Source organism: Manis pentadactyla, chromosome 4 (genome assembly GCF_030020395.1).
Source record: "Manis pentadactyla isolate mManPen7 chromosome 4, mManPen7.hap1, whole genome shotgun sequence".
NCBI classification, from domain to species: domain Eukaryota; kingdom Metazoa; phylum Chordata; class Mammalia; order Pholidota; family Manidae; genus Manis; species Manis pentadactyla.
In genome coordinates, this window is record NC_080022.1 from 81,430,493 (window position 1) to 81,502,581 (window position 72,089).

At 43.3% G+C, this 72,089-nt stretch overlaps 1 long non-coding RNA gene across 2 annotated transcripts; it reads right to left on the bottom strand.

Moving 5' to 3' along the window:
* Positions 1–4,034: 4,034 nt before the first annotated feature.
* LOC118923071 (uncharacterized) lies at positions 4,035–41,188 on the bottom strand. 2 transcript variants are annotated; one of them, XR_005029042.2, is made up of 5 exons: positions 41,079–41,188; positions 40,585–40,695; positions 8,711–8,877; positions 7,743–7,769; positions 4,035–5,111 (listed from the first exon to the last, which is right to left on the bottom strand). It is a non-coding gene; the product is annotated as an uncharacterized LOC118923071 (long non-coding RNA). The 2 variants fall into 2 exon arrangements; XR_005029041.2 differs by lacking the exon at positions 7,743–7,769.
* Positions 41,189–72,089: the final 30,901 nt, after the last annotated feature.

A 72,089-nucleotide genomic window follows, 5' to 3' on the forward strand; every position in this document is an offset into this window, starting at 1 on the left:
AGAGCATTGTCTTGTTTTCCTTCTCTTCAACCACATCTGCGTCCTCATTCGGGAGGACCCCGTAGAAGCTGTGTCTCAGTTCAGAGGCAGAGGAAACTGTGATGTCCCACACATGCCCACTGAAAACCCTGACCCAAGGTGAGGGGTATCTGTCTCAACTTTCTGAAGGCCCCTCCAGTCTCTCCTTAGACCCTGGGGTCAGTCTCTGCTCCCAGCCTGCCATAAGGCGGCCCTGCCTTGGCCAGCACTGGGACAGGAGTTGCTTAGTTTCCTGGTGGGTTTTAAGGAGACCAGCCCGGAGGCTGGGGTGGCACTCATCTAAGGGAACAAACAGTACCCAGAGTCACCCCACAATGACCTTTGCTTGAGGAGGCGCGATATGAAAAGTCCCCATCTTCTCCCTGCTGGGCTTTATAATGCATTATCTTATTATTTCCAGATGTTTTTCCTAATAATAGTTGCTTGATCTAATGTAAGAGTGAGTCTGTATTCCCCGAACACACAATAGACTTGGAGAAATAATCTAGAAGTCAGTGGGAAAACAATATTTGGTATTAAGTACATTTTTTGCCTAAATGATTCTCAGTTGATAATCCACCCACAATGGCATGCATGTTGGAAAGGAACAAATAAAACTGTCCTCATTTTCAGATAACATAATGATCTATGTAGAAAAATCCCAAGGAATCTTTTTTAAAAGTTCCCAAACAAAAAAAAAAGAAAACCCCTCCTAGAATTAATAGTTTAGATAGGTCAGAGGAAACAAATTAACATTCAAAAATCAATTATAATTCTATATACTATTAATGACCATGTGGAAACCAAAATTAAAATTGTGATACCATTCATAGTACCTCCACCCAAAAATAAAATATGTAGGCATAATTTTATACTATAAGGTACGTATAGGACTTATTTGCTGAAAACCACAAAATGCTGATGAAAGAAATTAAGGATGCAAATAAAAGGAAAAAGATATTGTGTTCGTGGATTGGAAGACTCAACCTATTAAAGATGCCAGTTCTCTTCAAATTGATTTATAGGTTTAACACAATTCCTATCAAAACCTCAGTAAAACTTTTTCAGATTTAGACAAGATTATTATAAAGTTTATGCTGAAAGGCAAAGGATTTAGAACAGCTGAAACCATTTTTAAAGAGAAGAATAAACTGAGAGGCATCACTACCCAAGTGTAACATTTACGATGTAGCTACAACAATCCAGACAGTGTGCATTAAGGAGGGACAGGTACGTAGATCAATGAAGCATAATAGAGAAGCCAGAAATAAATCCACACGAGTGCAGCCAACTGATCTGTGAAACAGGAACAAAGATATTCAATGCAGGAAGTATAATTTTTTTAACAGATAGTGGGGGAACAATTGGATGTCACTGGTGAAAAAAAAAAAGATCTTCGAGGTTAACTTCACACCTTATACAAAATTAACTCAAAAAAGACCATAGATTTAAATGTAAAACTATAAAACATTTAGAAGAAAACACAGAAAGTCTTCAGGACCTAGAGAAAGGTGAAGAGTTCTTAAAATGTGGCACTAAAAGCACAATCTATAAAGGAAAAAGTGGATAAGTTGTATTTCATCAAAATTAGAATCTTTTATTCTGTGAAAAGACCCTGTAAAGAGGATGAAAAGACATACTCTGGACTAGTAGGAAATATTGGCAAATCACATATGTGGCAAAGGACTCATATTTAGAATAAATCAAGAATTCTGACAACTCGACAGTAGCCAGGGGTTAGGGATACGGTGTGTGACTATAAAGGGGAAGGACAAGGGGGATCTTTGTGGTGACAGAACAGTTCAGCATCTTGACTGTGGTGGTTGTTACATGAATTTGTACATTTGATAAGACTGCTTAGACTCCTATGCAAAACAAGTGAGACCTGAGTAAAGTCTGTGCTTTGTACTAATGTCAGTTTCCTGGTTGTGATATGGATGTAGAGTTATGCAAGTATCACCATTGTCACCATTGGAGGTAATGGGTAACGGGTACACAAGACTTCTCTGTACTATTTTTTGCTACTTCCTTCTGGTTTATAATTATTTCTAATAAAAAGTCTTTAAAAAATGGTTGCCTGGATGGTCCTCACCTGTTGATTATCAACTCATGGTAAGTGCGCCTTGACTCTCCCACTCTAGACAGCAGGTATTTATAGGTGGGGACTGAGGCTTATATCTCCTTGTGACTTCTAAACACTCACAGCAAACACATGTTCAATATGTTGTAAATGACAGCTGCCCTTGATCTCCTTTGGCTCCTTCCTTGCACTGGGATGTCTGCCCCTGTGCCTCCACCTACAACCGCCTGAAGCTTCCGTCAACCAGGCCCTGATGAGCCCCACTTGTTCCAGATCCTTCCAATCCTGCCAGCAAGAGCAGGGCCGTCCAAATGAATATTCCATTCTATACCATTCTACCCCTTCCGAGGGAGTCTAAGTTCTTTGATACAGGGTCTCCTTCTATCATGTGCCCCCCTGTATCTCCATCCCCTAGAATAGTGCCCATAGACACATGGTAGAGACTCAGAAAATATTTACAAACTGAGCGGTTGAGTATGCATTAAACAAATAAGAGAAGAGCAGAAATAATCTTGCATGCAAGTTAAAGAACAGGTCCACAGGTCTCTCTTCATATGAAGGAGGACACAATCTTTATGGGTGTATGTCTTATATAAGGCCCACCTCACCAACCTGCATGGGAAGCCCTGTGTGTAACAATTTCTTCTTCCTCAGAATTCCTGCACTGCAGAGAAGGGTCACTGTGTAATGCCCTCAGCTCAGTTCTTGTCAAAAGCATTTACTGAGCCAGATATGTACCCGGCACTGTGCCATCAATGGGGCTCCCAGATGAGCAATGACTGTTTTCTGCCCTGAGGGAACTCCCAGTGCAGATGGCGGAGACAAATAGGCGAGCAGATCATTCCAACAGGTGAGCTCACACCCTAGGGTAGTGAGCCCAGCGGAATCCCCATCTAGCCTGAGGGTGATGGGGAAGGCTCCCTCAGCTATCAAGCAGACAGGGAGATGGGCAAATGGGTAGGTCATCACTCCTGACAGGCTAGTCTCTGCCAGCCACTGTACGCTCATCTCCATGAGCCTTCTACCACCCTGAAAGGGAAGTTTCTTTTCACTAGCCTGAATCTGGGAGAACAAGGAGCATTAGGCAGGTAAGAGAAAGGAACAGGTGCTCCCAGGCCAAGGGAGCATCATGGGCAAAGGCAGGGAGGTGTACTCTACCAGGGGTATCTAGGGGCCACTAGCACGGAAACTTGGCCGAGATGAAGGCAGGAAAGGAACCAGAACTTTACAGGAGCCAAACCCTGACAGGCATTGTTGGCTGTGCCGATGAATGCCAAGGGCCTTCAGACTGGGCTCTGTGGAGACCTGGCATTTCCAGGGTTGGGCCACAGTTGCTGCAGATGTTTGGTTCAAATTTCGTTCAAAATGTTTTTAGAGAAGTTGTAGCAGATGCTGTTCGTGCCCTGCCCTACTTCCTGCTCCTCACATTTCACTGCACACCTGCACGCTTCAAGCTGCCAGCCCAGGCATTCCTTTGACTAAGAGCTTTCTCTGATGGCCAGCGTCCACCGTGCCTGGCCATGTGGCAGGTTGCCACACCCCACAGCCCTCAAACAATGCAGCTGGTTATAAACCCCAGCTCCATTTCCCTCAGGAGAAATAACACTGAGCCAAGTGTTATTTGCTAGCTCCCAGAGTTCCCTGGTGGAACTAACTCTGGATGCCCACGGTGGAACTGACTTGGTGACCTTCCTTTCATTGGCTGCCTTCCCTCTCCAGGCTCACGCCCCCAGCCAGCAATGGGAGCATCTTCCAGACAAACAGCTGCATTTAAATCCTGCATGAAGTTATGTTTCTGGGATAGCACAGTGAACACACACACACCCCACAGAACATCTCTGGTAGGATTCAAAGAAACTGGTAACAATGAAGAAAAACACTGGTTGGGGATAAGGTGGAGGGAGATTTATTTTCCACCAAATATCTTTTTCACCTTTGAATGTTTGGGTTATGTCCATTGGTTTCCTATTTAGGAATAAAATACTTTTAAAAAATCTATTCAAAAAGATCATTAAAAAGATCGATTTTAATTTTATATCAAATGTTTACATATTGGAGTCTACCAGTGCATTAATTCATGCCATCAGGTGAATGCTCTTTGATACAGTCAGAGTTGATTTTTTCTGCTAATTTTGTTCAAGATTTTGACTATATTAATTAAGTTGTCACTGAGTAAAAAGACTGTAGCTCTGTCTGGGTGATTTCTGAACATCAAGCCTGTGTGTGTCCTCCCATGTCAGTTAGTGTACACACACTGCTATGGAAAACTAAGCAAATGCACGAGGACAAAGCCGGGGTGATCACGTTCACTCCCTTCCGCGTAACGGTTAGCTGTGTGGTCAGGATAATACTGCAAGAGCACCTGTCCTAAGCTTGCGCTACTTTTGATGTGACTTTTTACATTTAATATAGCAATAAAATTGGTAAGATATTAGTGATTTAACATTAGGGCCCAAATTTCCTCCTACTCCGCATGGAAGATCTTGCAACAGATTAACTGAAAGCACCCTGAGACTGGAAAGTAAGCTGTATAAAAATAAAAAATAAAGCTATTGCTAGTTTTATTACTTACCTCTGTGAATCCGACTTTCTCAGCACTGGGTGACATAAACAAAGGCAGAAATAAATCAAACACTGAGACCAGTCTAAAACTGCAAGTGTGTCCATGACCAGGAACATCAAATGTTTATGCCTTTTCAAAGTAGCTTCATGTTCAGGGTTGCTGGCTTTATCACAAGCAAATGTTATAAATATATGCCTGTGAAGTACACGTCCATTGCGAAAGAACTTTTCATCTGTTTCTTTTATCAGTGTTCAATGTCATATTTTATTTGAACAAAAAAAGTTGTATTTCCAAATGTTGGGACCTCTGGTGTGAATGTCAGTGGCGGGGCAGGCTCCTCTGGAGGCCGGTGCTGTGGCCAGCGGTGTGTGTTTCAGGCAGGCCACGCTGACGGCCACGTGGAGGAGGGATGGTAGGGAGTGAGGCTGCATCCCTCTGATTCTGGAAAACCTACAAGGTGGGAGCAGAAAGTCAGACTGGAGACAAAGATTTAGTATTGAAAGCTTGATAGGAGGTGATTGATGTCTTGGAAGGTGTAAAGTCCAGGGAAAACATATAAAAGAAGTAGAGAAGTAGGTGACAAGGACAGCCTATGAAGGGAAGACAGGCCATCAGCCACTTTTCCTACAGGCCTAAGCGCCAACTCCATAACTTGACCCAAAACTCCTCAAGGAGTCAGACTTCAAATTCAACTTCCTTGAATCCCCCACAGGGCTCAAAAGAAAACTGGACCTATGGCAGCTGCACTGGGAATGCTTCTTGGTTGACTTACTTAGGTTAGAAGGCAAGGATTGTATTAAAAGGAGGATCCCACTTATATTTACCAAAATGCCCGTATTCTATCCAAACTTGCTTGAATGTCACCACCTAGACAGAGATAGCAGCTGGCAACTTTCTTTTTTAATTATGATCTTCTTAAACTGGAAAAAGCATATACACAGGCTACTTCTAAGTGGCATCTTTTCTTAGTAATAAGAGAGAAAGAGAAAAAAAGAGGGAGGGTGGGAAAGAGGAAGAAAGGAAAGTGGGAGGGATGAAGGAAGAAGGGTTTGCCAGGCCCCTCAGCAGCCCCCTCACCTAAGGAAAGTCATGGCTGCTCCTCTACAGCTTGGTTTTTCCCCCACTGCAAGGAGTTAATAACCGGACCCTGCATAGTTCCTTTTCTTCTCTCTCTCTGCCTGTTTCACTCCCCCCCAACCCTTGCAGGTTTCCAGAGCAGAGTCAGGCCTCCCTGGGTGGAGCTCACCCAGCGCTCGGGAGAGAGTGCCAGCACCCCTCTTCCCACAGCCAAGGCCCTCCCAGCTGCTCCCCGCGGGGGGCATAGTTAGGGTATCTGGAGGAGGACCCAGCCCCTTTCAGGATGACTGTGTGTCTTGCCCTGCTGGTTTCTTTTCCTGAATGGGAACAGAACCACCCAAACCAGAGAAACATCCTCAGCAGAGCCATCCCTGTCCTCTTCCTCCCAGGAGGGACTTCCAGCCAATCTCACTGTCAGCATCATCCCTGCGGCTGGACGCTGAGCCCGCCGCCAGGCTGCCACATGCTGGGCTCCCTCAGCTCCTCTCTCTGTCCTCATTTATATCCATTCAAACTCTGGTTGAGTTTGGAACAGGAAAGAAGTCAGAGAAAGGCAGGGCTGTCGGGAGGGAGACTTGGGGTGAGTGGGGCCCTGGGGACAATCCCAGGCAGGGCTCTCAGGTCTGCTGCTCCACTGGTGGGAAGCTCAGGAAGCTAAGCTTCAGGGACCATTGCTTGCATTTCCAAAACCCTATGCTTAATTTCATATTTCTCATTTCCTACATTTTTCCTTAAAGAAGGCATCCGCATAAAGCCGTCAAGGATCCCCAAACCAAAGCTAGCTCTTGCCACCAACTGTTTTGGAGCAGCCGCTCTCCTCCCGCTGCTACCTGTCAGGATTGTTCTCCATACCCAGGCTGCTAGTTTCTCCAGTTACTACTTCCCTGACTCACTGGTGTCCAGCCACTGGTCTCCTTGTTCCTCGAATGTACACCAGGCAGTGGGCAAGACGTCAGGGCCTCTGCACAGCGGCCCCTCCTGCCTCACGCTCCTCTCCTGGACGCTCGCCTCCTTTGTGTCACCTCAGTGGTACCCTCTCCATCAGCCTGTCCTGAGTTCCCTAGTTAAGGTGGAGCCCCATGCTCCCCCTACCCTGCACTCACTTCTACCCTCCTGCCCTGCTAATTTCCCATGTCATTTATCACCTGCTAACACACTTCATAATCTAGTTATTGATTTCTTTTCTGCCTCCCACCCCCACTAGAATGTAAGTTCCATGAAGGAAGAGAAATTCAAATTTTGTTTTGTTCACTGACATATTCCTAGCACCTAGTACATAGTACATTGTAGTTCGTTAATATTTGTCTGATAATTCATGATGTTGCAGAGCCTGAGGCAAGGATCCTGTCTGCTACAGTTTGGGGACAGCCCTGGCCAATGAGCACCCAAAGGAAAGAAGGGAGATTTGCTTTTCAGAGGAGACTTGGCTTCGTAGGCTGGGCCAGAACTCCGGACCATGGGCTGAGGCCACCAGCACTGTACATCCTGGCCCTGCCTCCCTGCCTCAGGATGCGTCACCTGGCCCCGGGTCAGTGCTACCACTTGCCAGGAACACAGAGGCTGGGAGGAGAGAGGGACTGGAGCTTGCTCGGGTGGGGTCTGTCTCAATGGTGCTGGGGACTTCTCATGAGTGTGCCCTTTCATAGAAAAGTGTAGCCAATTACTAATATGGCAAAGAGCAGAGATGTTTACACAGAGCTGGTGCTAATTTCCTGCCTTTGCACATGTAGCAGACACCTGCTGGTCTACCCCAGGGACGCAGTGGTGGAGCTCCCCAGTATGAGGGCCTGTGTCATGTTAGCCCCACAGGACACATCTGACTGGTATTTTATCCTGGCGCCGGGAAGAGGGTGTGGGTGACACCAAGGTGTCCATGGGGCGCCTGGAGCTGGTGATCCACAGTCAGCCAGTGGGGACCCCCTCCCCTGCAGACAATGCCGATGACATTACGACAATCCTGGGCTTTATATAGCAGTTTGGGGTTGCCAAAACTCTTTGTCATACCTTCTTTTATTTTATAGTCATCCAAACCTGTAAGAAAAACAGATCAGGAAATATCATCCTGTTTTCCACAGGAAGAATGTGAGGCTGAGTGGTCAAGTGATGCACAGAGTCCTGGAGCCAGCACACTAAGGCCGGTGTGGCTTCTGCAACTGCCGCTAGACCCTGAAGCCCAGTGTCTAGACGCCCCAGGTTCAACACCTGCAGGTCCAGCTATTTCCTGGAGCCCCCCGGATGCAGTGGCTTATCCCTGTGCAGTGGCTGGACTTGAATCCCATGGTGAGGCTGGTGAGAGGGATGAACCGGGCAGCTGGCGGCAGAGTGGCACCGGCCTCTCCGTGCTCACTGCGCACTTGGCTTACCTTTCTCTAATCATGGCCACAGATGTTGTGACTCTCCTGCGGCCACTATGGAACAAGAATGGCAACAACACTTGTTTCTTTGTGAAAAAATGGCCACTAACTGAGAATTGATAAAAACTGAAGAGGCAATGTCTGGGTGAATTTCTGGTCGGGAGGAGCAGTTGTTGATGGAAGCGGCATTTGCAGCTGACTTCTTTTATGTGCTCACCAGACTTCATACTTGTGCTTTACCATTATCCCACTTATGCCTCTATGTTGTAGGTTAGATTCTTACTCCCATTTAACAGATGGAAAACTGAGGTGTCAAGTTCAATTTATTGTCTAAAGTCTTACAGCAGGTAAATGATGGAGCCCAGACTTAGATTTTGAGTCTGTATTGCAAAGTTCATGTTCTAAAACTCTGCATTGTATTGCCCTTCCATGCAAATGCAGTCTAGCAGCCTGTGTGGACTCCTACACATTTTGGACCTTACCTGCAGACTGAGAAAGGTCTCAGAATATGTCCTGTCTCTTCCTTTAATTCATTCTCTGTCTCTCTGCCCCTCTCCCTTCCTCCCCATTCCCTCTCCCCACTGCTGCCCTTCCTATCACAGGGCCTTCCTCTCTTACCTTCTCTTTCTTGGACAGGCCTGGAAACTCAATATTCTTCTCTCTTGATCATGCAGATCCATTCATTCATCAAATGGTTTCGGGTGACTACTTTGTGCCAAGCTCTGCTCTGGGAGGTGGCAGTGACCAAGACAGTCATGAATGTCTCATTTCATGATGTGATCATGCTAATGGAGAGACAAACAGAAAACAAATACACACGGTAAAGGAGGTGAGATGAGGCTGTGAGCGAAGCATGGTGAGGGGGGTGGGATGGGGGTGGGGCTGCTATTTGAGAGGTGGGGTCAGGGAAGCCCTTCCTGAAGAAGAGGCATTTGGGCAGAGAGCAGAGTCCAGGGAGGAGAGAGTCATACCACGGTCAGGGGAAACACCCCCAGTGAAGGGGATGAGCTTGGCACTGTCAACAGATTCAGCAAAAGAAAGAAATACACATTACATACACATGCACAAAAGAAAGAAAGAAAGAAAAATTGAATACCCTATTAAATGTAAATTTCAGATAAATGAAATAATTTGTGACATACTTATACTATCAAAATTATTCATTGTTTATCTGAAATTTAAATTTAACTGGGAACCCTGTATTTTATCTGGCAACCCTAGGTTTGTGTGTTTAAGGAGCAGCAAGGAGACCAATGTGGCCAGAGTGGAGGGAGCAAGGACATGGAGGGAGATGAAGAGGGAGAAACCTGCAGAGGGAGCGTGGTTGAAATCTCAAACCCAGTGAAGCTGTCCAGATATGCCACCAGTTCCTCCAGTGGAATTGTTCCCCAGCTGCCCAGAGATGTGTACCAGCAGCAATGAAAGAGGGGCTAGGAGAGAACACATCACTGGGGCAGTGTACCTAAATCTGAGTCAAAGACGTCTGTGTCTGCAGCATCTTTTTTCTAAAGAAGGTGAAGATCTAGGAAACCCCTGGCACCAACTTGACCTTGGGTTATTCACCCAGCAGAGAAGCTAGAGCCTAGGCAGATTAACTGACAGAGGCTGTGTGGGGTGTGAATGTGGAACCTAGAGGTTAAGTTAAAAAAAGGTGTTGGGACCTCCCCATCTGCTCTCAGGATGGGGCAGGGCGGGGAGGTGGACGCAGAGATGGGCAAGGTCTTTGGGCTCCAGGGTTCCTGGCAGCTGTGACCAGCCCGGAGAGTCAAGCCTTTGCCCTTGGCCAGGGCAGTTTACTTGGGTATCTGAGTTGGAAGGAAACCTTGGTAACCATTCTGAGCTGTAAGTGTTGTGGTTGAGACAGCAAACACCCTTTGAGATAAAATGTAAGTAATCTTACAGGTGTCCTCCTGGCTGACTTTAGGATCTAGAGAAAAGCAAGATAAACCAGAGTAGATATTTCAGGGAAACTCCACGATGACCCCAACACCTACTTCCCAGCTTGCCATGAGGATTAAATGAGGTAATGAATGTACAGCAACATACTTATTACATATTATACTAAATGTCCAATGTCCTTTTTCCATTCTACCTCCACTTCCTAAGTGCCGGTACCTCGATGGGCCTTGAAGTCCTCACAAAAAAAAAAAAAGAAAAGAAACCATAAGGTCAGATCCCAGGCAATCTTAAACCCCGGCACTGTAAGTAGATCTCTTCTCTTTCCTATAAATAGTGGCCCCATGAGATTAAAGTGCCTGGCACAGAGCAGCTGCCCAATACATGCTGCTAAATGTATAGCAGGGAAATAAATGACCTCAGTCTTAGGTTCTCCAGTAGTTAGATTTCCCACATTCAAACCAATGGAAAAAGAAGGAGGATTGCCTGAGTGGGGAGACAGAGAATTAGGATCAAGCTGTTCCCCGCCCTTCCCAGTTCAGAGACATTGCTTCATCCCCCACTGAAATGCAGGCCAGGGAAGCAGCCAGTGCCAGGGGCAGCAGCTGCCCTATAAAGATGTTCGCGGACCGCCAGGTGTGTCATCCCCAAGGCCAAGAGGAAGCAGTGATGGCCAGTGAGTCAAGGCCTGGGAGGGTGGAGCAGCTCAGAAAGCCACGTGGGTGGCAATTGAGAGTTCTCTCACGTTCCTCTCCCCTTACAAATCCCCATATGTTTTAAATCATTATCTCATTTACCTTTGCAGTTGGGTCAACAGAAAAGGCTTTTCGAGTCAAAGAAGAAAGCACTCATTCTTCAGTAGCTAAGGGAAGTCTGTATCTGGGGTGTGGGGACACAGTGAAATGGAGAAAATGTAGGTCTATGGCAAGATCCCCTTAGAATTAACACGTGGCAGCTCCCCCAAGACAGGGGAGCACCCACAGAGCCGGGAGGCCAGCCTCAACCCCGGGACGGCTGCTGGTCACCCGACAAAGAAATGCCCTGGACGGGCAGGGAGTCTTGGAAGACAAGGGCCTTTTGAAATACATTAGGACAAAGGAGGGTCAGTAGGCCTGACCAGAGGCACAGAGTTGTAAGGAGATTAGGTTTTGAAATCACCCAGATCTGGGTTTGAATCTAACTTTACCACTTTAGCTGGGTGAACCTGAGCAAGTTAGTTGATCTTTGTAAGACTTGCCTACCCCTGGTGTAAAGTATTTGTTCATTTAACAAATATCTACAGCACTCCAGTGCTTCACTCACATTAACTCTCCAACGTTTCACAACCAACCTATGAAGTAGATCCTATCACTTTCCCCATTTTACAGGCGAGGCAAGTAACTTGCTCCAGTCCCACAGCTGGTGGCTGGCAGAGCTGAAACTGCTCCCACAGCTAGTCAGTGTCCAGGACCAGTGCCCTGGAGCACTAAGCTATGCGTCTGAGAGTTTATAATTGTGCCCACTGCGCCTGACGGGCTTCTGGAGGGCTGTGTGGACCGGGGCTGTAACAGCTCCTACTGCTGGGCCTGCGGGTGGTAAATGCCCCGTGGATGTGACTTGTGATTACCCATGACTGTCTAAGGGGTGGGAGATCACCCAGCAGCAGACCTTGAGAGGAGGACTCCAGTGCAGGTGACTCAGCAAGGCCACTGGGAGAGAGTGGCCTGTGGGTGGGGAAGGCAGGCCAGGGAGTGGGAGGAAGCCGAGGCTGTGGGATCCAGGTGCAGTCTCACAAGGGAGAGCCTTGTGGATTTGTCTCCACCGAGGCAGGGGGCTGCACTTGGTGCTCACAAACTCTGTCAGTCTCTGGCCAAGAGGTGCCCTGAGGAAACGGGAACCGCAGGCACCTGTGGGCTCTGCACCCACGGCAGAGCGGCCTGGTCCCCCCATGGCAGGCTTCCAAAGGGAGTCACTGGTAGGGGCTGTTGGAAGAAAAGCACAAGAAGGCAGCTTCCCCCACCACTGCGCTGCACCCTAGGCGGGAAACGCTCTTCATCATCTCCGCCTCTGCCTCCCTTTCCAGAGGACCCAGCTCCCAGCCAGCACTTTTCCTGGTTTGGGGGGCTTGCTTGCTGAGGTGACACAGACTTTTCTCCCTGGCTACCATGCCCTTATCAGGTTATGGTTGGTATAACTGCCTACCTACAGCTAGAACTGGACACCAAACCTGTCCCAGTGGGTCCCCTGAGATCCCAACCTACTCCTCCCCATCCCCATGGTGCAGCAGAAATCCTACCTCTTCATGATGATCAGAGTCAATTTCTCTGCCATATTGGGGATATACATTGTCCCTGTTTCTGTCACTCTGGCAACTCCATTCATTGCACCAGCACTGGGGTGGCTGAGAGCAGCTGTTTGATACCTACGGGTCAAGTCAGCCTGTACACCTGGATGTTGAGTCCCTGATTCTGTAGTGGATTCTCTGGTCAGCATTCTTGTATGATATGATAATCCCTACACTTGGGGCCTTCTCCCATATCACCTTATCCCCAGTCTTTCAATCTTGCTCCTCTGGACCCCTATCCAGGCAGCTAACCCACCTGCCACAGCTGAGGATTTACAGTGGAGACTGACCTAAAGCCATTTCTGTCATTTCAAAAATGGACCAGGTTCACTGCCTGAAGCTCTGCCCACTGGGAAGATTTTCTCCTGCCCTTCTCTTTTCAGAGTGCCCTGATGGAGTTGTAAGGCAGCACAGATGATTCCAGTTCACACCAGTATACCTGGTCAGTCCCTCCACGAACTGGCCTGGGTCCCTTCCTCACCTGCCAGCTAACCACAGGAGACCCCTGGCTCCAGGTGTGAGCTAGGGAGAGGTGCCAGTTCAACAGAAGTAGGTGATATGGAAGTGAGGTCAGCTCCATCAGTTAGCTTACTCATGCCCTCTGGACCTGCTCAGACCCATGGATGTGCCCTGGTCACTATAAGATGGGCACTGCTGGGCCTCTCCAACCCTGTGACTTTGTGGGACTGACGGCACTCAGGCCATAATAGGTAGCTTTGCATGCATAAATACCTGAAGGCTTCTGGCAAGATGTTCAGTCTCTTGTGTTCAGTAACCTGCCAGAGCTGCCTTCCAAAAAATACATTGTCTCTTGCTGCAGAGGACATGTTCTTGCTCCAGAACTGAAGAGCTCTTCTACGGTAATGCGCCAGATACACCATGTGGTGCTTTCACTTCTCACAGATACCCCCAGCACCACGGACTTAGCCCAGACCACGGAGCCCAAGTGGCAGGACTGCTTGTACCACAGCCTGGACCTGCTGCAGAGCCCTCTCTTGCCCTGGGACCAAATCAAAATTGCCAACCATTGAGTCCTCTAATAAATGGGATGGAGCAGTTCTCCCAGGTCCCAGCTCTCAGCTGGATTTCTAGAGTTGAGAGCCACCAGCCTGTTGCTAAACATTAAAATCTTGGGAATGAAATGTGTTACCCTTTGCAGTGCTAGAATGAGCAGGAGCTGGCCCTGAACAGTGAGGAAAACCAGCAGAGGAAGAGAGAGGCTGTGAGAACAAGAATCTGGGACAGCGGCTGCCTCTCCACAGGCTCTGAGGTCACAGAAGTGAGTCAAACCAATACAAGATTCACTCTTCAGCTCACTTAGTGAACCCAAGATCGACACTTTAAAATATTCTCTCTCTAGTTGGCAGTGCTGGTTTGAGCTTGCTAGAGCAGGGAAGCCAATAGTTCTATGCCCTGTGTCAGGGCCCCAACCCACTCAATTCGTGTTTCTGCTCACAACAAGTTTATGGTCGAAGAAACCAGCCCCAGTGTGTGTGGAGTGTCCATCCCCAGGGTCATTCAGGGACTTCCGCTCAATCCCAACTGGCCCCCTATTTCCCTGGGCTTTGCTTCCTCACCTACATCCTCTTCACACCATCCACAGCCCCATGGAGGAAACATTTCAGCATGAGGAAGCATATTATGTGGAGGAAAAAGAACACACCCTGTAAGTGTTCATGCTTTCTTTGAAATGAGGCCCATCTGCCAGCACCCAGGGCTCCCAGCTGGGGGCTGGGCAGATCATGCTGCTGGGGAGCCAGATGGTGCTGACTCGTCCACCAGACAAGTGTGTTTGAACCTTGCCCAACAGAGAAGTAATTTTCAGCAAATGTTAAGGAGGATTTGCTCTTACTTTATGATCTATTTTTCCTCTAAGCAAGACTCATTCAGCTGCCTTCCCAGAGCCCTTAAAAACTCTAGTCCTAATTACACTTTGGGACATTAACTATTCACTGTTTTGTGCCATCAGTTGTGTCCCTGACTATACTGAGGAGACCAGAGACCATGACGTTACTTCTCTTGGAGCCCCCAAGCGCCCAGGGCTGGGCGGCATCTGTGGGAGGCCCTTGGTGAAATGAAGTGATTCAGGGAATGTAAAGCGTGGAGTCCCACAGGCCTGTTCCTTACATAAGGGAAACCAAAACCGTGGAACCTCAGGAGCAAGCCCGGTCACACAGCCCACTGATGGCAGAACCAGGACTGTTGCCCAAGGAAATGAGGAGACGTAGAGTGGTGACTGGCCAAGAGCGTGGTCTTTGGCAGCCCTCCTCACGTAGCTTACTAGCTACATGAGCTTGAGCAAGTTACCCACATCTGCTTCCTGTTCCATAAAACAAGAGATGGCTCGGGAGCCACAGCTCCATGGAAGCTCATGCACAAGGCCTAGAGTAGAGCAAATGCTCAGTGAACTTTAGCAAAAGGAAAACATAATGACTTAAAAAAAAAAAGCCATATAAATTCAATGAAGTATTTGGTACTGTGAAGTATTTCATACAAGTTTGTTAAATGACTTGACATTTTCAATTTGACTTTACCTAGAGTGCAGTTGGGAGTTGGGGCTTTTGATTCCAGAAACACAGACTTCAGGAGAGAGGGGCCCGTGTGGCTTTTAACACCATCTGGGCTGTCCTGAAACTGAAACGCTTATTGCTGGGGCAGTGACCTGCAGCCTGGCCCAGCAGCCACACATGGAAATTTGAAGTTATGTAACCAGAGGCGGAATGGAGAAGTGGTCTCCCCCAGGCTGTGAAGGATGGAGTGAGGTTCATGAGAACAAAGCTTTTCCCTGCTCCCAAATGCCATCCTCCTGCGGTCTCGCTGGGAGTAGGATGATGGGAGAGCAGGGAGACAGGTTGTCTCTCTCTCCTCCCTGGCCCCAGGCTATCCTCTCCCTCAGTTACATGCCTCTGTTGAGCTCCCCACTATGTGTTCATGCCACCTCCATGTGTTCTTGTCTTTGTCCCCCTGCCCATCATGACAGGCTTCTCTTACCGCCAGGACTTCAGTGACCACACATCCTGTCCTCCCAGTGGCAGATTGCTACTGTCATAGTACAGGCTTTGTGTGCTTGTGGGTCTGTTTATTTGCTGGCTGGTTCTATAGTATGATTCCATTAATACAGAGTTCAGCAACTAGCCAACTAGACCATATTAGCTAAGGGATGTATATTTAGGTGACGTACTATAAAGAGCATCCATACTACCTAAGGCATTGTTCCAATCTCTTAAACACCCTTATCAGCTCTCATTCTATCATTATTCTCCTGCCCAAGAAAGCAAGCACAGAGGGAGAGCAGGCTGCCTGAGGAGACACTGCCCATCAATAGAGGAACCAGGATGCGAATGAACAACTTCTAGCTCCAGAATCCATATTCGTACCACTACACCACCTTGTTCCAAAACAAAACAAAACAAAACATGGAAATGATTGTTCCAGAAGTCAGCACAATTCCTTTTAGGGGGAGGCAAGGGAAAGGAAGTAGAAAGGGATGAAGGTGAGATCCTAGGGAACCCGCAGTGGTGTCCTCATGACCTAGGCGGTGGCTGCACGGGCGCTCACTTTATGGTGACTGGTTGAACTGCATGTCTCTCAGGCAACACAGACTTTGATGGGTGGAGGCAGGAGCGTGTGCGCCCGGCGGCGGTGGTTTGTACTGTACTTGAGAGGAACCTGAGCGGCTTTACTAGCAGGTTTGACCTCTTGGCCTGTTCTGTTCCACGATGCAGTGGGATGCCTGCTTCGTGCTGTGGGCGCAGTGGCACCACATAGCCTTCTGGGGACGTATCTCCTGGGCACCAAAGAAGCCAGAGTGTAGCCAGAGTGCCCGAGGAGCTTGTCATTGGAATAAATACATCCTGGGTGCCCTGATCCCGGGGCCTGAGGGTAAGGGCACGGGCTTTTCCAAACTTCCTGTCATGGAGCTGAGAAGCCCCTGGGAAGTCTTCCAGAAAATTCCATGAGGAAGTTCAGAGCAAGGCACAGGCCAAGGCAGCCAGGGCCAGAGCCAAGCCAGTCCAGAGGGAAAGGGCAGGGCCTCCAGCCCTCCATGCTCTGGCTTTGCCCCACATGTGACCTTCCAGTGCCTTGACCCTCACGTTCACACTGCCTGAGACCCCCACAGGCATGGCACCCCTCTGGCCTCTGCGTCCATCAGTGCTCCCACTTACTCTGCCCTGGCTGCTGACAGAGGTCACTGCTGCCTGAGTGAGGCTCTAGCTCTTCAACGGAATTTGCAAGTAGTCAGGCACAGGACTCAGGAGTCCAACCGGAATCCAGTCTGAAGTAGGTGGGACCCCACCTGCCACGTTGCTGTGTTCTTCTTCCGGCCCTGGCTCCTTGCAGGGGGCACCCACTGTGTCATTCCTCCTGAGAGGACTGACTCGTGGCTTTGGGGAGAATCTGTGTCTACAGTTGCTCAGGATTCTGACACTGGCATGCTGATGACACCAGAATTCCCCTTCCACCCCTTAACCAGCCTTTAAAGTCCAGTTTGCTTCCTGGCTCCCCCTCACAGGTTTCATCCCTGGGATCTCAGCAGAGTCAGTGGAGCCCCCTCCCCCCACCCCACTCTGCCTCCTTCCGCTGGGCCAGCTCAGCCTCTGCTAGTACACTCACTCCCAGACCAGCCTCTCACACAGCCCTCTTTCTGGACTGCCTAACGCTCTTTCTCCTGCTTATACTCAGAAGATGCTAACATTTGCAGAGGGTTCACAATAAGGCAGATACAATGTCAAAGACTTCTATTCATTATCTCATTTAATTCCCATTACACACAGCTGCTGGCACACGGGAAGGATTCCACAAATATTTCTTGACTGCATGCATCCTCACAATAATCTTTTGTAGGAGGATGAGAAAATTAGTCTCTCTATTCCATAGATGGGAAAATTAAGGCTCAGAGATGTTTAATAACCAGCCCAAGGTCATAATGATGAGTTTCTGAGCTGGGATTCCATAGGCATGTCAGTTTCTAGGACTTACGTGCTCACCCCATTGATATGCTGAAGTTTATTCATTCATCCAACAAAATATGAATTAGCATCTACTATGTGCCAGGAACTGTTCCAGATACGGGATGCAGCATAGAATAAAACAAAGTTTCTGCCTTTTAGAGCTTAGGTTCTAATAAGGAAGACATTAAACATGACAAATAAGGCATGGTTAATAATTATAAGAGCTAACAAGAAAATAAAGAAGGGAAAGAAAGGGTGGGGGTGTCATTTTAGATGGGGGTGAGCAGAAAGCTTCAAGGAGAAGGGGATAGTTGATTAAAGACCTGAGGAAGCAAGGGAGACAGCTTCTTAGAAATCCAAGGCAAGAGTACCAGGTGCAAAGGCCCTTAGGCAGGAGGTTCCTGGTGAGTACCAGGAACAGCAGCAGGGCCCGGGTGGCTAGAGCACAGTCATGAGGGAGAGAGCAGTGTGGGCTCAGAGAGTAGCAGGGTCAGGCCACATGGGGCCTTAGATCACTGTACAGAGTGGCATGAACTCTGAGAGCCATGGAATTCACTGGAAGATTCTGAGAGGAACATGCCATGCTCTGATGTGGCTTTTAACATGATTATTCTGACTGCTGACTGAGACTTGAGAAAAAGCAAGGCAGATAGAGCAGGAAGGAGACCAGCCAGGAGTCTATGATAAGAAGCCAGATAAGGTATTTTGGTGACTTGGATAAAGCTAGTAGCAGTAGAGGTGGTAGGAGATGGTTGATTTGGGATATATCTTTCAAATGAGTCCAACAGGCTTCCAGACCCCTTTACCTAGTTGTTTGTTGGACATTTGCAAGCTCCCTGACACCTGAGATTCATCATGCATGAAACTGGATTCACTGTCTTCCCCAGGAAATTTTCGTCCCTCCTGTACTTTTATCTTCATTAATACTGCTCCTATCTAGACAGTTGCCCGAGTCAGAAACCTGGGCACCATCCTTGATACTTCCCTCTGCCCTCCTCTCACATCTGATCAGCCACCCTGTTCCATCCAGTCTGCCCCCTCCTTCTTCATCCCCATGTCCTCTGCCTTCATTCAGTCCCATGTCCCTCTGGCCTGAGCTCTCAGTTTCCCTCCTCTGGCCTGGCCTCATCAAACTCGTATGGCACCAGACAGATGTTTCAGGGAAGCAGACCACATTTTTTTTTTGGTATCATTAATCTACAATTACATGAGGAACATTATGTTTACTAGACTCCCCCTATCATCAAGTCCCCCCGACAAACCCCATTAGAGTCACTGTCCATCAGCGTAGTAAGATGCTATAGAGTCACTAGTTGTCTTCTCTGTTACACAGCCCTCCCCGTGCCTCTCCCCTGACATTATACATGCTAATCATAATGCCCCCTTTCTTCCCCCCTTCCCCCTTATCCCTCCCTTCCTACCCACCCTCCCCAGTCCCTTTCCCTTTGCTAACTGTTAGTCCATTCTTGGGTTCTGTGATTCTGCTGCTGTTTTGTTCCTTCAGTTTTCCTTTGTTCTTATACTCCACAGATGAGTGAAATCATTTGGTACTTGTCTTTCTCTGCCTGGCTTATTTCACTGAGCATAATACTCTCTAGCTCCATCCATGTTGTTGCAAATGGTAGGATTTGTTTTCTTCTTATGGCTGAATAATATTCCATTGTGTATATGTACCACATCTTCTTTATCCATTCATCTACTGATGGACATTTAGGTTGTTTCCATTTCTTGGCTATTGTAAATAGTGCTGTGGTAAACATAGGGGTGCATCTGTCTTTTTCAAACTGGGCTGCTGCATTCTTAGGGTAAATTCCTAGGAGTGGAATTCCTGGGTCAAATGGTATTTCTATTTTGAGTTTTTGAGGAACCTCCATACTACTTTTCACAATAGTTGAACTAATTTACATACCCACCAGCAGTGTAGGAGGGTTCCCCTTTCTCCACAACCTCGCCAACATTTGTTGTTGTTTGTCTTATGGATGGTGGCCATCCTTACTGGTGTGAGGTGATATTTCATTGTGGTTTTAATTTGCATTTCTCTGATGATTAGTGATGTGGAGCATCTTTTCATGTGTCTGTTTGCCATCTGAATTTCTTCTTTGGAGAAGTGTCTGTTCATGAATTTTTTTAAATAAAATTTTTTATAAATAACAAACAATTATTTGCTTTTTGTTTGTTAAGGTGCATGAGCTCTTAATATATTTTGGATGTCAACCCTTTATTGGATCTGTCATTTATGAATAAATTCTCCCATACTATAGGATACCTTTTTGTTCTATTCATGGTGTCCTTTGCTGTAAAGAAGCTTTTCAGCTTGATATAGTGCCACTTGCTCATTTTTGCTTTTGTTTCCCTTGCCTGGGGAGATATGTTCATGAAGAAGTCACTCATGTTTATGTCCAAGAGATTTTCGCCTATATTTTTTTCTAAGAGTTTTATGGTTTCATGACTTACATTCAGGTCTTTGATCCATTTCGAATTTACTTTTGTGTATGGGGTTAGACAATGATCCAGTTTCATTCTCCTACATGTAGCTGTCCAGTTTTGCCAACACCAGCTGTTGAAGAGGCTGTCATTTCCCCATTGTATGTCCATGGCTCCTTTATCATATATTAATTGACCACATATGTTTGGGTTAATGTCTGGAGTCTCTATTCTGTTCCACTGGTCTGTAGGTCTGTTCTTGTGCCAGTACCAAATTGTCTTGATTGCTGTGGCTTTGTAGTAGAGCTTGAAGTTGGGAAGCAAGATTCCCCCTGCTTTATTCTTCCTTCTCAGGACTGCTTTGGCTATTTGGGGTCTTTTGTTGTTCCATATGAATTTTAAAACTATTTGTTCCAGTTCTTTGAAGAATGCTGTTGGTATTTTGATAGGGATTGCAGTGAAGCTGTAGATTGCTTTAGGCAGGCTGGCCAATTTGACAATATTAATTCATCCTAGCAAGGAGCATGGGATGACTTCCCATTTATTAGTGTCCTCTTTAATTTCTCTTAAGAGTGTCTTGTAGTTTTCAGGGTATAGGTCTTTCACTTCCTTGCTTAGGTTTATTCCTAGGCATTTTATTCTTTTTGATGCAACTGTGAATGGAATTGTTTTCCTGATTTCTGTTTCTGCTAGTTCATCATAAGTGTATCGGAAAGCCACAGATTTCTGTATATTAATTTTGTATCTTGAACACATTATTTTTAAGACTCTCTTGTTGCCTGTTGAACAAAATCCAGATTCTCTGGTCCAAAACTGTCTAAAAAAAGTATAATGTGAGCCACATATGTAGTTTGGAATTTTCTAGTAGCCATAGTTTAAAAACTGAAAAGAAACAGGAAAATTTAAATATGTAATTAACTCAAGATATCCAAAATATTAACATTTTAACATGTAATTAATGTAAAAATTTTAATGAGATGGCTTATATTTTTTTCCTAAGGCTTTAAAATCTACTGCATAGTTTTCACTTACAGCACATCTCAACTAGAACCAGCCCTGTGTCAAGTGCTCAGGAGCTATGTGTACCGAATTGGGCAGTGCAGCTCTAGCTGTTGAGCCAAAGCCCTCTCCCATGGTCTTCCTACCTTTTCTCAAGTCTCATCCCTGCTCCCATTCCACCTTCTCCTTCTCCCACCCCTTGCTCCTTGTGCTCTAGCAGGTCTCACCAACTTGTTGTGCCCCAAACACGCCATGATGTTTCCAGACTCCCTGCCCTTGCTTGTAAATTGGCTGTGTGCCGCAGCAGGCTTGGACTGACTCTCAAGAGTCCAATGTGCGCATCTCTTCCCCACTCCCCATTTTAATGGAGTGGGATAACATTGGTAGCTTGACATCAGCCATGGTGGGAGTAGTTAGTTACACCACAGAACACTATTTAACACTATTTGTTAAACGTTTGCCAGCATATCAATGCAGATAATGCTTCCCCCACATCTAATGCTCCTCTCCCACCCCTAGTTCTTCTGGAGACCTTTTCATCCAGATGGTTGTCTGTGTATGTTTGCACCCCTACTAGATGTCAAGTTCAGTAAGTGGAGCCTAGTTTTCTGTACCCAAGTCTTGGTGCATGGTGAAGTTCCTCCCTTCTCCTCTGTTTTGTATTTCCTTTAACACCTTATAATAATTATTACTGTATGATTGTATATGAGACACCATAAAGAGAAGAGGTTTAACATATTATGTTTAAAAGTGAAACTTATCTGAGTGTGAATCCTGCCTCCTCTGATTACCAGTGATGTGGCCTCAGGCGAGGTTCTCAACTGTAACGAACATTGGTTTACACACCCGAAGACAGGTTTAAAAACATATTCATCACAAGATCGTTGTGATGATTAAATCATATAAATTGTTTAGTCTGGTACCCAGTATATATGAGACACTCAGAAATGTTTAGATATTATTAACTCCTTCAGTACCAAGTCCTTGTATAAAAACGTGTATAAAGTAGCTTCTCAAAACCTTTTTGTTAACATAAATGTTGGATGAAATTTCAGAAATTCCTCAAGTCTGATTCAGAGAGCGTGTGAGTTAGAATTCCAGCTGAAGAGAGACGGCACGTACACTCAAAGGGCTGACTAAGGAGAGCTCATTGAAGAACTACTTTAAAAGGTTCTTTTAAAAGAGTTCAGGGAAGTTCTGGATTGGCAACAGCCTATCACCACCTCTAGACCTAAAGGTACAAAGGGGAAGCATCTCCCCCAACTCAGTGAGAACTGTAACTGAAGGCAAGGTCACATGACAGGAGCTGCAGCTTTCCATAAAGGAATTAGCAGCTGGCAAGCCACCGGGGCGGGGGTTGGATAGACAGGCTGCCTCACTGCCCTCCAGCTCTTCTGGAGGACCTTCTGCCAGTGCTCCCCATTGGCTGACCCCAGCTGCAAGCCCAAGGGCAAGGAATCCTTGTACAGTTCCTGAAGGTCAGCCTCCTGGGCAACTAACTGGACAGAGAAGGGGAAAGATGGGCTGGAAACCCAACAGGAGACTCAAGAGCAGTCTTCACGTGGGATTGGACCCCTTTCAGCCTCCAGGTGTCCAGGTGTGCTCAAACACCAGCCATAATCATGGGCCGTGTTGCTTTGGTTTTGGCCTTGAACGATAGAATCAGGTAACGAGCACTTGCATGGGCTACTTTGGTTCCTCTATCTACGAGTTTGTTCCCTCAAATAAAAGAAAGCTGATTTCATTCTGTAACCCTTCCAACTGTTCTTGGAGTCAGGAACTCTTTCCCTGCATCTAACTTGAAAGAATCCCACTGTAACAGAAGTAGAGGTTTCTTATTTCAGCTTCTCTCTGAAAGACTAAACCTCACTGTCCTCTGTACTTGCTTCTCTGTGTGCTTGTGCCACTCCTAGCTTTGCTAGAAGGCTCTACGGAACAGGCTTTCACATAGGCAGATCAGGGTGTGTGTGTTTTCAAAATTCACTGGGCAATTTCAACACAGAGCAAAGGTGAGGGACCACCATTTAGCATATTCAGTGTCTCCCAGATACCATTTCCAAATTCCCAGGAGAGGATGTGAGTGGCCCATCCTGGGCAGGGGTTTGATCTGGCCCAGTCAGCTGCAGCCACAGTGGAGCTCTGTGCAGAATAAACACCGCAACAGCTCAGCTTCTGGCACAAGAAGTGAAGGGTGAGGGGAGAGTGGCACATGGAAACATTAAGATTTTGTGTTTCCACAAGGCTCAGGCAAATCAGGCCCCATGTTTACGTCTTGCTTCTTCCCCTAGGGACAAAGCCCTGGCCTGAGCGGAGAATGAGGACTTGGTGTGAATGGCATGGGCCCCATCACTCACATCACTGCCGGAAGGACAAAGGGAGTGACTTAGTCCCTTGACCTCAGGGTCCCCCCTGGACCGTTCTCCTCCATGGGGAGCCAGTGTGTCCTGAATTTTTGCCCCAGTCTCAGAGCTATGTAAGCAAGTCCAGATGGCAAAGAAATGTGTCTCCTGGGAAGTGGAAGTAGAAGCAAACAGCTGCAAAATGAAACTTCATTGGAATCAGGGCTTCTTTGTTATCAGAATGAGTTAACTGTGAGTGAACTGAGGCTTCATATTTCCATCCAGGTTTGGGGGAGGAAGAAGGCAGGGAAGAGCTGAGCAGAGGAATCTGAATCCTGGAGAAGTGGCCACTCGAGTCTGTCCTCATGCTTTCCTGCCGTTGGTAGGCTGCTCCTCACACTCCCCTAAGACAGGCTCCCTGAGGGGAGAATTCCTCACACCAGCTTCCGTGAGAAGAAGGGGAAGCTTGGCGATATTTGAAGGCGCTCAGCCCAACCACCAGACATATGTGTTTCCTTCTCCAACAACCCAAAGTTAGAGTACTCTGGGGGCGTTCATCTTAATATAATTACAAACCTCAAGAACAGCCCAGTGGTGGGTTGGAAGCCAGCAGCCTCTTTGTTTTTCTGTTCTGCTAGGTCTTGTCTTCCCTTTTAATATCCTGCTCTTGACCACTCCTTCAGCAGTGTTTCCACCCTTTGCCCACTCTGTAATTTATGGATGTTTCTGAGTGATTTTGTTCGGTGTTGGTTGTTACATCTCTGAAAAAGCTGAGGGAGTTATATTGTTATGCCCACACAGAACACTTACTTGAGACTCAGAAGATCTTAAAACAAGTCCCAGATATGTCAATGACTAGTTTTGTAACATGAGGCAAATGACTTTGGTTTTCTCCCCATCCTCCCATGACTGTGTTTATGCTTCTATTATTATATGCATCACATCTCTGTGTCCCCTTGGAGATTTTGAACTTGCAAGTAAGCTTTTATCTATGTGAGTAACAACTGCAGTGCCTAGCACAGTGCTTGACACACAGCAGATATCCAAGCAATATTAAAATCTAACCTCTCAAAACAATGTCTATGAAACTGGGATAAGTACACCAAATTGTAAACATTAAATAAGGCAACTCATGAGACTTATAAACTATGATGCATAATAATACATGTCTAAAAGTTATAACATTATTATAAAAATTTGTATAGCTTTTAAAAAAATATGGTTCTCTTAAATTATTCTTACTTCATATTTGAAAAGTTTAGGGTAAGAGGTATGTAGGGAAAAGCCAAGATTTATGATTTGCAATTTTATTAATCACATGACTTATTCTGTTTTTAACACAATTTCTGTTCTCACCTGTCATGTTTTTCAAATGGTTGATATTTTGATATATTTGGTGTAAAGAATGATAGCTTTAAAGACCAGGGTTTTTCAACCTTTGCACTATTGACATTTTGGGCTGAATAATATTCTTGTTGGGGGTAGGGGGTTGTCCTGTGCATGGTAGGATATTTAGCAGCATCTCTGTTCCCTTCTACCCACTGGACACCAGTACCAGCCTCCTCCCAGTCGTAAGAACCAAAAGTGTCTCTAGACATTGTTAGATGTCCTCTGCCAGGAGTGGCAGCAAATCACCCCCCTCCCTTCCCTGTTGAGCACCACTGCTCTGATGTTTTGACTTACACTTTTTTATCTTGCATCTTCTATTACTAACTTTCTCAATATTTTAAATGTATGAACCTCAGTTCTCTAAAGTGTGGTCAAATAAGACCACTCTGAGCCCTACTCAAAGCATTTTTTGTTGACTTGCATCTGAAGATATGCGCATCCTTCAACACATCTGACTTGTTCAGATTTCACTAGCCAGCCAGAGAAATTCCCTCTTTCTCCTTCATTCTTCCATACTCAGGGTTGGTACAGCCACCAAGACTTTGGAGATCAATCCTACAATCCCATCACCATTTCTTCTAAGAATCAAGTAGGCGCCTCAGGCCCATGACGGCCCGACTTCTCAGAGTTCCCCAAGCAGACATACAATGGGGGCTCGTCTGTGAGCCTCATTACACAAGGGGTCCTTAGGTCCAAAGCATATGTCCATTTGGGCATGGTCACTTTATATAATAACAACGAACAAGTCTCTCCTAAATGAACACCTGCTTTCCTTTTTACACTTGTATCTTTGCTCCTCACCTCCCTCCTTTCCTCTGCATTTGGTGTCTTCATGGACTTACCCCAATCATAGGCAGTGACTTCACTTTCCCATCCCCTTGACGGCTGGAGACAATGTCACAGTTGCCTCACTACAGACAAGATGCAGTAGATAAAAATGCCTACTTTCCTCCCCCTTGACTGTCTGCCCTCCTTGGAAGAACACAGACGCTCATGGCTTTATCTGACATTTTCTCCAATTTGCAAAAGCTATTATTAACAGTCTCCGTTTATCTGCCTATGAACTTGGTAAGCATGAATTTATCAAGTTCAAATGCTACCAGCTCCTCCGAACACCTGTAATACTGGCTCTCACTTAACAAACGCTTCTTTCTCTGAAAGAAAGGATGCTGTCTAATCAGTTTAAAATGACCTCGCATACCATGCACACAATTGCATTCCTCCTTGAGAAATCATACTCGTGGACAAGAAAGCATGGGACTAGCTGTCTGATTGCATTATGTGCACACTGGATGCTCAGCATCTGACACATAACAACACGTCTACAGTTGCTTTTGGCAAGAGAGTTGGCTAACTCAAAACTGCTATCTTTACAAAGTAGCATGACCAGCTACCTTTAAAGTTAACATTATGAAGATGACTTGATTATCTTAGAAGCCAGGAAAGTAGTTAATTAGAAATTCATCTGCAGAGGAAATTTGGGAAGGCTATTTAATGTGTCCAACATGTTTCAATGACAACCACCATCATCACCACCAATCAGAGCTCCTGCTTAGTGTTTGATGAACTTTACATATGTCATTTAAACTTCATAACAATCCTGGTGAGGTTTTACTTGAGGTAAGTATTACCTTATCCATCACACAGGTGAGGAAACTGGAGCTCAGAGATACCATGCAAACTTGACCAATGGCACGCAGCTGTTAAGAAGTAAATTTAGGATCCAATACAAAGCTGAATTAAGGGAGATGCTGGATTTCACCATACAGGACAGGGATTTCAACAAAACTCTGAGGTAAACAGCTTCTTGTGTAATCCCAACAACTATCACACTAAGAAGTCCTAAAAAGCATCTCACAGAGTAGTATGGAAAAATACAAGATAAGGAATCAGAAGATCTGGACCTTAATCCATACTTAACTACTTCCTGGCAGAATGATCACAGACAATTAACTTACCAATCACTGAGCATCTGTTTTCTCATCTAAAAAAGAGATAATGGGCTGTTGTGAGTAATTAAGTATTAACTGTTATGCTCTACAAAAATGTCGTTTGATCATAGGTATTTCCCAAGAGTCTCATCATCAAGTCATGGGAAGAACCTGGCTTCCCTACTCAAGTCAAGCTGGACAGCACTGCTGAGGCTGTCCCAAGGCAATGGTGTTCTCTTTCCCATAACATCAGCGATGACACAGGGAGAGTGAGCATGTTAGGTCCCGGGAGACTCATCTCTACTAGGCTGACCGCATTTGGAACACAGACAGGGCCTCTTCTGAGTAACCAAAAGGAAAGGACAAACAGACTCAAGGGCATGCCTCCCAGTGGCTGGTCAGTGCCCACAGACGGGCTTTGGAACACTGTGGTTAGTCCCAGACTCTGTCAGGAGGGAAACGTCCCAGCTCCCAAGCTAGTTGCTTCTACAAAAGTAAAGCAAAATGAGTCATGTGAGGATGGAGAAACCACTAGAGACTGCCTTCCATGTCAGGTTCACTATAGAGAATTAAAGGGAGAACTCCGAGAACCTGGGCAGCTGATGTTTCCATCTAAGTGAGTCAATACATGAGACGTGGGAGGACGTGAGCATGTGTGTGGGCATGTTCACGCTCATGTGCAATGAAGGAAAAGCTTGGTGTATTCTTCTGCCTCCTCCTGGTTGGTTTGCCAGCTGCTGCTCAACATCACCTTGCAGATCAGAAACTTATACATTATTATTATTAGAGGGTTAGCCTGGTTCTTTTTAATATCGCGAAATTGCCCTCTCAAGCATTTGCACCAAATCAATCTTCATTCTTGCAAACAGAGCATAAGAGGGTCTGTTTTCTTCACCAATGTCAACACTTGGTAATAGTATTATTATCCCTACTTTTGTTTTTAAAGTAATACATGTGATAAAAATTACATTTAAATGGTACACAGCACTGTGAAAAATCTCCTTTTCCTCCTCCTTACCCTATCTCACACCCCATGATAATAAACATCAGCCAATTCTGATTTTAGTTCTTCTGGTATGTTTATATTTCGATTTCTTGATTTACCAACTTTCTACAGTATTTACTGACTCCTGTACATGAGGATTTATGCTAACTTATCCTCCCAGCTTCTTGTGTCTTCTCACGATCATAAGTTTAGAGAGTGTTCCACTCGATTTCTCACTGTGTAAGTGAGGAAATTGTCCCTCTACTCTTTCCCCCATCCTTTCTACTTGCTTCACCTCCTGCCTTCTGCCATAATTGCCCCATTCCTTTTTTATGTTTATTGGGATTGCAATATTTGTATTCTATTCTGAAACCAAAGTTAAGCCTTCCATACTCTGTCTAAAAAATTTATTCAAAAGATTAAAAATGAATATTTTTGCATAATTTTTAAACTAAATTTTTATAGTTTTTATAATTCTGTAAACATATACAAATTATTTACTAAAGAATCAAGTAAGGAAGAAAATCATCCTCAGCCATTCAAGAGAATGTTCAAACTCAATAAATCCTCTTTTTCTTACCCTAATCAGTTTCTCACAGCTACACCTTTATTTAAGTTGCTTCTTATTTGGATCAGGATTTTTACCTCTGATCTTTGTTTTTTTTGGTGTTTCTACTTGCCTTCCCTTTTTTAACTAGTTGACAATAGAAACACATGACCTCATTACCACATCATTAAGATCATCCAGTTTCTTAAACATACCACAATTTGACTGGCCTAATTTTTCCCCATTGTCTTCTAGGGATGCACCAGGGTTGCTTCCATGTTTGTTTGTTTTTTCTCATTTTAATTACACCTGTAAGCTATTTCCAATATTTCTGGGATCCCATAATTTCCTCTTTCACCTTACTGAAGTGCACACACAGGTGATATCTCAGTGCAATGATGTGAATGTTTGTGTCCCTCCAAATTCATTATGTTGAAATCCTCGTGCTAATGTGATGATATTGGGAGATGAGGACTTTGGCAGGTGCTGAGGCCTTAGGAGTGCAATTAGTGCCCTCTAAAAGGGGCCCTGCGGAGCTTGCTCGCCCCTTCTGCCATGTGAGGGAGTCAGCAGCCTGCAACACCGAAGAGGGCCTTTGTGAGCACCCGACCATGCGGGCACCCTGTCTTGGACTTCCAGCCGCCAGAACTGTGAAAAATAAATTTCTGTTGCTGATAAGCTACTTAGTCTGTGGAATTTTGTCATAGCAGCACAAATGGACTAAGATAGTAGATAAGCATTTGTCTTTACTTTGTCTATAGACAAAATCAATTTTAAAAATGGAAAATCAATTGTTGTTTTTGTAATATTTTATGTACCAATATTATTAACTGGACAATGGAGTAGCATGCTGCTGGAAAACTCCATTTGCCCTGATGCTTTGTTGCATAGCTTGGTCAGGTTGATAACTGTAGATGGAAAATTGCACTCCCTTGGCACTAGGAAGGCATTGCTCCACTAGGTTACTCTTCCAGTATCCAGGGTTACTGACAAAAGGCTCAGGCCATGTTGATTCTTTTTCTTGTATGGCAGGTATCCCATCTTTACTCCCTGGAAGCATTGAGAATCTTCTCTGTATGTTTCATGTTCGAAATTTTATCACAATCAGAATGGATATGGGCTCTTTTTAAAATTCTTTTTGCTCAATCCTCAGTGGCTCCTTCCAATTTGAAAACCCTTGTCTTTATTTTGATAATCTGCCCCTCTCACATTCTCTGTTCTTTCTGGAATTCCTGCCAGTTGGATGTTAGGATTCCTGAACTGATCTTACATATCCCTTAACTTTTCCCTCATAGTTTCCTTCTCTCTCTTTCTGCCCTACATTCTGAAATATATCCTCAACTTGTCTATGAAATGCTTAATTTTACAGACCTCTGGCCATCCTTGCTTTTCCATTAACATTTATGAGTACATATCAATAGGCAGAGCATGTGGACTTGTACTGCTCACTTCACGTTACCTGGTAGAAGTCAGTCTGACAGGATGCTGCCCACAGCCCAGCATGGCCCCTCCTCAGGGCCAAAAGAAAGAAAACCTCATTCTGGAGGGGTCACCCTCATTTGAGGAGGCCTAGACCCTCCCAGGCAGCCTGCTGAATGCCCCTGAAGAGCAGATGCATCACTGAAGGTGCCCAGCATGTGGCCAGATGCTGTGCACCTGTGGCCGGGAAGCGGCAGGACTGAGGGTGGGCAGCCGGCTTAGCTGCTGCACAGATTGCCCTGAGAATAGTCATCCTGAGAGCCAACCCACCTGCCATTCCTACTTCCCTTTTTCACCAACTCAGAGTTTGGCACCTCTTCCAGAGCCCCCAGGAAGATGGTTGTCCTTCCCAGGAACCTGGGTTTCTCTCCATTCCAGCATCGTCCCACACCTCCCACACTACTTCCCCTCTGTGGTTTCTCTGACCGTTCAATCCCATTTGCTTTCTATCTTCTAGAAAGTGATCAAAATTCCACTGATGTCCCCCCACTGCACTCCGCACCAGTGTGGATGTGTACCCTTTTGCATATCTTTACTGTCATTGCTCTCGGTCCCTGAGGGGGAGGGAAGGAAATATGTGGGTCCACTTCACTTTCTGAACTAGAAACCCACAGTGGCACTATTAAACATTTAAAATTTTCCTGGGTGGCAGAAAATTATATCTCATCTTTAACTAGTCTTTCTATAATTTTTAGTGAGGTTGAGTATTTCCTGTCTTTGGTTAGTCATTTAAACTTCCTACTCATATGATGAATGCTTCTAGACAGCATTCAAGTCCAGCAAATGTTTTACTTCTGCAACTTGCACGGATCATTTTAGGTTGCAAAGACATGCCACTCAGAAGCTCTTAATCCTTGTGCATAGTAACTCATCATTCTTTATGAATTATTAGTCCACAAAAGTATCAGTTAAAAGAGCTTGATGTTCTTCTTCTTCCAGCCTTCCCTCCTGCTCCTCCTTCTTACTCTGTTGAGAAATTAAGGGCAAAGAGGAAAGATTGCCCCACACCGTGGGATTCTCTTTTTAGGTCTCCATCTTGCCACCTACCTGAATTCTGACTCTTAGATGGTTCTCTGCTCTCAGAGTTGTCCCATGTGGGACTTGTGTTTGGAGCCACCTCTGCTTGCCCATAAAAGTCCTCTGGTACATACCAGGCTGTCACCTCTGCCCCATATTCCACTCTCCAGAAAGAACAAATGTGGGTTGGAAGGCTCTATGCACGGTGCCGTTCCTGCAGCTGGCAGTTACAGCGACAGGCACAGTGCCCGCTTTGTCAACAGCCCAGGTTGTCAGGCCCCCCACCGTGGTTTACATATAAACTGAACTCTCACTCTGAGATATAAGCTGCACTCCCTGCAGTTCAGAATCATGCCCATGGCAGCATTTTTCAATAATTTTAGCATTCATTGACAAAGCATTTTGAGGAAATGAGTCAAACTCTTTCTGAAAATTAACTCTTGAAAAAAGTCATGATAATGCTGAGAAAATTTGTAGTAATGTATGCACTTCTTATGAGTTTTTAAGTAAGACAAGGAATTTTAATACACTCATAAAGCAAATGGGAATATCTGGGAATTCAGAGGCCACATTCTCCCTCTCAGCCTGGCTAGGGCCACAGGCACATGAGTCTATCTGTGGCAGAAAGTTTGTGCAACAAGAGCTTGAGAATAACTCTTCTCCCACTTACATCATGGGTGCACAAATTTAGGAATTTGGGAGAGAGAAAGAGAAGCTGGAAGGAGCAGCCTTAATGAAAGATGAGGGGTGCCTTCTCTCCAAACTTATTGGGAGGCCAGTTTTATCTTAAACCATACTGTCACAGGAAGAAATGCTACCCGAGGAGACTTGAAGGGTGGGACTCAAATAGGAAAATCCCAATGAAACCATGGATCACTGCAAGGAATCCTATTTTGCAACCCCCAAAGGCAAAGGACTTTGTGCACAGTAGGTATTTATATCAGTCTGCTAAGGGCTGTCACACAGAACACATGGGCTGGCTGATGTAAACAATGGACATATATTTTCTCACAATCCTGGAGGCTTGAAGTCCAAGATTAAGGTTTTGGTGAGGCCTCTCCTCCTGGTTTGCAGAACTTCCTGCTGTGTCCCCAGCTTGTCCCCTGGGCGTGTGTGGAGAGACAGAATTCTCTAGTGTCTCTGCCTCTTATAAAAAGACCTGTCCTATTTGATGAGGGCCCCACCTGTATGACCTCATTTAACTTGAATTACTTGATAAGCCCTGTTGCTAAATACAATCACACTGGGGATTAGGGCTTCAGCATATGAATTTGGACATAGTTCAGTCCTTAACAGTACTGAACAAACACCTATGGTTGATTGATTAACTAATGCCCTGACTACTTTCCCAGATATGTGGGGGCCCTGATTTACTCCACGGAGGCTATCAGGAGAAAGGAACCATCCTTCTTATGCATATCCTTATCATTCTTCCTCAAGATGACTGTCATTGCCAATATGATTGTATGCCAAGGTCAGCAAGGGTACAGTCTTTACAGTGTCCTGTGAGGGGGACAGGGACTTGTTCACCCATCACTCAACAAACACCCACATGTCTGTGGCCATCCACCATCCCATTCCCACCTGCCCTATGATGGGGCCTGGCTATTTCTCTCTATCTCTGTCTCTGTCACTCTCTCTCTAGCCCAGGGAGTGGTGAAAGCCTGAGATCTGTATTCACTGTTAGGGTAAAAGATGAGGTCCCACTTCAATTTCTAGCCTTAACTGGGAGCTCTGACTCAGCTTTCCTGGAACTCTGCTCTGTGGGGTAGGGAGTGGGCACCAGCAGGGAATCAGAGTGGGTGTTGTGCACGGCCCACAAAAAATAGCAGCACTTTGCTTCTAGTTTGCTACCATTCCCCCACCACTCAGAGAAGAGGCATGATTGGCAAAGAGAACATGGATGTTCCCAGGGCATCCGTCAAAATCTAGTCCCCATCTTTAATAAAGACAATGAGTTTATTGTTCCAAAAGTCTTCATGTTCTACCTAATGAAGTCTGTAAACATAAAGAAGCTCTGGTTTCAGTCCATAGATGTGTTTGCTCATTGCCCAGGCACTTAACTGAAAGACTGACTGTATTACATGAACAGACCAGAGTTGTTCAAGCCTGATCCGACCCAGGGCCACTTCTCAGGATGCCCATTCCCTTTCACTAGTAGTCCCCAGTCATGCGTGCTGTATTCAGGGCTGACCCAGTATTCTCCTGACTCCCTAGGCCATCACGGCTCAATGTCTTCTGTTTCACTGTACAGGGAGCCTACCCAGCATGTTCATTTCCTTCCTAAATCCTTTGATTTTGAAAAATATCCCTAACACATTTACAGTGTGTGAAGAATTTTTCCATTTCATCATTAAATCCTCACAACTATTCTGTGAGGTAACAGAGACTCAATCATTCATTCATTCAGCAAACATTAGTGGAGGGTATGGCACATGCCAGGCACTGGGGAAACAGAGGTGACAGAGGCATACTGCCAACACTGGAGGAGTTCACAGATGCCTGAGGAAACAGGCAATGTACGTCCATCACCGCTCAGGATGATAGGTGCCGCGAGATGAGGGGGCCCATGCTGGCCCAGGTGAGCCAGGGAGGTCCGTTATGGACCTCAGTCCTGATGGCACAGTAAGGGCTGGGCAGGTAAAGAAGGGGTCTGAAGCAACGTCAAGCAAGGGAGCCAAACCCAAATTATAAAAGAGAAAGTCTGGCCCATCTGTTGTGCTCTGAGTATAGGAGTGTGGCTTGAGGTTAAGTGTAAGGTGGGTGGGGGGCATGGGCTGGTGGGCCCAAAATGAGTCAAGGCGGGATATTGGGGGCTGTATCACAGGTGAGTGTATTTCAGGGCATGTTAAAGAGTTTGGGTTTTTACCCCAAGGGAAATTCATAGGTAATCACTAAGGGTGTTAAGTAAGAGGGGCACATGATGAGATTTGCAATTCAGAAAAAGTAATATGCAGGAGGGATACCAGACTGAAGGGTGACATGAGGGTACTGCAGTGGCCCAGGACTGAGAGCATGAGCTTTCAGTTCAGAGCAGTGGCCGTGGGTGTGGGGAGCAGGAAGGGATTCTAGAGACGTTTAAGTGGACTATACAGGACTCATGACTGACTGAATGGGGGAGGTGCAGAAGAGGCTAGGGCAAACATCCAGCTTTCATTTGGGGGGCATGGGTGGATTACAGCATTACTCATCTAAGTGTAATTAGGAAAAGGGGTAGGTTTGGAAAGAAAAGTGCACAGCTCAGTTGGGCTTGCTACACTCTAGATGCCTGAGAATCCCAAGAAAAGATATTCAGGGAATTTTGGATTCAGGGCTCAGGACCTCAGGGGCAGTATCTGGCCTGGCAGTTTAGATTTGAGAGACACTGATAAATTAGCAGTAGCTGCTATAACAGAAGTGGGGGGGGGCGGGGAGGTGGGAAGATGCAGAAGCCCAGTGTCATTTGACAGATGAGGAAACCGATGCTGGTCCAAGATATCACAGCTGCTGCATAGCAGAGCTAGGTCTGGAGCCAAGTCTTCTGACTTCAAGCCCAGGCCACCCCCTGCCGTTCCAAAGCTTCTGCAGGACTACTGGAAATGAGCCCAGCCTGTACCTGGAGGCCAGTAGGTTTTACCTCTGTGGTTCTCCAATTTTACCATTATCTACCATGCCCCTGAGCAGCAGCCCTGGGGGGGAGAATCCTGTGCTGTGTAGCTCTTGGGAGTCTGGGAGAGTAGTCCAGGGACCCATCCTGGAAATACCCTTGCATATGGGGTAAGGCAGAAAAGGCACACATTTGCCACTATGTTTGCATTCTCACTGGGTGCTTACAGCTACCCTACAGGGTCCTCACCTCCCTGCCTCCTTCCCTAGGTTCTCTGCTAGACCATGTGATAAAGTGACTCCTGCTAAGATGGTTACTAATAGGTTAATGAGAAACCCATCCCATGGTACCCACTCCTTTTGACCACAATTCCTAGAGACAGGCAAGTAGTCTCAACAAAGGCAAGAATTTCAAGCAACTTGGCAGATTATCAAGCAAAGGAAAGGAGCGTGAGCAGGAAAGGTAGCAGAGGGAAAGTTGGGAGCTTGATCTCCATGGGTATATTTCATATCACATTAAGGTGTCTGGATTTGACTTCTTTTAACACGGTGAGGCAGGGGTAGCTGGTCCATAAGCCCCTTCTTGTCATGACAGCTAACATTGTATTTTACTACCTGGCAGAACAGTAGCTGTGCCCTTGACTGTACACACCCACAGCCACACACAGCTCTTGCCTCCTGGTCTGAAATACAACAGAAGCAGAGAAAGGGTCGTTTTCAAATCAAGGCCACAAGGTAGTTTCCAAATCTTCTCTCTCAAGGGCTGTGAGTGAGCTCATTGGTACATCCAGTGCTGGGCCAGCCTAGAAACCCACTCAAAACCAATGTTTATAAGGGTATGAGTTGAGAAGAAATGCTCTGGGTGAGGGAATTTTCCTCTATTAGCAAAATATAATTGCTGTTTTCAAGTTAAGGAAGAAAAGAGAGAAAACAAAGGAAACAACTGAAGGTCTTTTAAGGAAGTACAAACTTGGACAGACTAAGGAATACTTACAAAACAGCCTGTCCTGCTGTACTCTTCCAGCCTTGTGAGACTCAAGCCACAGTGACCCCAAGGTCATTGAAACAAGAAGCCCGCCAGGCTGGGGTTTGGGGAGGAGTGGTTGTGTGGACACCTGATGTGGGAGCAGCAGCTGATCTCGAGGGTCTAAGATTCCTAGCAAGCCCCGGGGCTTACTGCCTGCCAGCCTGACACCTGGGCTGCAGTTGGCCGCCCAGCTTCTCTGCTGTAACTGCTGGGAGGAGCATTGGCCACAGGTGGTGGCCTACGCCCAGCCTGCCTCCAAGCTGCAGACAGGAAATGCCAGAACACTGGGAATCAACGGCAATGGAGTTCATGAAATCACATGCTCTCTGGCTGGAATGGAATTATAAGGTTATCCAATTGCACTCCCACCAGTTGGCGTTTGAATTTCCTCCGCAATATTCCCATCAAGTAGTCATTAAGCCAGAGACTGAATAGCCCCCATAATGAGACACTCTTATCCTCTAAGGAAAGTCATTTTAACTTGGACAGTTTTGATGGGAGGGGTGGTCTTGCTAACGCGGAGTCTAAATGGCTCCCTAACTTCAGCTACCTGGTGCGAGATTATCTTTTGTAGTCACTCAGAGTACATTTCTGCCTGTTCTAAGTGGCAGGTCTCTGAACATCTGAACACCTAGGTTTGCCGTGATACAGATCAGACAGGCTATGCTGTACCTCTGAGCACAGCTGATGAGGCTGTTTTGTACTGCATGTCACAGAGAAGGGAGGGGATTGCTTTGTTCGCCTCTGAATCCTCAGCAGCTGCCTAGTGATGGACACAAAAGATGTCTGATAGATATTTCTTAAGAAATGAATAAGTGAGCAAGTCTAAACTTCTGGCATTTATCCCGTCAGGAAACATGAATGACATTAATGTGGAGACTTCCACTGGATTTATGAAATTTAAATGTGATTTTAAAGGGCATCCAAGACTCCCTTCAACAAAGTCTTCCTAACCCAGTGTACTCAGCCTGGGATAGGTCCCAGATTTTGTGTTGTGCTTTTGCAGTAAGTCTCTACATGAAGAGATATGTTATCTCCTTTATCAAGTTGCAAATTCCTCCAGGAAGTTTCTCAGAAAGATATTTTGGTTTATTGTATAACCCCCAAAGTACCAGGACAATGCTGAGAAGACACTGACTAATGAAAATGTTCCATACCTGATCTATATTAGGCACCCACAAATATTTGTTGAATGAACAAATGATGACAGAAGAAGAGGCTTTATTTTATATATGTATTTTTTTCTTTAACTGTACAAACTTTGTTGTTTTGTAAAAGTACAAAAGTTGAATTATCCAAACTTCACTCCTACAAACATATACATTCATATATGCATATACACATTCCTTTCCGTGTCTTAACATTGAATAGTTCCTGGAGTGTTTTGACCTAACCCAAGTTTACTTTTTAAAAATCAGCAGTTCAATTATTTCATTTTAAACTAGCTTAAAGCTTTTTTTGGTCCCTTATCACAAACCCTGTAGATAAAATTAGTAGTAACTAACAATAATAGGAAGAAGATGTGTACTATATACCCTAAAACAAGAACTAAAATAACAAAATAAAGAACTGTTGGTAAAAGCCAAGAGAGGAAATAAAACGGATTAATAAAAAAATACTGAATGAATTAATCCCCCAAAAAGTCATTAAAAAAAGGAAAAATAGAGCAAAGAACAAAAGGAACAAATAGGAAACAAAAATAAGATGGTAGGTTTAAACTTAACTTTATCAATAATCACATTAAATGTGAATGCTCTAAACACCCAAATTAAAAGGCATAGATTGCCAGATTAACTATAGCAAAACAAAAACCAGTTCTATACTGCCTATAAGGAACCCATTTTAAATAAAAAGACAGAAATAAATGAAAACTAAAAGAATGTAGACACTAATAAAAAATCTGGAGTATCTATATTAATAACAGAAAACATGATTTCAGAACAACAAATATTATCAAGGATAAGGAGGTTCATTCAATAATGATAAAAGCATCAAATTATGAAAGGGACATAGGAATTATTAATTATAAATGCTTATGTCTCTAACAACCAAGCTTCAAAATGCATGAAGCAAACATGACAAAACCAGAAGAAGAAAATGACAGATCTACAATTACAGTCAGATATTTCTACTCTCAGAGTAGTTGGTAGAAGTAGAAAAAATATCATTAAAGATATGGAAGATTGTATACACCATCAGCCAACTTTATCTTATTGATAGAGAACATTCCACCCCAAAACAGCAGAATATACATTCTTTCACATACATATGAAACATTTTCAAAGATCATATCCTGGGCTATAAAACAAGTCTCAATAAATTTAAAAGTTTTCAGGACTCCATACAAATGTTATCTGACCAAAACAAGAATAAGTTAGATATCAGTCACAGAAAGGTATCTGGAAAATGTCCAGATACTTGGAAATGAAATTACATACTTATAAATAACCTATAGGTCAAAAAATAAATCAAATGGGAAATTAGAGAATATTTTGAATTGAATGAAAATAAAAACACCAGACTTTGTGGGATGCAGCTTAAGCAGTACATAGAGGAAAACTTACAGCACTAAAATGCTGATATTAGGAAAGAGGTAAAGTCTCAAATCACTGACTTTAGCTCTGATTTTAAGAAACTAGAGAAAAAAGGGGAAATTAAAAAGCAGTGTAAGCAGAAGAAAGGAAACAATAAAGATCATATCACAAGGATAGAGAAAACAGTACTGATATAAATGACTTCGAAAATGAGTGGAGTTTTAAGACCTAAGGCAAAAAGGAATGGAATATAAACATTGTACTCTAGTTGATAAAGTTGTTTCCCATGGGGGTACAGCCTAAAAATTCTGATATTGTTATACATGTATACTGGAATTAAATAATTAAGCAAATGGATGGTGGATGTGGGAGCCAAGTTTCTCACTGTTAGAGTAGACAGTTACAAATAAATAGAGAGAAGAGGCTAGAATGGTCCACATGATAAGCATTGAAGTTGGAGACATTAGTATTAATTTGTGTTTTGCTTACTATATACACAGATAGTTACAAATAGACTTATTTATAGATATGTATATATCCAATGGCTAGTATACACACACATAGTCCCTTGCTTTGTCAGTTGAGAGTGCCTAGAAGCAATGATATCTCGGTAGCAACAAGCACACCTAGCACTCAGATCTTGTTTCCTAATAACATTTTCCAAGAAAAAAAGACAGGGCTTCTTAGGGAGACTGGTGTTTCTAGGACTTAGGGGGAAATAAGTAACATGATTCTAGAATATCCTGTAGTGACAGAAAGTGAAGAAGTGTTAAAAAAAAAAACAACACAATGATGAGGGTATATTTAATGGACACTGGAACCAACTGAAAATGCTCTCAGTGGCTAAGCTGGAACAATCCGAGGAACAAAATAAATATTGCAATACTAGATTATAAACAAAGTACAAAATACATATCCATGAATCAATACTTATATAAATAAATGTTTGAATAAATAAAAAAAAATGGTGAAGAAGAGAAAAACTTCCAGGCAGAAGAATTCCAAATAATTTATACAAACACTCTGCTCTCAAAGAGGTGGAGCTTAGCCCCCTACTCCTTAAGCGTGGACTGCACATAGTAATGTCTTTCCAAAGAGAACAGTATTGGAAATGGGGGAATAAATTTATAGTGAAGAAACACGACCAATATTACTTCAGTCAGGTGATCAGGAGCCACATCAACACAGTAAGTCATGCTGATCCTGTGCATACTTGACATGATGTGACGGGATGTGATGAAAATGGCTCTTTACCTCTGTGGTCCTCCTCCCAGACTCTGTAACCCCAATATAATTATGGGGAAAGCATTAGACAAATCCACACTGAGAGACATTCTACAACAATACCTGACTAGTACTCCTCAAAACTGTCACAGTCATCCAAAACCAGAGAAGTCTGAGAGACTGTCTCAGTTAAGAGAAAGCAGCTTAGGGAGTCATGACAGCTAAATGCAGTATGGTACCTGGATGAGATCCTGAGCAGAAAAAAGACATTAGGTAAAAACTAAGGAAATTTGAATGAAGTACAGGCTTTAGTTAATTTTTTTTTAATCAATGGGAAAGAGAAAAGAAAACCAATAGGGGGAAAAATAGGCACTGAAACTATAAGCTAGTTCAAGGAGAAAAATTAATAAAATTGAAAAACTCTAGCCAGACTGATAAGGAGAAAAAGAGAGACAACACAAGCTGTCAAGGTCAAGAATGAGAGTGTGACATCAGTAAAGACTCTATAGATGTTTCATAATAATAAGGGAATATTATGAAAATTATGCCAATTAGACAGTAAGTATGACAATCAAGCAATGTAATTAGAAAACAGGCAAAAGATAGGAATTTACTGGAGAGGATATACAGATTGAAAATAAGCACATCTGAAAGATGTTAAACATAATTAGCCATTAAAGAAACAAATTAAAACAAAAATACTATTATTACACACCTGTTAGAATAGCTAAAATAAAAAATAATGACACCACCAAATACTAGCAAAGATGTGGGAAAACTGGATCATACATTGCTGGAGGGAATGTAAAATGGTGCAGCCAATCTCGGAAACAGTTTGAAAATTTCTTATAAAATTAAACACACAACTACCACATGACCCAGCAATTGCACTCCTGGGTATATATCCCAGAGAAATGAAAACTTATGTTCACACAAAACCTGTATGTAAGTGTTCACAATGGCTTTATTTTCAATAGCCAGAGGTTGTAAACAACCCAGATATCCTTCAAAGAGTGACTGGTTGTCCAAAGGGATTAAAATTAAAAAATAAATATTATTTACAATAACATCAAAAGTGCTAAACACGCTAAAACCTGGGTAAGACGTACACAAAAGAATACTACTAAGCAACAAAAAGGAATTCCTGGAATACTACTCAGGAATAAAAAGGAATAAAAGCAACAACATGGGTGAATCTCAAAATCCTTCTAAAAAGAAAGTAAAAGAAGCTAGACAAAAAAGAGCTAGAACTTGATTAAAATTCTTGAAAATGCAGCTAATCTATAGGGAAAGAAAGCACACCAGTGATTGCCTAGGGACAGAGGGGCCAGTGGGGCAATAGGGGAAAGGCAGCAGGGATGACAAAGGCAGAAGAAGAAAGTTGAGGGGGGAGGTGATAGAAATGTTCTGATTTTGGTGATATTTTCACAAGCATATATATATGTTAAAACTTATCAAACTGTACATTAAATATGCATAACTTGTTGTATGTCATTTACACCTCAAATAAACTTTTGAAAAATATAGAGAGACTCTCAAAGCCCAGAATCAGGAGTGAAACCCAAGAATGGAATATACAGCCTGCCTGGATTCACTGATCTCATTTTATGTCCAATCTCAGTGGTTTCAAATCCAGGCAGGTGTATAAGATTCCTGTCTGAGACTGGATACAAAATAAAATAAGCAAAAAGAAACAAGGGAATGAGTTAGGATGGAGTATAGTGAGATGTGATGGTATGGGCCTTGAAGTTCTTGCTAAAACGTTTTAAGATGATGAAACAGAAATACGTATGATTTCTGAGAAGGAAAGTGACATGATCAAAAAAAGTGGCCACACTCACTGCTTGATGAAGCTGCAGCAGTGGTGGTTCCTGTGTGTTTGCAGAACAGTAATGACTGGTGGACTCCTCCTAAGTATCAAGAACACCAAAGGCTGGTCAATGTTTTCTTTGCTGACCACATTAACAGATAAATTAATCGCATTGTATGATTCTACAATTATGGCTGGTGACTTTCCTAATGATTTTGTGCTAGAAGTTCTTTATGTTCATTAACATATCCCTCCCTACATTTCAAATATTCTGTCCATACTCAGATAAGACGTGAGCTTTTATTCTGTCAGGATTTTTAAAGGGACTCTAGGTGACTATCCAACCCATGACAGTCTTCCCTGAGGAAGTCTTCCCTGTCCACCTGTCAGCTGTGCAATCTGTCAACAGCTACACTTGAACCTTCTGGTACATCCTTTTTCTGCCAAAGTTGTTTTGAAGTGGCATTCTGTTACAAGCTTCAAGAGATTTGAGTTTGAAAATTATATAACCAAAAATCAACTTACCCTAATTATTTTCTGTATGCTTATTTTATATCAACAGAGGACTTCATTATAGCAGTTTTCAATGGTGAATGCGCACAAGCCTTTTTACTTTCCTTAAAGCAACAGTGATGTTGACCTTGCTGGTCAAAGAGGAAACCACTGACCAAGGAGGAACTGAGCTGGTTTCCAGTAAGGCGGGCAGAAGGGTGCTCTCTTCCCATCTTCAGGCAGTGATGCAGATGTAAGTTCAGAAACAAAACCCATCCTGAAGGGGAAACATCTCCAGCTCTCAGGTCCCTATTTGGAAATTCTTTTTATATTTCCTCTAAATTTTTCAGACCTTAACTTGAGCCTTTATTCTGAGATCAGAGAATACTTTGGAAATTCTTTTTATATTTCCTCTAAATTTTTCAGACCTTAACTTGAGCCTTTATTCTGAGATCAGAGAATACTTTCCGTCTCTTTCATATACATACAAGCTACCCTTAACGTGCTGTTCAAACCTTTTGCTCGACTAACCAACTTCCCTTCATCTTTCCAACCTGTTATCTCTGGCTCTACCCAGGTTGTTATCCATTCATTCTTTGGTTGCCCCCACCCCACTCAATTCCAAGAGTGTGGTGTAGATAAATGCAGATAGATCTTCTCTTTCTTCCTTCCAAGGTTTCTCTTGTCTCTCCTTCCTTCCATCTTCTCTGACACTCCCAAAGTTCAGGTCCTCATCAGCTTTAAGCTGTATGATGTAACTAACACTTCTGCTCTCCCTTGTCTTCCTGCATCCTGCGTATAACTGCCAGTAGACTCCCTCCTGGACCAGTCCATCTTTCTGAGGCCCACCCGTGATCATACCACTCCCCTGATTGAATGCTTTCCCTCTTGCATATGGAATAAAGTGCAAACTTTCTAGTCTTGCATTCATTCCATGTCCTCTGCTAGCCCATTTGATGTCCCACAAAATCCTGCTCTGCTTCCTGTGGTCCAATCCAGCGTGGTGTTGTCTGACGTGATGCCATGAATCTATACGATGGCTTCAACACACCCTCTGCCCAAGCTGTCTTTTCCTTTCTCAACTTATCAAAGTCTTATGCTTCTTTTCTTCCAAGCCCAGCTCAACATGCCTTCCTTTGTGATTCTTCCCAGTTAGAATGAATTTCTCTGTGCTTCCCAGTCACACAGTTTATATTTTTGTTTATAGTTTACAAAACTTTTTAAGGTCTGACTTATAGTCCTTGGATATGGCCCCGTCCTCCCCACCAGAAAGCAGCCATGCCCCTCCCAGTAGCACCAGGACCCTAACTCCAGGTCCCCATTTCAGTGCAGGACGGGGCAGTGTGGGATCTGTGAATATGCGCTTAATCAAGTTGGCAAAAATACCTGTCCACAGGCAAGCTGTGGGCCCACAACAGTTTCCTCTGGCCACCCGACTACTATTTCAGAAGATGATGAGGTCAAGTGACTCAGCAAAATTTGCAGACTAAATGACAGGAAATAAGAGCTTCAGAAAAGGCTATTAACACTGATCTAAAACAGATGTGGCTGGAATCCCACTGCTGGGGCAGAAAGGTTTTCCACAGCATATGCCAAGGCTCTGCAACCTGATACTGGGCCCCAGGAGGGGCTGATGAACCGCAGCCATCCCTACCCGCCCCCTCCACCATCTGGTTCCCCATCGAGGGCACTTAGGATGTCTGCAGAGCCTTGAGCGTTCATGCAGTACCGAGTTGTGTTTCCCTTATTCAAGAAAAGCATCTGTCTAGATTTTCCAGATTATCAAAATTTGTCCCCATAGGCACCCAAACTTATCAAAGTGAAGTCCATTTTTAAAAACAGTATTGAAAAGGAAGAACACAGTCCTATACTTGCCCTGCTTCCTAAGCTGTTATGAATGTTATTTGAGGGTTCTTGATGGCCGGGGCTGACCTCATGTATGTCGACCTCATGTATGTCCGTTGTTGTCTTTCCCACAGGGCTGCTCACCCCACTACTGCCATGATACCTTCAAATCACAGTAATTGCAACAATAGTAACAGCTAACACTGACAAGCACTTCCCACGGGCGGCGCACTGACGCACTCTACGTGACGGTTTCATTTTAGTTTCACAACATCCCGAAGAAGTAGATGTTATCGTCCACAGTTTTTAGGTATAAACGCTGAGGAGAAGGGAGTTTAAGTAACATGCCTACAGTCACAGAGCAGTTAAATAAAGGAGACAGACCCTCACCCAGGCAGTCGGCTCCAGACCCCACATCAGCAAACCCTTTACTCCGCTGCCTCCCTGCACACAAGCTGGCCTGAAATACGATGACTGACTCGATCCGGGACTTTCCTGGGTTTAGCACTGCAAACCTTCAGTCCAGGAAAAACCACTGTGGAGTGGTTAGTCACCCTAGCCTGAGAGAAGGAAAGCACTGGACAGAACTTCTGTGGCTCAGATGTTCCGCTCCCAGTGGTCCATCACTAGCCGCTGAGGGTGGGGAAGGAACCTATTAACAAGCAAGTCCAACGAGCAGAGCCAGACAGACACAGGGGCTCCCTAGGACAGTTAGTAACGCTGCTCTCCTGAAAACATCCCTGTTTAACCTTGGTGGAGGTAAGAAGCTTCTATGAATAAAAATCATACCGCTGATCCTTGAACAACATGGGTTTGAACTGCACAGGTCCACTTAATACACAGTTTTTTCAATAAATATGTTGGAGTATTTTCTGCAGATTTGTGGCAATTCGGAAAACCATTTTCTTTTCTTTAGCTTACTTTGTGGTAAGAAAACAGCATGCATTTAACACAAAAAGTATGTGTTAATCCTCTGTTTATGTTATCGGTAGGGCCTCTAGTCAACAGTAGGCTACTAGTAATTACATTTTGGGGGAGTCAAAAGTAGTATATGGATTGCACAGGGCTTGGCACCCCTAACCCTCACACTAGGGTCAGCTGTATTTCTTTATATTCAAAACAAGAAAATGGCTATACTTACAGTGAGCAATTTTGTGAGTCTTGTTAAAGACCTTATCATTTAGACAATAAAAGGTAAAGAACCCCGTCATTCCCAAGGAGCAGCATCTTCGGAGCCATGCGTTACTCAGCTTCACAGCTCAGCTGACGGAAGTGCTCCAGTCTCAGCACGCAGACACGGGTCTGTGGAGGCTGAGGCCCGGCCTGCAGTTGTGCCCCACTGCTTGCATGGAGGCATCACAAAAAGTAATGCTTCCCTGAGAAAAGCCATGTCAGTGAGGTTTGCAGCAGGGAACTGATGACTCCCACAACAAGGGTTGCAAATGAAAACCTGAGTTAACCGAGAGCGCATTTCTACTTATCCCAGTGGTGTTTTACTGCTCCTCCCAAACCAGTATCCTCAGCTGTGTCCATACAGCTCCTGGGGCCTCCTCTGTAATCTGCCTGGCCCTCTGGCCTGAGAAGAGTGGATGGGCCTCGTGACCTCCTTGTCCTGAAAGGCCTTTTCCAGAATCTTTTGCGTAGGGGAAAGCCGAGGTCAGTGACAGGCTGGCCCCAGAATGGCGGGGCTACCCTATTTGGAGGGTGTTGTCTCCATGGGACATTAAGTGCTCCTCTGAGAGTTCAGATTAACTTCTAGGCAAAACAAAGAGGAGTGGCTTCCTGCCTTGCTTCTTGCATCTACACAAGTCAGGACATTATCTTGGCAGAAGTTCCAACATTTTAGAAGGAAACAAACAAGAGCTGAAGGAAAGCTGATCAGCCTAATGGCAAGATGGGTGCTGCGCCCGCCCCACTCCGAGGCCCTCTGCTTATCTTGACTTGCTCTGCACCAGCCTCCAACAGGACCTGGACACAGAACCAGGCCCTTGGGGATGCCCTTCAGCTTTCCCGGAGAGATCCCACAGTGCTAAGCAGGCAGCGGCGTTTGAGGGAGCCGCTGGGTTCCTCTTCAATGAGCTAAATGACTCCTTTAGGAATTAGAAACCAAATGCTTTGAGGCTTCCAGAAAAGGTGATGAATTTACTTTTCCTTAACTGTACAAAAAAATTGTTCCATGGAAAATTATAAGGGTATTTTTAAAGGGCATCAGGGTTCACATTTCTGTTCATTTTATTTTCCATTTTCTTAAGTTTAATTTAATTTAGCTATTTAAGAAATTGCTTTTTAAAACCAAAATGTCAAATATTTTCTCCATTAAAGCCAAATCTGGTCTGTTTTCCTTCACAGGAAGCTCATAGCATCTTTAGGGAAGGAAGTGGTTACCTTTCTTCAGTGTCCCAGCGCTGCTTTGGCTCAATCTCCATAAATACTATTATTTATTTGTGCTTTTCCTAATTTTCATATGGCCCATTCATGGGCTTTTGAATCTTCCAGGGAATTTCTGCAAATTGCCTATGACACAGTATTGACAGGCTGTACATTCAAATACCTTTGTACTCTGGGGGATTCTAGGACTTGGCTGTGGCCTAGAGCAAAATGATATCTTGAAACACAATCTTTCACTGCAGGAGCCTATCTTCCCCAAAAGTGTTAAATGGGTACCCCAACTTCTACTGTGTTCAATGACCTCAAAGCCTAAACAGAAAAACCTGTTCAGAGCATCCCATTTATGGAAATAATAGAAAAAAACATGCTGATTAAAAGGAATAGACTCAGAAATTCTCAGCCATTTTCAAAATAATAAAATTTGATTTCAAACGAATGAGATCAAAATAAACTATAATCTCAGAGTTATTTCTATAAGGTATTAAGCCTGAAGTATTGATGGCATCTTGAAAGTTAAAAAATACTGAAGTTATAGCTCCTTCCAAATGGATGTAAAGAGAAAAAGCTATTAAGCCCTTGTTCTTTGGCCCTTTATATTCAATTTAAGGCAAGTTAGATACAGTCACCCTCATGATACACAGATTCTGTATCTGCAGATTTTTTATCAGTAAGATTTATTTGCAATCCTCAAATCAGTACTCTGTCCTTCTGTGGTCATGAGCAGACATGAGCAGAGCTGCAGAAAGTCTGAGTTACCCAACGCTCTTGTTTCTAGCTGAAGTCTGGGCAAGGCAGCTGAAGGTTAACAAGGGGACGCTCTGTCTTCTTGTTTCAGCTCTCTTACCACAAACAAACATCCTTTTCAGTCTATTTAGTGTCACATTCTTCACTTTGAGTAGTGATTTCATTGTTTAAAATGATCCCAAAGCATGCGCTGAAGTGCCGTTTAGTGCCAGTCCCTAAGTGCAAGAAGGTTGTGAAGTGCTTTACAGAATCTAAACATCTGTGTTGGATACGCTTCATTCAGGATGAGTTATAACGATTTTGGGCAAGTTTGATGTCAATGAATCAACAGTGTATAATAAATCAGGTGCCTTTAAATAGAAACACAGAAAACAAAGTTAGGCATAGAAGTGCTGACAAAACCTTTGTGACTAGAGGTTTGCAGGAATCTAACCTTGCATTTCCTCTAGGAGTGATGGTTCAATGTTCACTAATTCAATGGTCACAGCAACTTTATAGAACAAAACTACCACAAATAACGAGAATCCACTATTTCCTCAAAATTGTATTTACAAGTTTGCCCTTTTACAGGAACTTAACTTATATGGTATCTCTTTGTTGCTAGTTTCTGTTCACCCTTACTTTGTTATCTGTGCAGAGAACACTGTGACAGTCTCTCAGAGGGCCCAGAGATGATGAAAGCTAACATCCTTGCCCTTCAGAAGCTTCTGATCCAGAAGAAGAGAGCAGAACTTGGACCAGGGGAGGCTAACAGCCTGAGTTAGGGACACTACTTACCTGTCAAGGCATTTGCCATCACAGAATCACAAACTACAAAACTTGGAAAAATCGGGCCCACTGCCTCCTCCTTCAGCGGTTTTCTTGCCTGGCTTCTAGGAAAGCACACCACATCCCCGGCCCTTCCTTGTTGATCTCATTTGCCCCACATTCCTTCACTGCTAAATGTCAGGGTGTCCTAGAACTCAATCTTTTGATCACATTCTTTTCTTTTCTACATATGCTCACTTCTTTGGTCATATTACCCGCCTGATTTTAAATATTAACTATACGTGGATGATATCCTCTGATGCTGAAATTCACATATCCACCTGCCTGCCTGACTTCTCCATTTGAGAGGCCAAGGGGCACATCAAATAAAATAGCCTCAAGCTCCTGGTATCAGCGACTGATCTCACCCCACCCCAACTTTCTCCATCTATAGTTTTCTTCACATCAGTCAATAGCAACTCCATCTATGGCAGATTTTATTTTCCAAAAATAAACCCCACAACAATTATCTGCTCCCATGTGCTCTTGCCACTCCCCCATTACGAGATGGAGTCCATTTCCCTCTCTTGGACTCCTGGCAGAACTTTATAACTGCCTTGATGCACAGAATGTGGCAGAAATGACTCACGGCTTCCATGGTGAGGTTGAAAAGGTGACACAGCTTTTACCCGGCTCTTTCTCTTTCGAGGGGCACTCGCCCTTGGGACCTTGGGACCCAACCACCATATTGTGAGGAAGCCAGAAAGCCACATGAAAGGCCATGTGTCTCAGCACCAGCCACTACCCACGTGGTCCAGCATGCTGTCCACGACTCCGGCCCCCATCCTCAGAGCCTCCACCTTGCCTGCCCCTCTTCAATCTAATCTCAACACAACAGCCAAGTAATTCTTTCAAAATGTAAGTCAGATCACATTAACTCTTCAATCAAAAGCTCAGATGGCTTCCCATATTGCTACACAATGTGCTCCCACCTCCCATCATAACCTTTCTGTTCTTATTTCCTACTATTCTCAGTCCCCTAAGTCCCACTGACTCCTTGATTCTCCTCACACATGGGCCTTTGCAAATGGTCCATTCCCTCACCTCCTTCAAGCCTTTGCTCAAATGTTACCTTTTGCATGAGGGTTTCCCCAGCCACACTATCCTGCTTCCCTGCTTTCTTTTTCTCCACAGCACTCCTCACCACTCACATTATTTTTGTTACTTATCTAGCTTCTTGTTGCCACCCCACTCCACCACTCTCACCCATAGAGACACCCTCGGAACACACTGTGGACTGTTAGCTGCATGACAGTAGGGATTTTGGTCTGTCTTATTCACTGTTGCAACTCTAGTGTTTTAAACAGCAGGCGGTTGGCACATTGAAAGCCACTGGTAAACATGTGTTGAATAAATGAATTGGGATTAAATGCTTTGGTTGAAGTCATACCACCTAAGTAGCCTTGGGAGCATTTGAACCTAGTACTTTGCTGTAGCTTTATATCAAGTAATATCCTTTCAGCTATCATAATAGAACACCCAAATAAATCAATAAAGAAAATGTACTATCTTATGAAATAAGACATCCTGAAGTGTTTCCAAGGTTGTTTATTTCAGTAGCAAAATGATGGTGTCAAGGACCTAGGTGTTTTCTATCTTTTCTCTTTACCATCTTTGCATAATATATGTTATGGACTGAATGTTTGTGTCCCCCAAAATTCACATATTGAAACTCTAACCCAATGTGCCTGGAGATGAGGCCTTCGGAGGTAATTAGGGTTAGATTAAGTGATCAGGGCACAGCCCTCATGATGGGATTCACACCCTTATAAAAAGAGAAGGAGACATGGGCTCTTTTTCTCTGTGTGCTCACGCAGCAAAGAAAGCCCACATGAGGACATAACCACAAAGAGGATCCTCACCAGGAACCTGATCAGGCCAGCATCCTGATTTGGACTTCCAGCTTCTAGAACTGTGAGAAATAAATATTTGTCGTTGAAGGCACAGTCTGTGGTATTTGTTATGGCAGCCCAAGCCGACTAAGTGTGGCAGATTGTAATTCCCAAGGATGGCCACACCTAATGTATTTCTTCCATGGCACATGCTCTTTATGCCATGTGACTGATGCTCTTCCCACCTGGAGATCTGTTCTCTCCTCTCATATCTAGCCAGGGGACTGTGACCATCTCAGCCAGCAGAGTTCTATGTGAGGCTAGCTCACAGCTTCCAGCTGGCTCCCTCTCTCTCAGCATGCTTGCCTGGGAACCATGAGGCCATGCTGTGAGGAGGCCCAGGCCACCCGGAGAAGGCAACATGGAGAGGAACTGGGTCCTCCCTCTGGCAGGCAGCACCGCCTTGCCAGCCAGCGAGGGAGCCACCTTGGGTGTGAGTCTCCAGCGCTCACAAGTCAGCAAGCCTTCACAGAATTACAGCTCCAGCCAACATGTGGCTGCAGCATCATGAGAAACTCCCAAGCAGGACCTCTCTGCAGTTCCTGGGTCCCACAAATCATGGGAGATAAGAAATGATTGTTATTGCTTTGAGCTACTAAGTTTTGGAGTAGTTTGTCAGGGCGCATTGATAACTAATACGTTCAGCATGTTGGCTTTTGTCCTTCATAGTTAAGGTGTGGCTGCTCCAGCTCCTGACACCACATCATTGTTTCAGAAAAGTATGTCAATATTCTAGGAGAATTCAGTGAATCTTATAGTAAGCATTGAGCAACTAGAATCTTCTGAATTCAAATCTGGACCTGGGATTATATCCCTGAGAGTATAGGACTGGCTATTATGTTTTTCAACCAAGGGCAGGGAGCTTCTCTAAAATATTTCAGACAATCCACATACCTTTACCATCAGTAACTCATTAATAAAACCTCCTTAGTACCTTCTTCTATGCTAATTAAAAAGCAGCTGATTTCATCAATGAAAACTTACTTCTAACATTAATCATGCCAAGTAGTAAAGCCTCTGCTGTTGCTCAGAAGAATCATGTTGATCAAAGGTCATGGAAGCTCTTGTAGCAGCTGCTTCTGGTGTTCAGGCTTCCTAATTAGACTGCTGGCTTCCTATCCCCAGGGTGTAGGGTAACCTGGGATACACATATGAGAGCACACTGCCTGTGAGGAAATATTTTAAAGTATGTTGTAGACATTACAACACCCAGTGTAGCTGTCTTGCCTCAAGTTCGTTCCTACATCCACTTTTAAGCACACCCTTCAACTATCCCTATTAGTTTTCACTCACTTCTAAGGAATCAGATCCACTCAAACACAGGGATAGGTTTCTGACACTCCCTCCAAGATGAGCTGCAGATACCCTTTTGATTCTTGGATTGCCTAAATGCCTGTCCATTTCCCAAGGAAGGCAGCAGTCCTGGTAAGTAGTTCGGTCCAAGCCTATAGTCAAGAAGGACTTTCACTATATTTCTTTAACTACCTTATCACTTGCTATTAGAGTCAGCGACCCTCTGACTCTTATGTTTACAGATAGGATCTGGTCCCTGGAGCCTCCCAGATTAACACCAGGACTTCTGATTTTTACACGAATGACACTGGAAAGATACAAATACCATTAAATTCCCACAAAGTACCTATGTTCTTCTCAGTCTCCATCTGCAGGTATATAGGAAATGCCCTATTGTCCCAGTGGCAGAGGTCAGCTGAGATTTATCAAGCCATCTGGATGCATCACATTTACTAAGGAAAATGGGAAGGACAAACTGTCGACCCAGGCGACCCAGGAGAGAACCTGGGTCCCAGCCCCACTTCCGCCAATGCTGCAGCATTAAGCATGCTCCTTAACCTTTCTTGGCCCCTGTATTTCCTCATCTATAAAACGGAAATTCTTAAGATCCTCCCCAGCTAGATAGGCTAGTCTGGCTACACTGGCTGTTACTTCTGGGGCTAACCTGGCAGTGCCACCTTCTTCGTTGTTACACACTTCCCCCCTCCCTCCTTTACCCTCCGTCTCTTCCTCTTCCCCTGTCCTCCTTGTCTGTATTCCTTTTCACTTATATAGAGTACCTATTATGACCTCAGAACAGTCCCTGCCCTTGAGGAGTTCACCATCTAATAAAGGACACATCAGTAACAATTACTATTATTTTAATGAGAATAAACACTAAAATGTAACTGCTAATATTTACGGAGCTCTCACTATATACCAGATGTCACGCTAAGTGCTTTTCATGCATCAGCTCATTTAACTCTCTCAGCATCCTGTGTGAAAGGAACTGTATCCTGGTTAGAGTTTCAGAGAAGTCAAATGACACACCTCTAAAGCTGACAGAGCTTTTTGAACAAATGAAAAATCACAGAGCAACATGACAAGTTCCACCACAGTGGTATGTGCCAAAGCAGAAAAGCTGACAAGAAAGAGAGAAAAAGGATCCCAGGAAAGAGTCTTTGAAGAGGTAGCACTGAAGAATGAGTGGGACTTCACCCAACAAAGAATCTGATTACCAGGTTAGATGAACTCATAACTTAGAAATAAAGAAGGAATAAAAAAGTCACTGCCATCTAATAATATCACAATAATGGAAATCACTTGGTTTTTAGCAGACAATCTATTAATGTAGATGCTGCATCATTACTTTTTGCCAAATCCCCCCAAAACTAAAACCATGATTCATGATTTCAATTCTTGCTTCATTTCCTCCTCATGCCCAGTAATGCTGCCTATCTCTGTTGAAAAGATACAAGCCTTCTCTCTTAGCCCCCTCCCGGACCTTTCCCCCCGTTTCCAGTCTATATGTTTGTTAATCACATCATTGCTTTCCAGAGCCAAGTGCCTGAGTGTACTTTACTTCTTAAGAAGAAATGTTCTGGAGCAGGTCAGAGACAATGCCTTCACTTCCTAGGTACAGTGGCAGCTACATGAAGGCCTTAGATGACTGGTCCCTCACTTAGGTTCTGGTTTTGACTTCTACCTACCTAGTCACATATTTCTGAGTCAGAAAGTATGAACTTATTGTTTTGGCTGCTCAACACTCATGCCCTCCTCTTAGATGATAGGGACTCAGTTTTTCTTGGGGAATCACTTCTCTCCCAGTCCCAAGACCTGCTCCAGGACTGACCAGTCAAGGTCACAGTCATGCTATGTCTTTTGGAACTCCCACTGCTTCTCTTGGGAAAGAGGAAAACTTCCAACCTTCGTAACAAGCTGCTGGGCTGTGACTTCAGGGCTGCAGGTGCCCATTTTGCTAGCACTGGCAGACAGCCCACCTGCAAATGAAGCCGAGCAGGGTTAGTGTCTTTGCTCAGGCTGGTTAACACCGTTCATGGCTTTCTCTGAACCCACACGTGAGGCTACTAGTGTTGCCGCAATCGGACATTCCAGAGGATCCCCTGCTGGGAGTTCAGTGACCATTGACACTGCCTCTATTCAAGAGGTCAGTGCTTGCCCTCCCCCTTACCTTGGTTCCCCATATACTGGCTCTCATAATCCTGGATCATCCTGGATCCCATAATCTCTCCAACTACTTAAAAAGCAGATCTCTTGCTTAGTGTGTTCCAACACTGTACCTGTCCCCTGCTAAGACCTGCACGCCCCTTCTTCATGTCCCACAGAGTGCATCTGAGCAGTCAGCAGGAACTCCCTCAGAGCCATTATTAGCTCCTCCAACAGCAGGGTGACACCATCTTATGGCCAGAGAGCCTAAGACTTTCCACTTTCCCCTAAGGCCTCAGGGACTTCATGCAGGAAAACAAGGTGGCAGGCTTCTGCCTGGATAGTTGTGGCCTCAACACAGGTGCCATCTGCAACTGCCTGCTCCTCACACCAACCTCAATCTCCAAGAGAGCACGTTAGAGTGCCTGATGAGTCTACATGGAGAAAATCACTTCAAACCAGCACCAGTATGCACCAGTGGTGTTCATTACGTGTGATAGCCCAGCCATCTCCGGGAGCTGATTGAGCAGCCTCATGCCCAACTTTACGATCTTCTGAGATGATTCCCTGATTTGCTCTGATTCATCCACATCTTACCAGAAGCTGTGATTGCTGATGGCCCACCACGATGTTTTTGGGCTACATTCTGTCCAGCCAGAGCACCTAAGGTATTCATATACTTAGAAGGACCTCTCCTTGGTGTATTTAAGATCCTAATCTTCCTGGGCTATTTAAGGATGTGTCTATAAAGTGGTCTATAAAGTGCAGGTCTACATTCCTGATACTATAGCACACTTCCTGCTAGGAACTAACCGCAAGAACAAATGCCATTCAAGTTTCCTAGCAATGCCTTATTTGTGAACAAATTGCAAAATAGCCACAGCTGAAGCAGAGTTTCAGGCAGCTCTCAACTAAGATGGGTTTGTATTTCCCAAGTTCACTTATAAGTCAATTCTTGGGACTGAGATGCATTTTCCCATAGAAACAGTGTAACAGACTGTATGAGGCCCACAGATCAAGTCATAGGTAACCACGTGCCAAGAGCACTATTTCAATTAACTCCCAATCACTGTGTATGATATTGCTTCTATAGGAAAATGCATGTCAGATCCCATACAGGGTTTTAGGAACATATTTCCCAGTCCCCATATTCATCCTGGCAGAGTGAGAGAACTACCTCCTTTGATCAACTATTCATTTATTTCTACAATATTGAGTACCTTATACCAGCCACTGCTCTAGATGCTACAGATACAACAATGAACAAAATTCACTTCCCAAGTGTTCTGAAACAGGGACAAAAGGCCAGCTGCTACCATATTGGCCAGCGTAATGGAGGAAGGGCCACCCAACTATTTCCTCCAAAATGACTAGTGTAACCCAAAGATAAATCTCCATTTATACCCTTGAATGCATAAATGTGGACTCTCAAATATGTCAGGTTTCTACCTTAACATGTAGTCTTAGAGTTTCTACCTCTACATGTTTAGATGTAGTCTTCACTTTGCATCCCTTTTTTTTCACATTTGGGTGTTGATCCTCAAATGGACTGGACACACATCATCAAGAGAAGACATATTCCTTCTTCCGTGTGGCAGAGAAAATCCTGGAAAACACATTGAGTCTCAGTTGAGTTTGACTGGCTTGAGGGCTTCAGGCACCTTAGGAATTATGAAAGGAGTTGGGGGACAGGGAGTGATGGTGATGCACTCACACCAGTGGGAACACCAGACCAGTGGACTTCCAGCCACACCAGATGGTAAGAAAGGAGCCATATTCTTCTGCCCCCTGGCTGCTCCAGGAGAACCTCCTGGGTAAATTCATCTGGACTCTGTTTACCTTGCTAGCATTTGCTTACTCCCTCATATAACTAAACATCCTGCTGCAAGACTAAGTGCAGAATAGTTTACACAGTTACCTCCCTCTTTGCACCCTCTCATTTATCCACTCAAAGCACCCAAATGTTCCTAAATGTGAAGGAATGTTGATAATTTTCAAATGTCCATTGCTTCTTTTAATGGATCCTATACATTTATCCCCTCGCCACCATGCTTAATGGTTTTGTGGTTGGTTTAAAAAAAACTAAACCCAAACAAACCCTTATTCTCACAGAAAGAACAAAACTCAAATAATAATAATAAATCTCCATGACATTGTACAGCTCCTCTTTCTCCTTCTTATTAGGCTATTTATATGGATCAAAACTTACACTAACTTTTTTTTTGGATTTGCAAAATACCCACAATAAAAATCAGTGACTCCTCAGTAACATCATTAGATAATGAGCTTCGTTAGGACAGGGAGTGCCTTTGGTACTGTTGAGTGGTGTAGGATGAAAGTTAAACAAAAAATAATAATGAAATCTAACAGTTATACAGTATTGCTCAACATGGCCCGGGTTCTCACCAGGACATCACACTATGCTATTGATCTGACACCGGAAAAAGCAAAGCAATCTTCTAAAGACATGAACAAAATGTTTCTACAGATTGTCTGTTTAAGGTTTTGGGAGGGGAAAATTATCCTTGTTTTATTTGGCAATAATAAATTTGACCTAGGCATGTGTAGAGGATAAATTCTTTCTCTGTAATTTTTATTCCCATAGAGAGTGACTTCTCAAAGGTCACTAGAATGAGTTCAGAGACTTGGTGTTGGTAAACAGCATCCCTCTGTCTTCCCTGGAGCAAGTGCAGCTGTGTTCCAAACCCCAGTGCCAGAATTTTGAGACCATTTTGCTGGGCCATCATGCTACAGTCCAGCCTAGCCTAATTGCTGTGGACCCTGGTGCCAACCACTGTCAGGGCAGGTGGGGGTGGCTGGGCCTTCTCTCCTCTCTCACCCTCCCATGGGGCTGGGATGTGGAAGTGGAAACAGAGGACTTCTGTCCCCTTTAGAAGTTTGAATGTGAGAATGGAAGTCCAGCATTGGGCAGGATATAGCCGCTTAATGGCCTTCATTCCCCAGGAGCCCTCCTGCTGTGCCTGCAGACACATCTGGGCTGGAGGGCTTGTGGTCAGCCAAAGTGACTCCAGGCTCTGCCCCTTTCCAGCCTTGTGACTTGGACAAGCAACTCTTCTCAGTAATAAAATTGGGAATAATGTAAATTTTACCACTTAGGGCTAAGGGTTGAATGGGTTAACATTTGTCCAGCATAACAGGGCACCGTGCCTGGCACACGGACAGTGGGCTCCAATGGTGGCCAGTATTCCAGAGGGTATTACTTGGGTTTTACTCATGTGAAATAGAAAAGCCTACACTTTCTTTTCTACATTGGAGAAGATGCTTTTCCATTTAATCCCCAAAGATCCAGAGCCTTGACAGTTACTGGGGACCTGCACTCAGCATGATGAACAGCAGAATTCTAGCCTGGCTGTGAAGTGCTCTGCTAGACCCCGACAACAAGCTTGGTTTGTTCTTTCTGTTCAGAATGAGTGACATCACTGCCCCATTCATTGAAAATCATGAGACATTCACGGAGGGTGCCTTGCAGAGTTTCCCCACGTATTTCTAGGGCATTTCCTGCAAGCTGACATCCCAACCCTAAGCAAGTTACAAGTTAGGCAATACATTTTCTAAGTATTATCTCCATGAAGAACACTGCACTGCTTACAAAGCCACAAAAGTTGGGAGAAAGAATTCAGCCAAATGCCCAGGGCCAGATATGAGGATGGAAGCAGCATGGGTAGGTGGGTCTCAGGAGAGTAAGCATCCTGGGCCCATCCCGTCCATTCAGTAACTGTGATCTTAGGCACAGCAGTTGTCTCTGGACCTGTGTGCTCACATGCACAATACAGGGGTTGGGCTAAATCAACCCGAAGGCCCAGTTAAGGAGGAGAAAGGAAACATGAGAAGATGTGAGATAAATAACAGAGCAACTTCTTAACTGCATCTTAAATCCTGAGAAGACAAGACTAGAGCACAGGGATCATCAACTGGGCGGCAAAAAGTGTGAGTGCTTACTTTTCTCAGCTACATTTGTTTAAATGCTTGAAGTCCTTGAACTCTCTGCTTTCCTCAGCTTATCTGAAGAAACTAGTAATGAGAACGTTGGTTCACTGGGGCAGAAACCGGAGTTGCTGGTAAGAACTGGACATTCAGTAATGTGGAGATTCTCAGGAGCCTTACTACTGATCAGTTTATAGTGACAAAGGTATTGCAAAACCCTGTTAACCTGACTTAGAAAGGAAGCTTTCTTTACTTCCCAACTGGCAGCAAAACGATCCCATGGAAGTCCAGGCCTCATTGTTTTTCACCTGTGAATAAAACACTGCCCACACATCCCTTCACAAAAAGAATCAGCGCAGACACACGCGGAGAGGCTCTGAGGGAAAACACAGCAGCTGCTGTGACGAGAAACAGGCTGAACTGAGCGTGCGCCCTGGCGGGGGCTGCTGCTGACAGTCTACCCTAAAGATACACCGGCCCAAACTGGCCAAGGCCTCATGCCTCCACCAGCCAGCTGGGGGCAAGAGCACAGCCTCCTGGGCTTTTCCGCAGAGGTTTCAGACATCGGGGTCCAGCCGAACTGTCCATTTCAGCCCCTTTCAACTCCGAGATTCTCAGAATCCCCAACATTCAGCCCACTTCTAGGCCCTGGGCACCTCACTTTCGTTCCCATCTCTGTTGGTAAGGCTTTGGTGAGACATCTGTCCATTTCCAAAATATGGAAAGACCCTGAAATGAGTCATACATAGGGAAACACAGTGTTCTCTTGAGATCCCTGTTATAGGAAGTAGCCAGAAACAGAATGCCATCTCACCGGCCCCCCCCGCCCCCCCAACCTGGCGTCAGCTGGCTAGGAGTGTGGTTTTCAGAAACAGACTGGGTAATGTCTCGCGTAGACACTCAAAGGTGAGAAAGCCCACTGTCGCCTGGAACAAATGCCACCAAATATTGCTGCCGTGATTAGGAACAAGGTCTAACCATTAAGATCTCCGCACACCCTAAGATAACATGCAGAGATGGAGTCCAAAACTGCCGGGGATCTTCATGCCTGTGTGGCTTTCATCACCGTCCTCTCCACTTAGAAAAATTTGTTTTGCTGGCTAATTTGAGCTTGTTCTTCAAGACCCACGGGAGGTCAGAGGATCTCTCCCTGAGCCCCTGGCCTTCCTCCCACAGCTCATGTACACCTCGTCCTCGTTACCATGCTTACCAGTGTCTGCATTCAGAGCAGATACTGAGCAGCCCCCAGGTGTCTGGCTCAGTGCATGACAAAGAAAGAGCTGACAAAAGACTTTAGGCAAATGATTAGTGACCAAATGGTGCCCTTCAAAGGGCCTTAAATCCAGGGGTTCCTTGAGACATCTTATCTCATTTTCCTTCATACCATGGCAATGTCCATACTTTTGCTTGGAGTATATTACTGATTTTACGGGATCTTATCAATGGTAACATCTTCCTTCCGATTAATTTATGGGTGGGGAAAGAATAAATTGACCATGGCTCCCAAATACACAGCAGTCTGGAATGTCTGTGGGAACAGCAACATTGTCCATGGAACATTTCTCAACTTGAGAGAGGCAACTGATCCCTGAGAAAAGATATATTATTATTCCCATTTAATTGATTAGTAGCTAAGGCAGAAAAGTTTCATGGCCAAGGATCGCAATCACACAGAACTACTATGAGGCAGACAGTTTTTCATTCATTAACTTAGCATTTATTTGGCAAGGGCCTCCTCTGTGCTCGGTGCTCTGCTGGGCATGCAAGGTGTTGACCAAAACAGTTGGCCCCTGTCATCATGAAGCAGGTGTGGGAAAACTGACATGAGATAAGTATATAATTAGAGGCTGCAATTACTGCTGTAAATGAAAAATACAAGACATTACCAGAGATTATATAAGGGGAGAGGGGCCTGATTGGCTGGCATTTATTAAGAACTTACTATATGTCAGGGATTCTGCAATGCTCAGATTTGGCTCATTAGACCACAGCCCTCAAGCACGAACCCAGAGCAGAGGCTAGATTCAATGACAAGGAGGTCCTATGGCCTTTCTGTAGCCTCAGTTTCCTCATCTGTCAGAAGTAGAAATAATAATACCTTCTCTACTTGCTTCACATTTGTTTTAGGTTGTAAATTTTCTTCTTTTTTAATTTTTTAATTTTATATAGAGGTATATACAATAAAATGTACAAATTTTACTGTACAGTTTGATGAATTTTGACATGTGTACAATCATGTCACCATTGCCCACATCAGGATATCAAACATTCTCACTAACTTTTTTTCCCTCTTCAAGTATTTCACCCACTCCCCACCCCCACCCCCTATCCCTATGGCAACTACCAGTCTGTTCTTGGTGTTTATGAGTCCATTTCAGTTTTGTTTGTTCATTCGTTTTGTTTTTTTAGATTTCACATATAAGTGAAATGGTTTGGTATGTATCTTTCTCCATCTGACATATTTCACTTAGCATAATACTCTCTAGGTCCATCCATGTTGTTGTAAATGGCAAGATTTCATTCTTTTTATGGCTGAATAATGTTCCATTGTATATATGTACCACATCTTTATCCATTCATCTATTGATGGAACATTTAGGGTGTTTCCATATTTTGGCTATTGCAAATAATACTGTCCTAAACATAGGAATACACATATCTTTTGTGACTAGTGATTTTATTTTCTTCAGGTAAATTCCCAGGAGTGAAATTGCTAGGTCACATAGTATTTCTATTTTTAGTTTTTTGAAAGTCTCCATACTGCTTTCCATGGTGGCTACACTAATTTTCAATCCCACCAGCAGTATACAATGGTTCATTTTTCTCCACATCCTTGCCAATACCTATTATTTCCTGTCTTGTTGACATAATGACTGGTGTGAGGTGGTACCTCAGTGTGATTTTGATTTGCATTTCCCTGAAGTCTAGTGATGTTGAGCATTTTTCATATATCTGTTGGCCATCTGTATTTCTTCTTTGGAAAAATGTCTATTCAGGTCCTCAGCCTATTTTTTTTTTGGTATCATTAATCTATAATTGCATGAGGAACATTATGTTTGCTAGACTCCCCCCATCACCAAGACCCCCCCACATACCCTATTACAGTCACTGTCCATCAGCTTAGTAAGTTATTTGTTTTTTTGGTGTTGAGGTATATGAGTTCTTTATGTATTTTGGATACTAGCTCCTCATCAGAATCACAAATACATTTACAAATATATTCTCCCATAGAATAGGTTGCCTTTTCATATTATTAATGATTTCCTTTGCTGTTCAGAAGTTTCCTTTGCTCTACAAGTAGTCCCACTTGTAATTTTTGTTTTTGTTTCCCTTCCCTGAGGAGACATCCAAAAAAATTACCAATGGCTGATGTCAAGAGTTTACTGGCTATGTTTTCACCTAGAAATTTTATGGTTTCGGGTCTTATATTTAGATCTTTAATTCATTTTGAGTTTATTTTTGTGTGCAGTATAAAACAGTGATCCAGTTTCATTCTCTGTGGATTGCTTTTGGCAGTATGGCTACTTTAACAATATTAATTATTCTATTCATGAGCATAGAGTAGCTTTCTATGTATTTGTGTCTTCTTCAATTTCTTTCACCAATGCCTTATAGTTTTCATAGAACAGGTCTTTCACCTCTTTGGTTAGATTTATTCCTATGTATTTTATACTTTTTGATGCAACTGTAAATGGGGTTGATTTCTTAATTTCTCTTTCTGTTAGTTCATTATTTGTATATCAAAAGTAATAGAGTTCTGTATATTGGATTTATATCCTGTGACTTTACTGAATACACTTATTAGTTCTAGTTTTTTGGTGTAGTCTTTAGAGTTTCTATATGTAGTACGTCATCTTCAAATAGTGACAATTCTACTTCCTTTGATTTGAACATATGCTATTTCTTTTTGTTGCCTGATTGCTATGGCTGGCACTTCCAGTACTATGTTGAATAAAAGTGGTGAGAATGGGTATCCTTGTCTTGTTCCTGATCTTCAAGGAATAGCTTTCAGCTTTTCAACATTAAGTATGATGTCAGCTGTGGGTCTGTCATATATGGCTTTTATTATGTTGAGGTATGTTCCCTCTATCCCACCTTATTGAGAAATTTAGCAAGAATGGATGCCGAATTTTGTCAAGTAATTTTTTAGCATCTACTGAGATGCCCATACGTTTTTTATCCTTCCTTTTGTTAATGTGGTGTATCACATTGATTGATTTGCAGATATCAAACCATCCTTGCATCCCTGGGATAAATCCCACTTGGTGTGGTGAATGAACCTTTTAATAAATTTTGAATTCAGTTTGTTAATATTTTGTTGAGGATTTTTACATCTATGCTAATCAGGGAGATTGGTCTGTAGCTCTCATTTTTTGTGGTGTCATTGTCTGGTTTTAGTATCAAGGTGATATTGGCCTGGTAGGATGAATTTGGAAGTTTCCCTGTCTCTTCAGTTTTTTGAAATAGTTCAAGAAGGATAGGTATTAGCTCTTCATTAAATGTTTCATAGAATTCTCCTGTGAAGCCATCTTGTCTTGGACTTTTGTTTGTTGAGAGTGTTTTGGCTATCACTCCAATTTTGTTACTAGTAATCAGTCTGTTCAGATTTTCTATTTCTTCCTGCTTCAGTCTTGGGATATTGCATATTTCTAGATTATCCGTTTCTTTTGGGTTGTCCAATTTATTGGCATATAATTTTTCATAGTAAACTCTTATAACTGTATTTCTGTAGTGTCAGTTGTAAATTCTCCTCTTTCTTTCAGATCTTATTTATTTGAGTCCTCTCTTTTTTTCTTGATGAGTCTAGCTAAAAGTTTATCAATTTTGTTTATCTTCTCTTAATTTGACTGATCCTTTGTATTATTTTTTAATCTCTATTTCACATACTTCTGCTTTGATTTTCATTGTTTCCTTTCTTCAACTAACTTTGGGTTTTCTTCTTTTTTTAGTTCCTTTAGGTATAGGATTAGACTGTTTATTTGAACTATCTTTTGCTTTTTGAGGTGAATCTATAATGTTATAAACTCCCCTTAACTGCTTTTGATGCATCCCAAATATTTTGCATTGTTATTTCTATTTTTGTTATTCTCCACGTATTTTATAATTTCCCTGTTGACCTATTAATTGTTTAATAGGTGCTGTTTAACCTCCACATGTTTGTGTTTTTTTCCATTTTTTCCCCTGTAATTGATTTCCAGTTACATATTGTTTGTTATGGTCTGAAAAGATGCTTAGTATGATTTCAATCTCCCTAAATTTACTAAGACTTGTTTTGTGGCCTAAATTGTGATCTATTCTGGAGAATGTTCCACATGCACTTGAAAAAAAATGAACATTCTGTTTTGGGATAATGTTCTGCATATATTTATTAGGTTCATTTGCTCTACTATGTGATTCAAAGCCACTGTTTCTTTATTGATTTTCTGCCAGGATGATCTATCCACTGATGTAAGTGGGTTGTTAAAGTCCCCTATTATTATTTTATTACTTTCAATTTCTCCATGTCTGTTAATATTTGCTTTATGTATTTAGGTGCTCCTCTGTTAGGTGCATAGATACTTACAATTGCTATATATTTTTTCTGGATTGAGCCCTTAATCATAATATAATATCCTTATTTGTCTCTTTCCACAGTCTTTGTTTTAAAGTCTATTTTGTTTAAAATAAGTACTGCTATTGAAGCTTTTCTTCATTTCTGTTTGTATGGAGCATCTTTTCCCATTCTTTCAGTTTCAGTCTGTATGTGTCTTTAGGTCTGAAGTGAGTCTTTGGTAGGCAGCACAGAGATGGGTCTTATTTTTTTAATCCATTCAGTCACCCTATGTTTAGTCCATTTAAAATAATTATTTATAGGTATGTACTTATTGAAATTTTGTTAAATGTTTTCTGGTTAGTTTTGTCATTCTCTGATCCTTTCTTCTTCTCTTGCTCTTTCCTTGTGCATGATGACTTTCTTCAGTGTTATAGTTGGATTCCTCTGTGTATCTATTATAGATTTTTGGTTTGTGGTTACCATGCTTTTTATATATGACCTGTTACATATATTGTCGGAAGCCATGCTACTCAAGCTGTGTAGCAAAGCTCAGGCTGGAGGAAGACCCCCACAAAGCAGGGGCCTTCACAGCTGGCTCCCCTATTACCCACCTTGATTTTGTTATTCTCTATTATACTATTGCCTTTGCTTTTGCTTGCATTTTTGCAAAGACTAAGCTAACCTTTGATAAGCAGCACGGAAAGGAGGAGAACATAAACTTCCCAGAAGCTTTTCAGGACAGTGCTCCTGAAGAATAGAACACACAGGGGCCAGATGGCAATCTTGGCATGGAATGCCAAAACCTGCAGTCAGTTAGTCAAACATTGACTACCCCATCTCCACTTAAGTGGGAATGCCCCCCTTTTTTTTTATCACAATGCTAGTGAAATTAGTGATGAAGAGTTTTGTAAGAAATTAGAGAAAAAGAGTTATGAGGGAATATTGAATAGAATAACCCTGTCTAACACTTAATCCATCTTCTCATGTTTTCTTCTATTTGCTATTTCTATAGCTTTTCTTCTTCCTTCCTAATTACAGCCCTTTACTGGAATTTGTGCCTCATATGTGAAATTACCAAATACCATAATTTTCCAAGAAGTAAAGATACCTCAAGACAAGTGCTGGGCCTGGAAGCCACAGGGCATAAAACTGCAAAGAAGTAAAAAGCTAACATTTTCAAAGAACATTACTTCTCTCTCATTTACCAGCTTTATATCTCCCTGTATGGCCCCAGAAGATGACTGGTTAGCCACAGACGGGTAAGATTCCTCAAGAGAGGAACAACCTAAGACAGGCACAGTCGCAGGGGGGCTGTCAGGTGAGAAAATGGGGGCCAACAGAGGTGAGGTTTAGAACCTTACCCCCCCCCCCCAGTTTTGAGAGAAATTGTTTACACCCATGGATGTTCTGTTGACCTTGTCTGGCTTGGATTAATACCTAGTCTATAGGCACAAACCTGATCATCTACACTTGCCTTCTTACAGCACTAAATCATTCTTTCTATCTTTATCTTGCACCTACCTATGATAGAATAAATATTATGAGGAGATAAAATGTACCCATTGCATTAAAAATATAGATGATGATACCTGCCTAGCTAACTGTAGTACTGAGTGACCTGTATTTCACCCTGAGCTGATAGACTCCATAGTCACTGCTACATGCTGCATGTTTCTGTGGTCACATGCATTACTTAGAAACCACTTTGCATAGAAACAAGAAACACACTACAGTACATGTTGCTAGGAAAAGTTTTGGTCAAGGAACAGAAAAAAAAATCACCTGTCTAACACTTGGCTAATCATGTATAGATTAGAAGGAAACAAAAAGAAAAAAGCTTGCCTATGCTTATTAATCAAAAGAACAAATAAAAAATAATCATATCCTTGTGCAAAATGGTATAAATAAAGCTGTCATCAGCACTTTGTCGAGAGACCACCTCCATCTGACTCTGTGTCCTGTCTCTCCATGCGCCGACTCCATCTCATCCTTTCGGGCTTCACCCCCCACCCCCCACCCCGCACCGGCAATATATAGCACTCTATGTTAAGTTGATAATCATTTAAGTTCGAATGCATTCTAATAGTACTACATTTTTAACCTCCCCCGTCCACATTTTATGTATATGATGTCTTCTTTAACATGTTTTTAGTGATTTTAGTGATTGTGATTTTTAGAATTAGTTAATTTTGCAACTTTTGTCTTTTAACCTTTATATTAGTTTAAGTGATTGGTCTACTACCTTAGCTGTTTGCTTTTACCAGTGAAATTTTTTTCTTTTCATAATTTTCTTGCTTCTAGTTATAGCCTTTTGTTCTTTTCCATTTAAAGAAGTCCCTTTAACATTTCTTGTAAGGCTAGTTTAGTGGTGGTGAACTCCTTTAACCCGTGTTTATCTGAGAAGTTCTTTATTTCTCCTTCAGTTTTGAGTGATAACCTTGTTTGGTAGAGTATTCTAGAGTAACTCTTTCTCTTTCTTCACTTTGAATATATCATGCCACTCCATTCTTGCCTGCAGAGCTTCTGCTGAAAAAAGTCAGCTGATAGCCTTATGGGGTTCCCCTTGTAGGTAACTCGTTTGTTGTTTTCTCACTGTTTTTAAGATTGTCTTTGATTTCAACATTTTAATTATTATGTGCCTTGGTGTGGACTTCATTGGTTCATCTTATTTGGAACTCTCTGTGTTTCCTAGATCTGGATGTCAGTTACTTTCACTAAGTTAGAGAATTTTTCAGCTTTTATTTCTTTAAATAAGTTTCCACCCCTTTCTCTTTTCTCCTTCTGGGGCCCCTATAATGTAAATAAGATATTTGATGTTGTCTCAGAGCAACATTAACCTATTCTCATTTCTTTTTATTCTTTCTTCTTTCTGCTGTTCAGCTTGAGTGCTTTCCATTATTCTGTCTTCCAAATTGTTGATCTGTTCTTCTGCACAATCTAGTCTGCTATTGAATTCCTTGAGTGTATTTTTCATTTCATTTCTTGTGTTCTTCATCTCTAAATGCTTCTTTTTTTATATTTTCAGTCTGTTTGTAGAGGTTCTTATTGAGTTCATCCACTCTTATCTCAAATCTGCTGAGCATCTTCATAACCATTATCGTATACTCTTTCTCAGGTAGATTGCTTAACTCTGTTTCATTTAGTTGTTTTTCTGAAGTTTCATCTGTTATTTTGTTTGAAGCATATTTTTGTGTCTCCCCATTTTGTTTGACTTTCTGTATTTGTTCCTATAGGTTCGGTAAAAGGGCTACCTCTTCCAGTCTCAAAAGTGCAGCCTTGTGGAGGAACACCTTCTTGTAGACTGCATGTTCCTGGAAGTTTGGGATGGCTGGCTGGAGGCTGGGTGGGTGTGGACTGGATGTCCCGGTGCTGGGGCTCCCAGAGTGTAGGCCAGGGGTCTCCTGTGTGGTTGCTATCTGTGGCCACACTGGCAGGACAGCTGGTATCAAAGGGGCAGAGCTTTCAGGTGGGCAAGGGGCTGGGTCCCCTCTGGTGGGGCAACTGGGAGCACAGGGACATAGTCGAGGGGTCTCTCAGGTGGGCACCAGCCAGGGTGGGGCAGCTCAGAGTGGATGAATGCAGTCCAGAGGTCTCCTCAGTTGGCACAAGGCTCGGACCATGTAAACGGGGCATCCAGGGATGGAAAGGGTACAGAAAGGTTGAATGCACATGAATGTTACATTATACCACCTTGGTGGGACTGCCGGATCCCTGACAGGCATGTCTGGATGTGGGTAGGGGGCTGAGAAACTGTCTGCATCACATCTGAAACTGGTGTGTACACCCTGATTCTGCTCTGTCCACATTATCAATGTGAATGGGGAACATAAACAATATAGCTCACCCTGTTCACATCTGCAGTGATAATGTGTGGAGGAAATGTAGACAACGTCACTCACTCTGCTCCTGTCAGCATCAGCAGTGTCCAGGGGAGCGTAAACAATGGCACTTACCCTGCTTCCATCCATGTTACAGTGTCCAGGGGGAAGACAACCAGTTACACTCACCAGCACCTCTGGCCCTTTGGAGAATTCTAGCAGTTCCTCTGTCATTTAGTATATGCTTGAATTTTGAAAATCAGCTTCCTTCAATTATAGTTGAAGTGGGATTTAAACCCTCCAACTGGTGGCTTTTATTTTATTTTACTCACTGGTGCCCCATGGCAGGTGAGTCTGTTCAGGGGTAGGGAGGTTACCCTTCCCTATTGCAGGGCCATTCTAAGAGTGTTGTTCCATTATCATGCCTCCATCTCTCCTGCCTTTTTAAAATTTGGTCTTTGTATCTCTCATTGTGCAGAAGGTGTTCACTCAGGTCTCCATTCTTCCTTGGGGTGAACTGCTCTGTGTGTAGGTGCAGACTCGGTGTGTACATGGGAGGAGGTGGGCTCAGGCTCTGTCTACAACACCATCATAACCTGCATCTTGCTTCACAAATTTGAATGTGAAGATCAATGTTCAAACATTTTGTCTTTTAAACATACTAAGTGAATGTAGTATTGAATAAAAAATTTTACTGAAATGAGCTATTATCTCCTTTAATTCAGATTCACATTATTTCTTCACCCACCCCAACTCATTTCTTCAACCATTCCAATTCAAACTTTTAATATTATAAGAGTTTCATAGTTTTTTTCTTTTTGTTATTTTAAAAAGGACTATAGCACTGCCAAAAGGTAAAACCATGTAGATTAAGATGCACAGCTTCCTCAGGAACACACCACAGGAAGGTCCCCTTTCCTCCCCTCCCCATGTCTTTCCTGAGCTCTGAGAGATGGAGCTTCCTCCTCTGCGACTAGCTGAGGAAGTGTGGTCTCATGTTTCCTTGTGTGTTTCTTCTCCACCACAATCTACCTCACAAGGATATAGCATGAGGACTTCAGAGAATGAGATAGAAACTGAGGATCTTCCAGATCTGAGGGAGATGCAAAGCGATGCCTCCATTCCAGCATCTTCTCTGCCCGTCACACTGCCTGCAGACAGCTCCAGGCCTCCACCTGCAGTCCTGGCAGGTGGAGTCCTGATGCACTCACCTCCAGGGAAATCAGGGAAGGAGGGAGGAGCTGCCTTGTTCTTACACCCATGTGATAAAAATTTAACCTAAAGTGAGGTCCTACTGGATAGGACAAAGCATGGCAGGCCTCTGTGGGCCACCTTCCAGGAGGTTCAGTGCCAAGGGCCAGGGCTGACTGGTGTTGGGTGCAGCTCCATGAAAGTGAACTACGGGGCACCAGAAGGTGGTCCTGGAGGAGCTGAATAGCCATAAGTGGAGTTTGGTTGAAGCCCTGCCTCTCCTCCTGGGCATAACTTTTCTATAGCATTGCCTCCATCCTTGCATGGGGCAACTAGGGACTCAGTCTCTGCCTCTGAAAGGGAGGAAAAAGGAGACACAGCTAGTGACCTTGTAGCCTGTGTGCAGAATGCTGGAAGGATTTCTTCTGAAGAAGTGCATGAGAGAGACATCTGCAGAGTGGTAGGTCTGATAAGCCAGCCCCTTCTCTGATGGGGCAAGCATATGGTGGTGTGGCTCCCAGGGCCCATACCTACCTGCAGCCTCATTTGATCTTTGGTACCTTTGGGCAGGTACGGTATTCAGAGGGCTGGCTGAGCTGCCCGTCACACCCAGTGGGGCAATGATGAACTTGGCCAGTTGGGCATGTCTAATGTTACATGGCTGCCTCCCCATAGCCCAGGGCCTCCTGCTATAGAGAAGGGAGAAAACAATTCCCTGAGTGCCCCTTCTACAGTCACATGAACTGCCTTCTCCTCTCCCCTTGAGAACTTGAGAAACTAGTTCACCTGAACCCTGAAATGTTGATGGCTGGCAAGTCTGCCTCCCAGCATATTGGTGATCTAAAGAAACAATGCCTTAATATAAAGGAATAACTTTCACAGCATAACATCAAGAAGAGATCTATAAAAGTGTTTGAGGGCCTTGGTGCAGGTCCCTACTCCTTCTCCCACAGACAGCAAGCTCTCCCCCTGGGTGGGCCACATCGGTTTACCCCTGTGTCTGTGTTGCTCAGGACAGTGCTTGGCACAGGCATTCAGTGATGGATGAATAAATGGCTAGGTGGATGCATGGGGCACTCCCCAACCTCCCTAGTAAATGAATCATTCACTTATTTAAGTTATATTCACTAAGAACCAAGCACCAGGCAATAAGCAAGGCACTAGGGATAATGCTGTGAACTAGACAGCAATAGCCCTGCCCTCATGGAGCTTGGAGTCTAACAGGAGAGACAGTCATTAAACAAACAGTGCCAGATACTCACTTAGCTATGGTTGAGATTATGTGTGCTATTAAGGCTAATGATCACAACTGTCCTTTCTTGCCATTTAGGTGTCCGGCTACTAATCTATAATCTAATTTTGCGATCTAGCCATTGTACCATCAAAATTCTAGTTTTTAAAATCCACATTGCTATTGTTTGAACACAACCTTTATATTATGTTTTTCATCAAAAGAGTTATATTTAAGGTCTATAAAAGAAAGCCAAAACACATATATTAAATCTCTAAGGACTCAGGTTTAACTTTCATCAAAGCTAAAAAATATCCACCAGCCTATCCAAAGGTTAATATTTTAAAGTTCAAAATAGCTTCTGTAGCAATATTATACTTACGTAAAAATTACAATCACCACAGACACTTCTCCAAAGAAGAAATTCAGATGGCCAACAGACACATGAAAAGATGCTCCACATTGCTAATCATCAGAGAAATGCAAATTAAAACCACAATGAAATATCACCTCACACCAGTTAGGATGGCTACCATCCAAAATGCAAACAACAACAAATGTTGGTGAGGATATGGAGAAAGAGGAACCCTCCTGCACTGCTGGTGGGAATGTAAATTAGTTCAACCATTGTGGAAAGCAGTATGGAGGTTCCTCAAAAAACTCAAAATAGAAATACCATTTGACCCAGGAATTCCACTCCTAGGAATTTACCCTAAGAATGCAGCATCCCAGTTTGAAAAAGACAGATGCACTCCTATGTTTATCGCAGCACTATTTACAATAGCCAAGAAATGGAAGCAACCTAAATGTCCATCAGTAGATGAATGAATAAAGAATATGTGGTACATATACACAATGGAATATTATTCAGCCATAAGAAGAAAACAAATCCTACCATTTGCAACAACATGGATGGAACTAGAGGGTATTATGCTCAGTGAAATAAGTCAGGTGGAAAAAGGCAAGTATCAAATGATTTCACTCATCTGTGGGGTATAAGAACAAAGAAAAAACTGAAGGAACAAAACAGCAGCAGAATCACAGACCCAAGAATGGACTAACAGTTACCAAAGGGAAAGGGACTGGGGAGGATGGGTGGGAAGGGAGGGATAAGGGGGGAAAAGGGGCATTACAATTAGCAGACATAATGTAGGGGGTGGGCACGGGGAGGGCTGTACAACACAGAGAAGACAAGTAGTGATTCTATTGCATCTTACTATGCTGATGGACAGTGACTGTAATGGGGTATGTGGTGGGGATTGGTGATGGGGGGAGTCTAGTAACCATAATGTTGCTCATGTAATTGTAGATTAATGATACCAAAAAAAAAAACTGCATTCACCAAAACACTTAAAGGAAATCCTAAAAATATTAACAGTAGTTATTTAGTAAATGACATGATTTATTAAATGGTGATCTTTTACTATTTTAATTTTTTAATATTTTAATTTAGTGAATGGTTGCTACTTTGTAATAGAATAAATGTTTTTAAAAGGCTGTTAAGATATATCATATTATCTCATCTTCCTTTTAGAATTATGTCTGCAGTGTTTTAAACTTATGGATGTTTGCTGTATCTTTCCTTTCTCCACTATGTGTTTCTTTAATGAAGGAATTAATGAATGCATTTTGAATTTCAAATCTGTAAGACCATCATTTTTTCTCTTAAAATGAGAAATTTCAAGATCAACTTTCCTAGCTACTTTCAAATATGCAATACAGTATTCTTAACCAGTCACCATGCTGCATATTACCAATATATTGGAATTTTTGTCTTAAAAGGGTGAAGTCAGATTTCCCAAGTAATAACCAAAGTCAGGACTTTTGGGCTTTCTCAGAAAGATTCATCAAAAGCTCGTTTTAATTGTTTTATTCAGTTTTTAGCTATTTTTTATATGTAAATGTGAGTTTTGAGTATGGCAAATTGATTAAATTAAAGAACAAATATTTAAACATATTCTGAAATGTAATACTTCTCTAAATCCTATTATTTGAAAATAATCCATTTCTTACCCACAGCAACATCTTGCAGGCTTCACAAAAAAATCTCATTTATTATCAACATTTATTTGGATCCCATGAGAACATTTGCTTTTTGTTTGTAAATATATTTCCTTTGGTGCCCTTCTGTGGCTTATTTGGTTGTTATGACTCATTGTTAAAAAAAACTATCTAAAATGTATTCAACCACAGAATCTGACATTTGGAAGGCTCATTAGTGGTCATTTAGTCCAACATCCCTCCAAAAGCATGGATTCCTCCTACACCCTTGGTCAGTAGTCTGCTTGAATACTGCACTGCTAAACTCATTGCCTCCTATGGAAGCCTAGTTGGTTTTTAGAAGCTACTCATCTTTAAGTGATATCCATCACAGAGAAAAGTTTCATGTTGTCTACTTGGCCACCCCTAATCACCAGCACAAAACTCAGTATATCAGAAGTGTCCAATAAATGTTCATTGCATAAACAAGTTAAGTTTGAGTCTATTCATTCATTCAGCATATTTATTGAACATCTTTTATGTGGTGGGTGTTATTTGAAGGACGGGGGGTAAAGCAGTGGACAAGAAAGATATGCTTTCTGGCCCAAGAGGGGTTTTTGCTAGTTGGAATGAATCATCTACCAATACTTCCCTCTTCTATTTAAATCCTAGATACAAATCAGGGAGTAAATAGGGAACAGTACCATTAGGACAGGTTGAGGTATATGTAGAGATTTCTTGAATAGTCCTAGAACTTACTTAGGAACCACAAAAGGAAGACTTGACTGGCTGGTGGGTGTCAGTATTGTTTAAACATTTCTTTAAATGTATATTTATTTTATCCCTAAAGATAGTAAAGCAGGATAATCACTATAGATAGAGATAAAGTTACCACATACACTTACACTCCTACTTACTGATATATTTGTTATGTGTGTATTTACCTACATACACACGCATATGTGCACATTTATTCTTTTTTTTGAAGTATCATTGATATACAATCTTATATGAGTTTCAAGTATACAACACAGTGGTTCAACAGTTACCCACATTATTATTAACTTCTCACCCCAACTAGTGTGGTTACTATCTGTCAACACAGGAAGATGTTACAGAATCATTGGCTATATTCTCCATGCTGTTCTTCTATCCCCATGGCCAACTTATATTACGATTGAGAATTTTTGTGCCCCTTTGTCCCCCTCACCCTCCTCACCCACCCACTCCAATCCCTCCCCCATGGTAACCAGCAGTCCCTTCTCAGTGTCTATGAGTCTACTGATGTTTTGTTCATTCTGTTTTGCTTTGTATTTATATTCCACAAATAAGTGAAATCATATGGTATTTGTCTTTCTCTGGCTAGTTAATTTCACTTAACATAATACCCTCTAGGTCCATCCATGTTGTTGCAAACGGCAGGCTTTCTTTTCTTCTTATGGCTGAATAATCCTCCATTGTGTGTATGTATCACATCTTCTTTATCCATTCATCTACTGATGGATACTTAGGTTGCTTCCATATCTTAGCTGTTGCAAATAATGCAGCAATAAACATGGGGTGCATATATCTTTTCGAATCAGGGATTTTGTTTTCTTTAGGTAAATTCCTAGAAGTGGAATTGCTGGGTAGAATGGTATTTCTATTTTTAGTTTTTTGAGGAACCTCCATACTGCTTTCCACAGCACTTGCACCAATTTACATTGCCACCAACAGTGTACAGGGGTTCCCCTTTCTCCACATCCTCACTGACACTCGTTATTTCTTGTCTTTTGGACAGTGGCCACTCTGGCTGGTGTGAAGTGATATCTCACTGTGGTTTTAATTTGCATTTCCCTGATAATTAGCGATGTGGTGCATCTTCTCATGTGCCTGTTGGCCATCTGCATTTCTTCTTTGGAGAAATGCCTGTTCAGGTTCTCAACCCATTTTTTAATCAGGTTATTTATTTTTTTGGTGTTGAGGCATATGAGTTCTTTATATATTTTGGATGTTATCCCTTCATCAGATGAATTGTTCATGGATATATTCTTCCATATTGTAGGCTCCCTTTTTGTTCTGCTTATGGCATCCTTTGCTTATACACACCTATTTTATTCAAATACACATACACACTCACATAAAAATGAAAGGATATTCATCTAATTTTAAAAATAATTTTCTTTAGTTAGTGGAACTATAGATGTGTTTCTGTTTTTCTGTATTTGACACATTTTCTACAATAAATAAGCA